Raw genomic sequence first — 62,618 nt, 5'->3', positions numbered from 1 at the left:
AGCCTTTGAAGGATATTTTCCCCTTTGTCCCTCATGTTTCAACATCTTATTTTGCAATCAGATTTAAGGCATTTTGCCAAGCTTGTCAAAAGCAATTTGAACTTTAGATTTAACAGCCAGAAGCAATTGTGACAAAGGCTCTTTAAAATCAGAGTCCACCTAGCTTGCACCTTTTACAGGCTGCTGCAGGTGTAACTTGGTTACTGTTCTCAGCCATGTTCCTCAGGCCAGCAAAACTCCAATGGGCTTCAGCATAAATGAGTATCTAAGAGGTTGTATCCTGGATGGAACTATTTCTTAAGACCTTTCAGCCACCACAGCACCTGTGCTGCAGTACTGGTTTTATTTGGGTTGAAAAGAACTGGGAGAGAAAGAGGAATGGAGGAAGAGCCTCATACAGAGAGGCATATTTCTTAGTATTTTTTCTCTGCTCCCTATTCAGAAACCAAAGCAAAAGAAAACTGAGAGGAAAACAAAAACCAAACCAACCAACCAACCCAAACCAAAACAGTAACTCCTGACAAAAAAAAAAAAAAAAGAGAACAAAACAAAACAACAGGCTCCTAATTTCTTGAAACAGAACAAACTACTGGAAACTGAGACAGAAGAAAATGCCCATTTTCAACGTAAAGCTTTGATTTCACATTCTCATCTCCCTGTTAGGTCAGAAAAAGTTTTTCTAAACAAAACCTCAAGAAAGAAAAAAAAAAATGGAGAGCAGAAGCACCCCTGGTCCCACTACACCAGCAGGAACACCCTGTCCGTGCTAGAGAGGCACACTTCTTGATGGCTTGAAAATGAACTCCCAGGAGCCAAGCTCCTCATGAGAGGCACTGAACTGCTCCTGGCATAACAAAGGTGATGACAAGCTAACAAACCTCCAGCTCTCAGTTTTGGTTTTGATGGCAGGATGAGGAGTCTAAAGTTGCTCCTCTCCTTACAGGTGAGCAGAGAAGAAAAAAAACCAGCAATTGTCAGCCACCTGCTGCCCTGCAGCTCGCAGACTTAGCTCTGGAAGAAGAGGTAAGAAAGGGAGGTTTCCAAGTGTGGGACCACACAGTGCACGATCTCTCCAGCAGCAGAACTGATGGAGGTTCAGGCTCTTGCCTACTGATAACACAGGCCTATGTTTATCTTCACTGCTAGAAAAGATGATGTGAAGTAATGTTCCCAGAGCAGATACAAACCCAAACTATGAAAATGAGCTGGCTCTCCACCAGCAATCCCAGCCAAGCAGCAACAACTCAAAAGAGGAATCAGTACAAGCACAAAGGCTCCCTGCCTCACACTGGCAGGAACAGGTAGGAGAGCAGGAAAGGCCAACGTGCCCCCATCCTAGTCTGCCTGAGGGACATGAAAAGACTATCTACACCTGGTGATAGGTACTGCATACCCTGCTGGCAGCCTGCCTTAATTTTCCTGTGGCTAACCACAGCAGAAGTAATGAGTTTCAAGGCAACAATTGCCACAGAGAGTTATTTCAACCAGACACTGAGGCTACTTGAAGGGTTTCCTTCTGCCCTGCTCTCTCATATATCCAAGTTATGAATTGGGATATCCTTGAAACACAAAGGATCCTTTACTCCAGATGTGCTACTGCTGCTTCACAAGCCAAACAACATCCTACTCTCCTTGCTGGCCTTGCAATTCACTTCCCAGTGCTGGGAAGCAGCCTCCATGGCAAGGTCTCTTTTCAAATAAAAAAATGATGTAGCATCAACCATTGATCAGGAAACTGCCATCAGGTTTTGCTTTCCTGATATTAGGTCCTGCTGTAGAACACAAAACAGTTTTTCTGTAGGAGGGAAATCAATTTATACAATTGTATGATTGCATGAAAAACTTCCATTATGAACAAAAGACAGTTATGAGCCAATATTCTCATGGGGAATGCAAGATACCTTCCATGAGGTCCTCCATTTAAAGGCTCAGAAGTATGCAGGCTAGTATGAAATTAAAGGCACAAAGTACCTTGAAAAGTTTTAGTCTTATCACTGAAGTCTTTCTGTTTTACAAGTATAATCATCTGACAATTGTAGAAAAGATTAGCAGTTCTGGTAGGTTTCACATGCCCTTCCCCTCACTGATGAAGAGCCTGCTAAACTGAATTCTTATCTGCAACTAAACAAATTTGACACCCACCTTCAGGATGGCTGTGCTAACAGTTATGACACTGTAAAACCTTCTGTACCACCAACTAACCAACAGCTCAATGTCTAGAGAAGACATTGAGAAAACAGGGCCTACTGCACAGCCCAGGATATGCACAAGTATATGTGGGACTTTAGGTGCCAGCTTCCAGAGCTGAAAAGAAAGCCTGTATCAAGGAGTAGCTTTCCATGCAGCCTTCTAGACTGAGAGCTAAGCAACAGTAGATGAACATGAAAATATGAGTTAAAAGCAGCCTAGAGTGTTCAAGCCACCAGGCTGTGAAGCCTTTTATTGTTCCACAGTTTGACAAGGCTGCCTGTGTTCTGAATTCATGAAAGAAAACCTGCTGAGACCTTGCTGTCCTGCTCGGCTGCTCTAAACTCCCTGCAAATCTACTCACTCCTGGGAAAAACAGAACCTAACACCATGCAAAGGAAAAAAGCCAACCAACTGTCAGGTTTTATGACAGAGAGTTTTCCAGAGAGTCCAAGATCCTTACAGTATCCTGTCACCTTCCATCATCATTTGCAAAATCCTGAGATCAGTTAAGAGGTGGACACTTGGGGGATGCTGGAAAGAGAGCAAATAGAAACTGCCATCTACTTCTACCAAGGAGTCAGTTCTGCCCCAACAGTGGACATGCAGCTTTCCCTCTGGGCCAAGCAGTCAATCTCAGAGAGAGTACAGTTGAGTTTTGGTAGTTTTCTTGGTTGGTTGGGTTTTTCACTAAACCCACTGGCAGCATTTAACCAGGACAAAAACACGCATGCAATCTAGAAGATTTTAAAGTAGAGGGAGGTTAAACACCTGATGGCAGCTCAAGCCAACTCCTTCCCAGTTTTTGCAGAGAACCCTTGAGAAGGCTGTTAAGGTTAATGGAGACCTTTCATGCAGACAATCAAAACACAGGAAAGACTTTACTGAAAATTCTGTTCTCCCTTTATAGAGAGATGACTCAGTGCCTCATCACACAGTATTTAAAAATAAATTAAAGAAACCAGATTTCAGAAGAGCAGTGAGAAGGGTATGTGTATTATGGCCACCCCAAGCCCCAGCATACTGGGTGCACAGATCATTGTGTGACTTTATGCCATGAAAACAAAGGAAAGATGTTCTTCCCAGTGCTCCAGGGAATTCCAGAGCTCAAGCTGAGGAAGAAAAATAAACCCCTGAACACTCTCATTTGGTCACTAGAGCAGAAGGGAAGAAGAGAGAGAAGGGCAAGCTGCCTGCCTGATTTCAGTACTGCAATCCTATGACCCTCAACTGCGTTTTTAATGAGTTGGTGTCCCAGGCAAAGAAGAAAGGGGAGGAAGGCTGGGAGAGCTCAGCCCACAGTGCTAATTCCTTTCCTGCACAAAGACAGTCTCTTGAGGACACAGGCCTGCTTCCTGTAATGTGATCTCATAGTCCAGGTGGGAGAGTTTCCTTCGAGGGAAGTTGGTGAGAAGTTCAAAGCGTTCATTGGGGTATCCTTTCGACTGGACATGTTTCACAAGAGCCTGGAGAGAAGGGAAGAAAATGGAGTGTCACAGAATTCAAAACAACACAAAAGAACGTAAAAAAAAAACCAATCCCAAATTCCTCTAATTTGGCCCAGACAAATAATCATAATAGTCACAGTTTATGAATAATCCTAAAGGCTAATTACCCTTGTCCTGTCACTACAAGCCCTTGTAAACCGTCCCTCTGCAGCTGTCCTCTAGTGCCCTTCAGGTACTGGAAGACTGCTGTAAAGTCTCCCTGGAGCCTTCTCCAGGCTGAATAGCCCCAACCCTCTCAGCCTGTCCCCATAAGGGAGGTGCTCCAGCCCTCTGATCATCTTCATTTTGAGTTATTTTAGAAAGGAAACTAGCAGTTTTGAAACTAAGGGAGAGACTGGAGTGCACGCACAACCTAAGCAGCAATAGAACACAGACAGCCAGTGGAGTCTGTTGATGGAAAAGAGGAATGACAAAGAAGAAACAGCAAAATGGCAGTGCAAGTACTCCCTAGAGTAGATCAAGCTCCAATAGTATTACCCCAGCAAAACAAATTTTCTAGCTTCAGCTCCCCTGTACTCAAACAAGGATTCCAGTTAACTCCACTCACCAGAAGTTTAGCTTGTTCAGGCAGTGAAATTTGTTCCCTCTTTCCATCCGGATACCTTAGCATCAGCTGTGCCTTTGGTCCTAGCATAAAGGAAGTTACTACAGGTTAACAACAAAAGCTATAGCTTTTAGGTGGCACAGCATAGCAGACAAAGTTCCAATCTATGAAGATATACTTCTACCACATGTTTAAAACACACATCAAATTCATGACTCTTTCAAGAGTTAACAGCAGTGACTGAAAGCAGTCAGCATTCTCAGAGAAAAGGACCTCTGCCTGGGACACTACTTCACTCTGCTGCATCCCAGTTCAGGCATCATGGAAGGAACAGAGGCTCCAAGATCTGTATGAGCCAAAGCTGTGCTGCTAGAGCTCAGCTAATCCACAGAGGGCAGCCAATTTAAATCAGTGCAAGGTGGGGCTGATGTTACTCCACTTCTCTCTACCATATCAGTAGAAGCCCTGTCATGACACCAACCTGTACTTTATTTGTGGACAAGGTCCCAAACTAAGAAACTTAAGCTCAGTGACTAAGAGTTTGTGACAATACTTCGCCAAAGCCATGCTGCTGGAAGGTGAACCACTCAAACTCTCGTGTCAAGGATGGAGTAAGACAGAAAAACAGATTTAGCTCTTCAAAACAAGGGACAAAACCATGTTTGTCATGATATAAAGATTTTAAACTAAACAAAACAAAGCACAGGTCAACTTACCATTCACATCCAGGCCCTGAAACATACTTTCAGGCTTCTCAGCTGACTCCTCCAGTGCCCCTGCATCAATGCAGGGCAGCACTCTGTGATTTGATGTTGTCCCAGGGTCAGTCCTTGCAGGGGGCTCAGGCTGAGGCCTCCGGCTCTCCTCTTTCTTATACCCTAAGTCTTTGTGTGGAGATTTCCTCAGCTTGGCAGGATTCTCTGATTCCTCCTCCTCCTCTGAGCCACAAACGGAGATGAACTCCTCGCTCCCAGAGAACAGCTCCGACTCCGACTCCTCGTCTGACCGGCTCTCCTGCTTGGCCTGCGAGGAATCAAAGTGCGTCTCCTGTAAGGAGGCTCTGATAGCAGCTTCCAGCTGGCTGTCCTCGCTGGCATCAATCAGGCTCTCCTGTGGAACACAGACGTAACACAAACAGGTAAGATCTGCTTTTGAGTATCTGTTGAACAGGAACAGGACATCAGTCTTCCAAACAAAAGCTACTGAAAACCGTCAAGACGAACAGCACAGAAAGCAAGTCACACTGGCTACTTGATGACTTCTCCTTTGAGTTTCATGTGGAGCAGTATCACAGAATGGTGGGGGGTAGAAAGGACCTCCAGACATCATCCAGTCTAACCCCCCTTGCTAAAGCAGGGTCACACAGAGCAGGTTGCCCAGGATGTTGTCCAGGAAAGTTTTGAAATCTCCAGAGAAAGAGACTCCGCAGCACCCTCACAGCAAAGAAGTTTTTCCTTACATTTAAGTGAAACTTCCTGGGTTCCAGTTTGTGCCTGATGCCCCTTGTCCCATCACTGGGCATCACTGAAAAGAGTCCAGCCCCATCCTCTTGCCCCTCACCCTTCAGCTATTTATCAGCATTGAGAAGATCCCTTCTCAGACTGCTCTTCTCCAAGCTAAAAAGTCTTGGCTCTCTCAGCCTTTCCTCCTCCCAGAGATGCTCCAGTCTGCTCAGCACCTTTGAGGCTCTCCACTGGACTCTGTCCACTAGTTCCCTGTGTTTCTTGAACTGGAGAGACCAGAATTTGACACAGTACTCTAGGTGTGGCCTCACCAAGACAGAGGAGAGGGAAAGGAGAACCTCCTTCAACCTGCTGGCCACACACTTCTTAATGCTCCCCAGGAGACCATTTGCCTTCTGGGCCACAAGGGCATATTGATGGCCAACATATTTTCCTTTCATGCAGAATTCTGAGACTGCTAAAACCAAAACAAGTGCTCGAAGCACAAGCTGCACAACAGAAACAGTTAGGGAGAAGGCACTCCTTGGCACACCACATTTTTGCATGCTCTTGCAGTACCTCATTAAGTCTGTTCCTACCACTGGATGGGAAATCAGTATCCATAAAGCCAAGCTAACATATTCTTGCAGGTTTCTCCAGTCCTGCTAGAGCACCTCATACTTACTGAACGAGAGCATTTCTGGGGAGGGCTGGTAGAATGGCCATCCAGCTGTCCATGCTCACTCAGGAACCCAGTCACTTGGTCTAGGAAGGAAGTCACGTCTAGCTGGTGCCACTCCACTAGTTTCTGGCCTAGGGAAGGAAACAGTGCCATGAAAAAATTTCAGCAAAAACATGCAGCTCAGCAGTCAGACACAGCAGCTCACTGAAGCTCTGCAAGAGCTTCCTACAGACTGCCACTTGGTCATGATAAAGCTTTATCCTTCCACTCCCTTGAAAAGGTTTTGATCATGGACAGACTACACAGACTATGCTTATTTCCCCCCTTCCTTTCTTTTCATCTTTGGCAATGTGTGTACAGAACACCAAGTAATTGTCAGAGTGAGCTGTTTCACCCAGACAGCTGAGGCTACTTATGGAAGCATTAAAGGGTTTCCTTCTGCCCTGCTCTCTCATATGTCCAAGCTATGAATTGGGATATCCTAGAAACACAAAGGATCCTTCACTCCAGAGGTGCTACTGCTGCTTCACAAGCCAAACAACAACATTCCACTCTCCTTGCTGGCCTTGCAACTCATTTTTCAGTGCTGGGAAGCAGCCTCCAAGGCAAGGTCTCTTTACAAATGGAAAATGACACCTGATGTACCAAAATGGTATTTAAAAGTCGAGATGAAATCGAATGTGCAAGGAGCAGGAATTAGACTTACGTAGTGCTTACAAATAATGCATTTTATTCATCAGATTTCAAGTAGCTTTTAAAAGGACACTTAAAAAAACCCAACACAGTTCAGAGTTTACCACCTGGTGGTACTATTTTAATTAACCAATGTACTTGATAACCTAGACCAAGCACAATAACCAAATACTCAACATTTCAGCAAAATTTGGGAGTTTTACTCCCTTAGCTCCTCTAAAACATCCTGCTTCACTTCTTCAGGAACAACACAACCTCTCAGAACACAAAACAATGTAACTGAGACTCTTCAGCTGAACGCAGACATACTGTGACAGATGGTACAACCTACCACTGGCCAGTCCTTCTCACAGGATATACAAACTACAGGTAACCGTCACTGAACTTACCTGTCCTGGGATCCAGGATGGAGACGTAAGGGAAGTCTGCTAATTTATAGAACTGTATATACCTCTGACCTTCCTCACTGTCATGGTATACCTGCAAAATACCACGTTGGAAGCCAGTTACTGGGTGGAAAGGGGACACAAAGTGTACTTTGAAAACGTACAAAGTGTTTCTCAGTTTTATGTTCTACACACCAACAGTAGGTAGAGTTCTCTGAAACTCTGACAAGCTGACAATATGCTAACTCTCCATATACCAGAAGCTCCATGGTCATCATAGGATCATAGAACAGCTTAGATTGGAAGGGACCTTAGAGATCATCAACTCCAGCCTCCATGGGCATGGGAAAGGATGCCTCTCAACTAGACTTGGCTGCTCAAGGCCTTATCCAACCTGGCCTTGAACGCTCCCAGGGAGGAGGCATATACAACCTCCTTGGGCAGCCTGTTCCAGAGTCTCATCACCCTTGTACTGAAGAGCTTCTTCCTAGGAGCCAGTCTAAACCTACACTCCCTCAGCTTAAAACCATTCCCCCTTGTCCTGTTGCTAGAAAGCCTTATGAAAAGTCCCTCTCCACCCTTCCTGTAGGCTTCCTTCCTGTAGGTACTGGAAGGCAGCTATAAAGTCTTCTCTCCAGGCTGAACAACCAACCCCAGCTCCCTCAGCCTATCCTCATAGCAGAGGTTTTCCAGTCTTTGAATTATCTTTGTGGCCCTCCTCTGGACTTGCTCCAAGAGCTCTGTGTCCTTCTTATGATGGAGACACCAGAACTGGATGCAGCATTTGAGGTGGTGTCTCACAAGGGCAGAGTAAAGGGGCAGAATCACCTCTCTTAACCTGCTGACCACACTCCTACTGATGCAGCCCAGGATACAATTTGCCTTCTTGTCTTAAATACAGAAGAGAAAGGCAGTCTATGTATTCAAATACATACCCATGAGCTACACCTACATCCATAAACTGTATCTACACCTCCGTAACTACTGCACCTTTTCTGCAGGTTCACCAGGAGAACTGCAACAGTGCCATATTATTCAAAGAAATCCATTTTTCTCACTGCCCCATCTACCAGGACACCAAGTAACCCACCCAGCTCCATTCAATTTCTCACCTGCCAGAAAATGAAATGTTCCCTTATTATGTTCTTCACAGCCTCATTGCTCCAGACATCACGGTTCAGACACTGACAGGCGAAATCTTGCACGTTCTGAATGTTTATCATGAGCCATTTGTTCTGCATCTGACCACACTCCTTGGCCTGCAAGCAGACAGAAAAGCTCCTTTAGATAAAACTGAAGAGCCAACCATAACCAATGCCAGCAATGATCAGTGATGGTTTCTAACACTGCCAGGTTTTTCACCAAAAACCCCTTCACAGTAAGAAAGATGAACAGTGCTAGTGAAAATGCATCCACAGAACAGAAGGCAGGGCTGAAAGACCTGCTTTACATGAGACTGGTTGAATTACAGAGTCACATCGATGAATAGAGCTGCTGGATTTCAACGAGCCAAGCACAGAGTGGGAAAAGCAACTTGGGAGGGGGACATGGGAATGTTGAATAAAGTTTTTGTTCAGACAAGAGTGTAGTCAATCACACTGATCTGACAACAGAGGAAAGATCTGCTCATTCTAAAGATAAACCTGTGGATCATCTTCTATTTAAGTAGGTTGCATAATTGACAGAGGACTTGCATCAACTCAACAGGACCCCCTCTCTGCATGTTTCCTTTTTTCTCTCCAGGCTTTGAGTTACTCTATTACTGTGCAACTGTTGCACTAGGCATCCTTTTTTTTTTTTTTTTGATGCTCCTTATCCAGACTGCAAGTGGGGAGGAAGACAAGAAGGCGCAGGAAGAAATCTTACTGGTTTGAGTCACAAAGCTGGCATTGTCTGATTGCTTGGTTGCAAGTTAATGGTAGGAGTTTGATCAAGAATGTAATTCTGATCGCTGAACTGTCATACCTGTTGAAAAAAAGAGGGCTATATCAACAGCAGGAATGCTCTTACCACCTGGAAAGACTGGAACTAGCATATGAACTCCCTTTCCTTTTAAAAAAGAAAGATTTATTTGTTTATAGTTGTGTTCACCATCCTGCTGGTAATGTACTCAACAGCAAATTCAAGGAATTAGGATGTTACGCAAGATTTTGCTGTTTTGGGCAGTATTTTGTTCCCCAAACCCAAGTTTTTAGTATTAAAACAAATTTTAGCCAGCACACTTTCGAACAGTCAGCCTATCCAATGTGATAGACACACGACCCCCACACACTTAGCAGAGAATCTCACTCTACAAAATTAATCTGCATGGCCAGGTGACCTGCAGAGCCAATTTTTATTTTACTCAAAGGAAAAAAAAAATATAGATGCATGGGGCAATCCTCCTGTTCTCACAAGAGACCTCACACTAACTACTTACCACTAATATTAGTGTCAGGATCCAGTATTTGGTCACCAAGAGAGAAAAGTGGGGCAGGTGACACTTCAGCAACTGATAATGGTCTTAAAGACAGTCATTATACTTTCACTTAAAAGACTTGTTTCAAGCTAACTGTGGATTTTGAGAACTAATTCCAGGAAATCAGCTTAAGGCAAGGTCTAGAGTTACTGCCCAAGTTTAAAGGGAACAAAAGTCTTGATGTTATTTGAGTCAATTCAACTGCCCTAGTCCTGTGTATTCTAATAGATTAAAAGAACGAACTCCAAAATATGTAATTAGAAAGCTGGAAAGTGCATCTGACTTACTCTGAGCATTTGTGTTTGTATTTTTCATTATTAGAGAAAGTCTAGCTCTCCCTCTCCTCCATCTAGCTAAGGTTCTCAAAAGGATGCAAGCAGGAAATTCTGCACAGAAACATTTGCAAAAAGGAGCCCGTAAAGCAGGTATGGCTTTTGAAACTACTTTACCATCCTTCACACAACAGGCTTCACATTTAATGTTCAAAAGGACACAGTTAAATTGCTACACACACACCTGTGCTCTTACACAGATACTGGGGCTTTTCTGAGGGGGTAGAGGTGAGTGAAAGGAGAAGAGTGTGGGTGGGAACAAACACTGTTATTTTGGAGATTATACTAGTGGGTCATTTTGGTGACAAAAGAACAAAGGAAGGCTCAAGTGCTGGCTTGCATATCCTGCAAGCTATGTCTGATGGCTTCAGATTGAATTTCCAGCAGTTTCCAACTGTACCCCATTTCTCCTCATCCTCAGAGGTGTAAAGGCCAGCACCATGCACTCAAACAGCACACATGGGAAGTAGGAGCAAAAACTTCCAAGCATCTTAATTCAAGCTTTTAGCAATCAGCAGAGTAGGAACTTTCAAAGACAGAGGATCTAAGATACAAAGGACTAGATGCAAAACCAAAACACCTTCAGTCTCTTCTAATCTTTACCTTTCCTATCCATTCCATTCCCATTTTTCATCACTACAACCCCTCAGTGCAACAAACAAGCTACCCGGTTAGACAACATGTGGAAGAATCACAGAATGCCAGGTTGGAAGGGACCCCAAGGATCATCTGGTCCAATCTTTCTAGGTGATGGTGTAGTTGAAATGAGATGGCCCAGCACTCTGCCAAGCCAAGTCTTAAAACGTGTTCTCCTCTCATTTGGCTTTCCTGATAATGTTGTGGTGGTTCCTCTTTCCTCAGCTTTATTCAAATGGACTACACCTTTATATCAGCAGGGAGAAGCAAGGAAGTGGAACCAGCATCTTGTGACCTTCTGGACATCTGCTCATCAAGCATGATCCGGTTTGGAAGATAACAGGAGACAAAATCAGAGCATGAAACTATCTAACAAGAAATGTCCTATCTATGCTACACTCAGCTTCTTGCCCAGGCCAGGGCAGACAACCTTTCATTAAGTACCCCTTCCTGTGCCAAAGGTGCATCCGCAGGCTAGGCTTCTGCAAATGGCCAGTCTAGAGGCAGCTTATGCAAAGATAGTTGCCCAGTTTGAGTACAATGACTAGGTTAGCTTCCAAACCATTTGTGCTTACCACCTACAGAGACAAGAATTCAGTATCAGCCCTAAAGCAGGGAGCAGCTAGAAAAGGTTTAACTTGCAACACGTGAAAACTTTCTTCATACAGACAGACTTGAAACTGCAACATTACTGGCAGTCACTTCACAGGAGTACTGAAATCCTAAGGAGTGTTAAGCACAGAGCTGCACACACCAGCACCATCTCCTCCCTAAACAAGAAATGAAAACTAAGTCAATTTGGTGTGCACCCCCCCCCGAATTAAATCATATCTCACATCATATGCATGATGAGTGGCTGCAGTTCTTGAGATTAGACAAAGCCAAGCTGTTCTTTACAAAGCATGCTTGATGTGCAATTTGTTCATTATACTCTGACTTATTCCTAGCAGATTCTGCACTAAGGGGATAACTCTGAAGCTTAATACACATTAAAACTCAATACTGCAGTCAGGATACAACAGCTACAAACCCCTTGTGTAACTTTAACTGGCAATAGCTTAGCTGTACGACTGCACAACACTACTCAGTCACAGACTATTTAGTGACATTTAGGCTCTGGAGGTTTTTCTAGTAGGAAAAATAAAATAAAGGAAAAAAAAAAGGTAGCTTAGCTCAACATCTTGCTGGCCCATCAGGTAAATATTTGCCTGTCACTAGGTAAACAACATCTGGTGATTCGTGATTAAAAAGCCTGCAGGATTAAAAGAAAGCCTTTGCAGATTTTCTGTAACACATCTTTTTCACCACATTTCTATGGTGTAATTTAGTTAATCACTTAACTTTAGAGCTACAGTGATCATAAACTGCTTCTTCACAGACAGCAAGTTAAAAGTAAAGATCAGTGGCATTCGACACTTGAAAATATAACTTCATTGAAAGTTAATTCTCACCTACTCTTAAAAGCTAGCATCAGAATCACAGAATGGTTTTGGTTAAAAAAGACCTTTAAGATCATCAAATCCAACTGTTCTCTAACTCTACCAAGCCTGATGTCAAACCATGTCCCTCAGTACCATATCTCTGCCTCTTTGAAACACCTTCAGGGATGTGGATTCAACTACCTCCCAGGGCAGCCTGTTTCAATGTTTGAGAAACCTTTCAGGGAAGAAATTTCTTCTAATGTCCAACCTAAACCTCACCTGATGCAATGTGATGCCATTTCCTCTTGTCCTATTACTTGTTACTAGGCAGAAGAGATCAACAGCCACCTCACTCCAACCTCCCTTCAGGGAGCTGTAGAGAGGCAGGTCTCCCCCCAGCCTCTTCTCCAAACTAAACAATTCATGTTCCCTCAGCTGGTCCTCACCAGACCTGTTCTCCAGACCCTTCACCAGCATTATTGCCCTTTTCTGGAGATGCTCCAGTACATCAATGTCCTTCTTAGAGTGAACTGAGCCCACTATTCAAGGTGTGCCCTCACCAATGCTGAGTAGAGGGGAACAATCCCTCCTCTCCTCCTGCTAGTCACCAGGCCAGGATGCTGGTGACCTTCTTACCGAGTTAAAATGAAATGGCAGCTTCTTGCACCTTACCATTAACAAAGTTTCTCTGTCACTGAAGAAAAATCAAGTTTCTTGGGGAAAATCCAAGAACACCTAATCTACTTGCTATCAAAATCAACCTTGGAGTACTCAAAGAGAAGCAACAAAAGACGAGCCACAAAGATACATGAAAATATTAGTAAGACCAGATGCCACCATTCTTGCTAAGTTTAAATAAAGTCATAAATCCTAAATGACTCTAAGATTAGTGATTCTGTGATAAATGTAGATGGCACACCAAGAGCAGCATGTCTTGCACACCCCAAAGATTAGAATACACCACGCACCCATAAGAAAACCCCACTGTGATGAACACTAAACTACAAAAGCATCAAAAAGACAGGATTCAGACTTTGGAATGTGAAAACCATCTCTGATTTATTATATAGTTTATACACACAGAGAAGAAAGAAAGTTAACAGCAGCTTGCTAGAGACAAATTTTGAAACTCTGGTCACTTGATTCACATGAAGCACAACACCGGCCCAGGCTAAAGCCATACAGGAGTCTGCAGTTACAAAAAGGTAAAACGGAAGGGGCAAAGGTCAACAAGTCGAGAAGCTGAAGACTTTTATTGCAATGAAGAAGTATCAGTTTGAAATGAAGGATATCCCATGGGACAAAGAACTGTACAAGAACACAAAAAAGTGAATACCAATACCAGAAAGTGCACGTCTTTAAACTCAAGTCACTGTAAAGAACAGGATGAACTGAGCATACAGAACCTCCCCACCATCACCCCTTTTTGCTGTTTCTTGGTGGGGTTTTTTAAATTGTTGTTGTTGTTATTGTTGTTATTATTAATATTATTATATAAGGCTGAATAAGAATGCAGAGACTTTAGGATGACCAAATCTATCAATCAGTTATTTAATATTCTGAAACTACTTCTGACTGTGGTAAATGCCACAATCAGCATTGCTTAAGCCTTGAGATATTTTCAGCAAGCCAGGAGGAAAGACTAGCACACATCTCAAATTCCATAGCAGAGGTCAGAAGGTGCTGGTTTCAATCTGGAAAAGCACTGGTTGTTTTCATGTGAATTCCCTTCACTGCTGCCTTTAACTATGCATTTGCTGGGATCACAAACAGCTCTGAACCATGTATGTCCAGCAGGTATCATCAGCTGGAGGACCTAGCACAACTCTGTTTGAAGTAAACCCTGAACTAGGCATTACAAGGCAAAGATGCTTCAGCACCGACTACTTTAGCCTGTTCCTCTGCTTCACTGCACCCAACCACTCAGGCAGACAGAGCTACTCTCTGTGAGCATCCTTTAAAAACTGGAATTCTGTTACAAGGTCAAACACATGGAGAGCACTGTCAGAATGCAGAAATTGGTGACAAGCCAACTGGTCCCAGGTGATTTGGGAAGTGTAGAAAGAGGGATGAGGCCAACAGGATGAGCGATAGAGACTCAATAAAGGCACACACCATTTCTCCAAAACTTCTCCAGCAGTGCTATGGTATTTGTGCATGGCAGTAGAGACAAACGGGAAAAGAGTGTAAACAATACTTTCGTTCATCTCATGCAGTTGGCTCTCCAGTACTGTTTGCAGCAGTACTGCACCATTTGATCAGTAGTTTGCATTCCCATTAAATCATTATATAATAATAATAACAATAATCAGTTCAGTAGTAACTGCAACTGCTAAAAAATATCTAGAACTAGACTGAAAAAATAATATTCTCTAATCATTAGTTAAGTCACTGATCCATACGATAACAACTTATGACTAAATCCACACACAGGCAGGAAAGATGACTCCTGCAGTTATTTAAAGCTAACAACAGTCCCCTTCTCAGGCAGGCAACCTCCTGGATAATACTTTCATGGCTATAAGAAGCAAAAGACAACCACTGTGACTTTATGCAAGAACAAGACCTCTGCTGAAGATAAAGATGTGCCTTCATGACATAGCCACACTTGGCTATTTTCACTAGCTCAGGGATCAGAAAGCGCTTGGCTGTGTTACGGTAATTCCACCTGAGCTTCCTAGAAGGGCTGTACTGCAAACTGCATTGCCCCTTGCAAAGTCCTTGCTCACCTACCATGGGCAATCCTGTGTCAGCTTTTTCTGTATTATGTTCTGCAAAAATACTGCCAGGGATGCAATTTCTGCCCTGTGACCAGCCACCCTTGAGTGCTAGTCTCTCACCAAGCTTGATATACCACACTGACATGTAAAGATAAACAATGTGGTCCACCATTGCTAGGTAAGCCCTTCAGTAAGTCATCAACGTTTCCCTGTGTGGTGCATCAAGTATTTACAGCTGTACAGTAGTTTGTAACTTTCTGATCATCTGACATGGGATCCATACATGCCAGCAGCCTAGTTATCACGTCAGGAACTGCACCAACATTTCCAAACTTACCGTTTCAAAGCTGCCTTTGTGCATCAGATCAATGGGAGGCCTGAAGAGGTCTGCTAGGGTAGTGAGTTTCTTATCTACTGCTCCTCCGTTTCGTAGCTCCTGTTCCTGTCGAACTGCGCAGCCCCAAGAGGAAAGGAAGCTGAATTAGACCAAATACTCAGAAGATGGATTTATTACTGGCTATAGGCTCATACATAAACTTTAGCACTAGAGTCACAAGGTTAGATCACACTGAACAGGATCAGCTGCTACGGAAGGTAAGAACCCTGCTTGTCCTCTCTTTCTCAAGCACTGGGCAGTTAGTTCACTTTTTGAAACAGCTTAACAAAGTATCAGCAGAGGGGGTCATATGCCAGTATTTGAAAACAAATGACCAAAAAAAAAAGCCATGACTTGTCCCTATGACTTTTTAAAAGGGGAAACTGAGCTAGATTGTGGTATCCTAACTTTTACTTGGAATATTTCTGTTCTGGAGTTTGTTTCTTGATTGTAAGGCGATCCCACAGAAAAGGGGAAAAAACAAACAAAAGCAGATTTGGTTTACATGGAGAAATAACTTTGGATGGTTATACTAAGTATCTACTCTTGCCACAATCAGCTCCAGATACTGCTGTGTCCTTCAGGTGTTCAGCCTTGTTTAGTCCCAAGTACCACACTTTCACAGAATCATAGAATGCATCAGATTGGAAGGGACCCTCTAAAGTCATCTTGTCCACTCCCCCTGCAGTCAACAGGGGCACCTGTAACTAGAGCAGGTTGCTCAGAGCCCCATGAAGTTTGACCTTGAACGTCTCCAGGGATGGAGCCTCCACCACATCTCTGGGCAACCTGTTCCAGTATTTCACCATCCCCACTGTAAAGAACTTCCTCCTAATGCCCCACTTAAACCTACCCTGCTCCAGTTTCAAATCACTGTCCCTCATCTTATGACTACAAGCCCTTGTAAAAAGTTCCTTCCCAGCCTTCCTGTGGCACCCTTCAGGTACTGAAAGATTGCTATAAAGCCTCCCTGGAGCCTTCTCCTCTCCAAGTTGAATAGCCCAAACTCTCCCAGCCTGTCCTGGTAGGAGAGGTTCTCCAAGCGTGTTTGAGCAGTGTCAAGTAACACACAATTCTTACACAGACATAACCCCATCAATAAAGGTAAACCACAGCAACTGCTTCTTTAAAAATGCAGTGACACAACATACCTAGTAGAACCAACTCAGCTGAAATGAGCCATAACTGTCTCAAGAACAAAAACTTTCCAATAGTGAGAAGAGCTGTCATGATGCTATAGCGTACAAACCATTTTTAAGCAGACACTGGATCCCACAGAGAAAAAGGCATCCTAGTGGAGTGGGCCTAGGAGCCAGGACATAACCTGGACTTTCACAGGCAGGGCCACATTTTTAGAGACAGCCAGACAGTGACATTGATCTATGAAGTTCTATGTGCCAAGGTTCATTGTGAGGCCTCACAATGATTTCACATATTGTGCATCTCTTACAAGCGGAGATAATGAGGAAAACAATGTAAGAGAGTGATGACTCTGTGCATGGTCTGGTTTTCACTTACACAGCTGCCAGGGACTTCAGTACTCAAGTTCATTATTACTGTAAAACCCTGACCAAAGCTGCCAGGGGAAGAAGTCACTTTCGAGCTTGGCATCCATCCAACTGCACCTATCTACATGGGAATGTGGTATATGATTAGATCTCTGGAACATCATCACAGAATGGGTTGGATTGGAAGGGACCTTAAAGATCACCTCGTTCCAACCCCCCCGCCATCTACAGAGACAGCTCTCATGAGAACAGCTTGCTCAAGGCCTCATCCAACCTGGCCCTGAACACCTCCAGGGAGGGGGCATCCAAGACTTCCCTGGGCAACCTGTTCCAGTGTCTCAGCACCTGTACTATAAACAATTTCTTCCTAATCTCCAGTCTAAATCTCCCCTCTTCCAGCTCTAAGCCATCGCTCCTTGTGCTGTCACTACAAGTCTTGTAAAAAGTCCCTCCCTAGCTCTCCCGTCATTCCCTTCAGGTACTAGAAGTTCCCCACTGAGCCTTCTCTTATCCATCCCCAAATCTTGCAGCCTGTCCCCACAGAAGACGTTCTGCAGCCCTCTGATCATCTTCATAGTCTCCTCTGGATCCACTCCAGCAGTTCCATATACTTCTGGTGGGGCACCAGAACTGGACACAGTACTCCAGGTAGAGCCTCACAGGTGTAGAGGGGCAGAATCACCTCACTCTTCTACAACAACTGCACAACAGCTCTTTCTCAGCTGTGAAACACCTGGTATTCATGAGAACCTTGTGTGAAGCCAAGGAAGAAGCCTTAGCGATACTCAAGTGCCAGAATGACCACTGGCTAGCCAAGAAAAATTCAGTGGATTAAGTTTATTTCTACATGTCTGTTAAATTCTTCTTACTTTCCAATTCCCTCTAGAGCAGAAAAGGTGGGGTTTTTTGAGAGTTATCAAGAAAACATCTGCCCTACCAAAGCAGAAAGACTACACTGTCTGCAGGTTTTACTTATGTAACACAGGCAAGAATGTTTGGACCAGCATCCTCACTACCTGTTCCAGATGTCCATTACTCATACTCTCCCTTCAGCCACCCCAGAACAGTGTGAACTAACAACCTTAACTGCAGCAGAGATGTGGAAGAAACACATCAGCAAAGGGTACTGACACTGGCAACAATGAACAGCCTACTAATGTTACTAGAAAAAAATATGCTATAGAGTAAGCTATTTGAAAACCAGCCAAAAAAATGAAAGCTGTCTTAGCCTACATCAGAAATTATTTTTCAATCTTACTTGCATTAAAGGAAATGAAAATAAGAATAAATAAAACTTCTAAGCTTACTGATCTGCAGACACTTACTGGTTTCTGTTTGAAAATCTCGAAAGCCATCAAATATTGAGCGCGCAGGTCTGCGTCTTTTAGGAGCTTAAAAAGAAAATTCAAAAATCAATGCAAGAATTATTTCTGAAGTATACTATCAAAATGATGTATTGGTACTTCTCATCACATGTGAGGAAACAAAATAGGAACCCAAAGCATGAATGATGTAGGAGTGAGGTCAATAGAAAGGGTTAAAGAAGGTGGAAGGATGGAAAAAGGTAGTGTGTTAAGACCCATTTTTTAACACATCCTTCATCCAGAAAAGCTTACCCCAGAAACAAAATATGTATCACATAATCACAGAATTGTTTGGATTGGAATACACCTCTAAGGTCATTGAATCCAACTATCAACCCAACATCACCATGGCCATTAAACCATGTCCTGAAGTGCCACGTCCTCATCTTTCTTGAGCATCTCCAGTGATGGTGACTCTACCATCTCCCTGGGCAGCCTGTTCCAATGCCTGAGTACTCTTGCAGGAAAGAAATTCTTCCACATATCCAACCTAAACGTCCCCTGGCACAATTTCAGGCCATTTCCTCTCATTCTATCACCTGATACTAGGCAGAAGAGACCAATCCCCCCTTACTCAGGGAGTTGTAGGGAGCTGCTCATCCTCCTCCAGACTAAACAACCTCTCAGTTGCTTCTCACAAGACCTGTTCTCCAGACCCTTCACCAGCATTGTTGCCCTTCTCTGGATTCACCTCTCTGGGCAACCTTTTGCAATATTTCACTACACTTGTTGTAAAGAACTTCCTCCTAACATCCAACCTAACTCTACTCTGCTGTAGTACATGCTCTAGGCATATACCCTACTTTGAGGTTAGAGCTGAAAAGACCAAGTGAAGCATCTCTTCAGTTTCAGCTAGCTTATCAGGCTGTTTCATATCACAAGCAGAAGTGCTATTAGTATGCATGTACTGGTGGACCTCCTGATGTCAGGGGGCACAGATTGAAAGATCACCTCAGTTGAGTGGTCAGTGACAGTGCACCTGAGATGAGTGTTTGAACAGGTGGGCTGAACAGGATTAGGGTTATCAGATCTTAATCCTGCAATTCTTAGATTCTTGAACCCATAGGAGTCTACAGATCTTTGTCAAAAGCTCTGCTGGGCTACAGGAACAAGTGCACTGTCTTCAGAGAGCCCTCAGCAGGGCACCTTCCTCTGGAACCACCTCTCAGCTTGTGCATCCTGGCTAAAGACTTCTCTAATGTTGGGGAGAAAAAAAAAATCAAAACAAAACCAGTTTCAGGGTAAACCTGAAGCTTGGCCTCCACCTCCTTTCTAGCACAGGAACCAAACAAAAGAAAACAGCATTTCCTATATGTATGAGACCACTTCAAAGATGAGCACTTGCATGTCCCTCCTTGAAAAAAAAGGGTAAGACTCTCAATCCACCAGATAGGGCAAAAGCCATACAGAGAGACAGAAATGGCTTAGTGAGCATGAAGAGGACAGTCTCACAAGGCTAGAGGAAGAACACATAAAAAGCAGGAGCATTTCCATCACCTATTTCCTTAGAGCAGAAAACAAACACTCCAAAAGCAAAGACCATGAAACAGCTTCAGAAAACAAACATGAAAACTAGCTGCATGGTGCAGATTGAAGAGTAAAGTAAATTCCTAAATGAGAAATGGAGAAAATGATAAGCATTCATGAAGTTCAGCCCTTCTTTCTGATTTATCATCTTCAGCTTCATTTTCACTCCTCAGACAAGGCTCAATCTTTAATTCCACCACCTTGAACACCCTCACAGCAGCACCTGGTTCTGAACACCTAGAACACAGATGTGTACTTAGAGCTAATTGGTTGTTGCCTCACAAAGTATCAAAAAACAGGAGGTAGCAAATTAGTACCACCGGGAGTGTAGCTTTTCTGATGTGTGAGGTTTTCAGCAACAAAGGTGTTTTTCCAAGTATGTAATCACGTCACATAGCTGCAGAGTTGCAGCAGAGAATAAAAACTTCAAGAATGAAAATACATACAATTTCTTTCTCATATTCAACAAGTTCTTTTCTTACTTAGTTCATCTCAAGGTAAAGAAAACAAAACAAATGAAAAACAAACAAACAAACAAACAAGGTAAGAATACAAGCCTACCTCCAAACAAGGGCTCAGGCTCTACTAAAATTTCCTGTTTTTGCGGAATTGGAGCTCGTACTTCATCTCTATCAAAGGGGAAGAAAAAAAAATTAAATCAGAGAGATGACAACATTCCAAGTACTACATAAACCAAACCCCACTGTGCTCCAAACGCTCCTGCGACTTGAACCAGCTAAGGACGCTGCTGTACCATCGCACAGAAATCAAGAGATTTGGGTCAAAAGGGACCTCAAGAGACCATCTGTTCCCTCTCATGGCACTGATGCAGCACTTGATACATTCCGCATTAAGATCTGGCATAGATCACCTTTTTAAGTCTTGAGGTAAGATGACACAAATCCCTGAGTGACTTGATCCCAAGCTTTGCCAGTCTACTATTTAAACAGTTTTTCTTCTCTAGTGACTTCCTTAGAACTTGGAAAAGTGTCTTAAAACATAGCAAAGGCTCCTAATTAATCTACTTGCCACCCTCCTCCCCTGATTACCTATATATAAAGAAAAAAAAATATCTTCCTTATTACTAGCTTTCATCTGTTGGAAGACTTTTTGCTTCCACTTTAAACTCATAGCCCTCTATTTTCTAGAGGAAGGTAAAGAAGATGGTCAAAAGGGCCATTTCCTCCCATTTGTGAGGCAACTCTTTGCTTACTCAGCTACATTACCTCACATATCAACTATTTAGTTAGGCTTGCAGAGACCACGAGATAATCGGAAATCATGACTAGGAGAGGAAAGGAAATCACAAGGGCTCTGAAACAGCATCACTTACTCAGTGTGGTCACCTGGCCCATGGATTTACAGGGAGGAGGGCATGGGCTCTCCTAAGGAAATCCATGGCTATATCCTGCTTGTGAACAACTGCTGAAGTGACCTCTTCCCTCAGACTCCTCAAAGTCGTAAACTGTGCAATTTATGGCTCTTGGCCATCCAGGGTTCAAAAAGTAACTCATAATGTCAGCAAGATGCACTAACCTTGCTATTAACCTCCACATCTTTGATTGCTGTTGTGAAGCTAGTTATTCTCCATTGTGCATTTGCATATTTATTGTTCTCTCTTCCTAGAAGTAACACTAAGCTGACCAGCACCTGGAGGGTGTCAAGTATAAAAAAGAAAGTATTCCAATAAAAACTTTAATCTTAAGTCACTGATGTGCCAGAAGTTGTCTAGAATTAAGAACTATAACACCTACAGATACAGAGTTTTATCTTCATTTACCTGTCAAAGGTTCAAGTAGGAAGGCACTCAACATCAATTATAAAGGTTAGTACTAAAAGCATTGTTTCAATTTATGCATGTGCTTCAGAAGTATGAGTGGCAAGAATTTTCCTTAAAAGATACTTGCTTTTTTTTCCTGAAGTGGAAGATTTTCATCAAGACAAAAGCAGAGCTCAGTTTAATTGAGCACATTTAATGAATGTGACTTATGCCAATTAGTTTCAACTCAAAACACTCCATTTATCCCAGGCAGGCACATTAACAGCAGTATAGGAACCTTCTGCCATGCTCAAGCGGAACAGCTCTTCTTTTCACTGGAATCTGATGCGTGAGACATTGATGCAGATCTTGTAGTTGCTTATTACTCTGCATACCAGCATACACCATCAGTGCCAAATTGGTCAAAATAACACAATAAAACCCTTATAAATAGGCCTAAGGTTATTTATTTGTTATTTTTAAGAACCAAAATAACAGAACTCTAACTATCAAACGAAAGTAAAGACTGATGGAGCAATTCAAAAGCAAGAATCTCTTACTGCCAGATCCCCACTTTAATGTCTTGAGCTGTGTGATGGTTTGAAACTGTCTTTTTAATTTTTTCCTTGCAAAGTTCAAAACAGAAAAGTGAAAGATTGTAAATAAGTCACTATTGAGTATAAGAAAGCAAAATAGTGATTGTTCTAAACACTTCCATTGGATAGATAGAAATGTTTAAGAACTATTACCCAAAACAAAGCAGGCACTCTGCACATTCTGCGTTCTGCAGTGGGGGCAGTTGCTGGGCTGTCTGGTTGTTTCTTCTTCTGGCTGAAGATAACACACACTGACCTTGGCAGCTAAGTTAACAACTTTCTGCTTAACTAACTCTGCTTTCTGTCCAAGGGGAGTCTGGGGGGAAGCTCCTGGGAGAGAGAGAGGCCCCTTTGGGAGGGTCCCCTTGGGGGGAAGCAAAGGGAGCTTGGTTGTGCTTTTCTGTTGATTGTATATATTTGTGAATGTTGTGAATTTTGTATATTTGTACATATTCATTGCATTTCATCGTAGATTTTAGACTCTGCTTGTAAATACAGCTTTTCATTTGCTTCCAGACTGAGCTAGCCTGGTTATTGTCGGTGGGGGGGGAATTTCAGCTCACACCGACACAAGCTGTTTGCAAAAAATTGTCTGTATAAGCTACAGAAAGCTTCTGAAGCACATGCAAGAGAGACTAACTTTGGATTGTCTACATACCAACTTACACAGCAAGAACTTATCTACCCAGAACAATACGATCGATTCAACGAGACCATTGAAGCAGCACGTATTACAGTGAGTTGATAGCAGAGTAGACGTAACAACTGCCTGATTTGTCCTGCCTTACACTACTCAGTTCTGAAGACAGACTATTCATTTACACAGACATGTTCACATGTACATACTCAGTGTGTGGTCGAACAGCAGACACTCCTGCAGAACTGGTGCTAGGCTCCTCTGCTATGCCTCCACCATCCAGAAACATGGTGACAGCCATCTCCAGATTATTGTTGCATGCTTCAAGCATATGCTTTCCCACGCTTTCACTGGCACCTGTAATGCCAAAGGAAAATTATTCTTTGGAAAGCATTTGATTGGAAATGCTAGGAACAGCTGACCAGCAAGTTTTCTCTCTCAAACAACTAATAATTAGAAATAACTGTTCATCAGTTGTCGTTTATTTCTGAAGCACAACTGTGAAATGAGACAAACATACAGGTATGTTTGGGGAGGAAACACCTGCATATAGAACAGTCTAACTTCTTCCTTCCATTAAGAGAAAATTCAGTGGAAGCCATCTGAGAAAGGTTAGCATATTATTTTTTTTAAGAGGTCACACCTTTTCCTGGTACAATGTCTAAACACTAGTAGGCATATATACAGGAATTGAAAACCTGACTACAGATCTTAACATAGAGAATGCTAAATCAGCTGCTAAAGCTTTTTACCCACTTAGATATTTAGAGATGGAAGAAAATATACCCTGTGCTACAAGACAAAAATAAACCAGCAGAAGCTGAGTTAACATATGAAGGGAGACAAAAATGGCAAGAGGGAGAAAGCAGTACTTGTCTACACAGTTATTTGTATGATGACTAATATTTAATAAAATATCTACAAAATACAACTAAATCCATTCTTATTCTTGCTACTCAGGATGAAACAGCTCTTAACCCAACAGATAGCTTCTCCCTCCCAACTTCTTTTCAAAAGCCATACCACCATCAGAAGCACCCCAATCAATGGAACACAACCTTTTTAATGTCTATGTTGTACAGCACCTCTCTATAAGGGGTAGGTTAGCAAAGAATTTATTTTCATATGGGAAGACTGGTAGAGAGGAAGAGTGGTAAAATGCAGCTGAACCAGTCTGAGAATAGCTTTTGGATGTATAATAATTCTTACCAGGTTCACTGCAAGTCACCAAAAGGATGAAAACATTTTCCCCAGCAACAGCATCACAGATAACATCAGTTTGGGCACAAGGCATTTGGAAGCTTCTCAGACTTTCCAGAAAAGACCCAAGAAGCTCTAGTTTGAACAGAGAATACACTTGGAAACTATTGAGGTGAATCAGTTTTAAACAACCTGCATCATTACATTAAATGACAGACAAACTAAACTGACTGAGGAAACTGGTTTTCCAAAGACCCCAGCCTGCCATCACAGATGGTAGTCAGCTGAATTTTAAGACTGTAATCGAGATGAAGAAAGTGCAAAATAGTAACTAGTGATGTCTCACAAAAACAATGTCAGAGCGTCAAGTTCATGTTCTTCAAATAACTGTTCTTTGACATTTTAGGCTCATTTCAATGTCAACTATAGCAACTAAACAACGCCTGTATAGTTTGGGACACACACACCACCCTACAGCCTCACCTGACAGTCATGCATTTAGAACAACTGAGACAAAAGTGATACTCAATCCTCCACTGTCTAAAGAGACACCATCACGAAAAGCTTGTGTACTGATTCATCACTCCTAAGGAAATTGACATCATATCAATGTTTTGAGTGCTTGCACTGGCAAACAGAAAATACCAAATACTTATTTAGTCTCAAATCAAGTTCCAAAGGGATTCTGTAGTTTAATTGGTACATACGCACAGGAGCTACATTCTCTTAACAATACTTTTCGGAATGAGAACACCAAAAACAATTCTGCTTATCTGGACAAAAGAAATACATCAAGGACTATTTCTCCTCGTTCTTCACTGTCAGCTCTGGCAGAATCAAACTGCTATACAGCATTTATCCAGTTTTTTCCTCACAGACAGGAGTGGTTTTATACGCTTATGAGCTGCTAACACTAACCACCGAGGGTGTGTGCTTCTGACCACCCGTCACGTCACGTCAGCATTGGCACGATAAGCTCTATCCCAACACACTTTTAGATACAACCTTAATTAAAACGGAACATAAAACTTCAAAACTCTTTCATCATCCATTAACAGTAGATGGACAAAGCCCAGCAGTTCATTTTTGCCTTTTTTTTTTTTTCTTTTTTGAGAGCATAAGAGAACTGCTGTTATGTTTAGCATAAACCTAAGCACAAGCACAAAAAGCTGTCAGGAAGAGCCTGTTCTGATTTATTTCTCAGGCACTACTGAAAACAGAAGACACACACATGGGCACACACTACAACGAAACTCTATTTGTTGTAGGGTCTTCTTATTTGCAAGGTTTATTCTAAAAGGCCTCTTTAAGGATAGCTGTGATCAGTCCTTTCCCTCTGTACCTGGGCATGTTCAGGGGTTACCCTCACAGTATCTGCTCAGGACTGAGTGCACCCGAGCTCGAGTGCTGGGACACTGGAACTGAGCTGCTTTGAGTAACTGATTTAAAAGCAATTTCACTTATACCAACTAAAAAAAGGCAAAGCTGCTTTATTAAACACTCCTTCGGCATTTACTATGTGATACCATAAACGAGGCGGAACCACAGCGGAGCAGATTAAACAGAAAGTGGGTCAAGTGCCCAAAGTACTGAAGCTAAACCTGCCCCAAACTTTCAGTTCAAATCGACTCGCTCTTTTTGTTAGCAACTGAACTCTCAGCAACTAGACCGGACTTTTAAGATTTTTTTTATTTATTGCTTTTCAACGCATACTGAAGGTTCGGCTCCGGTCTCCTCGCATGCCGTCAGCTTTATTTGCAGGTGCGGGACGTGGTTCCCCGAGCGGGCTACCGGGAGGGAGGACACAAACATCCGCACCACCGAGCACATCGGCTGACCGGGGCCAACCGAGAGGCGCCTCCAGGCCGCCGCTAAAAGCGGGGCAACCCCACGACCTACACGCAGAGGCATCGCGGGGGCCCGGCCCGGGCCTCCAGCACCATCCGCTGCAATGGGCTGGTCCCCGGAGCGCGCCCGCTGACAGGCCCGGGAGCAGCCAGCACCTCTCGCCTCAAAGGAGGCCGTGGATGCAGCTGAGGGGCCTCCCGGGGGCCGGGGACAGCGCGTCCTGGGCCGCCCGCCGGCGCCGCAGCGCCTCCGCCCGCGCAGAGCCTCCGCCCGCGCAGCGCCTCCCGCCTCAGCCCGCTCCTCCCGCCTCCGGCCGGCCGGGGTCGGCCGCCTCCTGAGGCGGCGGCGGCAAGGGCCGAGCGGCACCCGCCCGTTAAGCACGCAGCAGCGGCAGTCTCGGCGGAGCTCGGTGGGCTCCGGCTTCCGTGTGCCTCACCCGTGATGGCGGTGAACTGCTGGATTAACCCCTTCAGCGCCGCGGAGGCCGCAGAGCCCCCGTGCGCCGCCATCTTGCCGCCGCCGCACAGCACCACGCGCGCCGCCAGCCCGCCTGCTCCGCGCAGGCGCCGCGCCCGCCCGCGCCCTCCTCTGCCCGCCGCCAGCAGGCGCCGCCGCGCCGGGGCGGAGCGGAGCAGGGCAGGGCAGGGCCAGGCGGGACAGGATCTGCCTTGACGACGCTGCCTGGTTCGCTGCCTCCACCGCTTTAAATGCCAGCCGGCCGGCAAGCGATGTTGCGCTGACCAAGCCCCTTTCCACCGTTCTCTGCAGTCCTGGCTCACAGGGGAGGTCCCAGCTGGCTGGGGACTGGCAAACGTGACGCCCATCTACAAGAAGGGCCTGAAGGAGGATACTCGGAACTACAGACCTGTCAGTCTGGCCGCGGTGCCAGAGAAGGTCATGGAGCAGGTCATCTTGAGTGCCATTATGCAGCATCTGCAGGACACCCAGGGGATCTGGCCCAGTCAGCATGAGTTTCTGAAGGGCAGGTCCTGCATGGCAGACCTGATTTTCAAGGACCTGCTTGATGGATGAAGGAAAGGCTGTGGATGCTGTTTATCTGGAATTTAGTAAGGCTTCCGACACCATTTGCCATGGCATCCTCCTGGAGAAATTGGCTCCCTATGGCTTGGATGAGTGGGTGATTCACTGGGTTACGAACTGACTAATGGTTGAGCCTACAGAGTGGTGGTGAATGAAGTTAAATCCAGTTGGCAACCAGTCACAAGAGGTGCTCCCCAGGGCTCAGTGCTGGGGCCAGTTCTCTTTTAATGTTTCTATCAGTGTTCTGGATGAGAGGACTGAGGCACTGTCAGTAAATCTGCAGAGTACACTAACAGTGAGAGTGTCGATCTGCTGGAGGGTTCTATAAAGGCTCTGCTGAAGGACCTGGCCAGGCTGGATTGATGGGCCGAGGCCAAGAGGATGAGATTCAACAAGGCCAGTACTGGGTCCAGCACTTTGGTCCCAACACCCCCATTAAGGGTCCAGGCTTGGGGTGCAGTGGCTGGAAACTGCCTAGCAGAGAAAGACCTGAGGGTGTTGACTGACAGCCGGATGAACATGAGCCATTGTGTGCCCAGGTAGCCAAGAAGGCTGCCAGCATCCCAGCCTGGACCAGGGATGGTGTGGCCAGCAGGGAAGTGATTGTGTGCCTGTACTCACCATTGATGAAGTCACACCTTGAGAACTGCCTTCCATTTTGGGCCCCTTCAAGAAGGACAGAGAGGTGCTGGAGCATGTCCAGAGAAGGACAATGAAGCTGGTGATAGATTTGGAGAACAGGTCTGGCAAGGAGCAGCTGAGGGGAACTGAGGTTGTTCAGTCTGGAGAAGAAGAGGCACTCTACAACAGCCTGAAAAAAGTCTCTAGTGAGGTGGGTGTTTGTCTCTTCTCCCTAGTAACAAGTGACAGGACAAGAGGAAATGGCCTCAGGTTGCATCAGGGGAGGGTTAGGCTGGATATTAGAAGAAACCTCTTCCCTCAGCGGGTTCTCAACCACTGGAACAGGTTTCCCAGGAAGGTCATTGAATCCCCATCCCTGGAGGTGTTTCAAAGAGACAGAGATATGGTCCTGAGCAGCATGGTTTAACATCAGACGAGGTAGAGGTAGGAGGTGATTGCACTTGATGATCTTAAAGGTTCTTTCCTACCAAAAAAATTTATGATCCTTTGAGTAGAAGACCAGAGGCCTCAGTGGCAATACTGAAACCTTGGCAGCACAAGGCTAGAGCATCCATGCAGATTTCCTTGGTCGCAGATTTCCTTGATCACAGATTCCCTTGCCAAAAGGGGCCTGGTGGGCCTTTGCTCTCTCAGGGAAGCATGTCTAGGAGCTACTGGTGTGGCAAGGGAGGAGGTAGGACCTGATGTGGCCAATAAACAGTGTGGCTGCTCCTATTAAGGGAGCTCATTACTGGGTAGCTTTTGCTATCAGAATACTTCCACTGTCAGTCTTTCAAAGCCACCAGAAAAAAGGCCTCATCGAGCACACTGGGTGGTTTTGATCCCTGTGCTACCTGTAGAAATTTCATCCTTAGAGAAGCAGCTTTCCCTCACTTTCATTTTTTTCACAACATAGCAGGGCAAGCGGCTGGCTTGCTGCAAAGACTGTCAGCAGGCTGGAGGCTGTGGAGCACCTTGTCATTAACAAGTGTCAATCAAGTTGAGTACCACAGGAAGCAGAGATTTCCTCAGTTTAAGAATTTTAAAACTTTTGGCCATGAAAACAGATAGAGCTGTTCCCTCTCTTGCTTCTCTACCTCACATCCCCACACCAGCTCTGCATCTTAGGGAAGCAACCAAGTCTGTCAAAATATATTTGATTATTTTGGAACTTCCTCTTTTTTACCTGGCTGTTGGATGAGCTGAACTTGTTCCCGAAAGGGTAAGTAAACCACTGGACCTAGCTGAAGGCAGGTGAGCTCACCCTTTTGAGCAGCAGTGAACAGCTACACCAGTTCAGACAACCTAAGTATAGACTTGTTTCACAAACATCAATAAACCACTCAAAGCTGATTTTCATCTGCCTCACAATTTCTGGATGGTAGCAATGGAAACAGGGTGCTTCCATTTTCCAACCAAAATCCCCTCAGCAGTGACCACATTCCAGCCTCTAGTAAGAAAAAACTAAAAGGACAAGCCAAAGAGGCCATGCACACAGAGAGGAACTCGATCATCTCTGGGACATCCAGGCTTGCAGTACTCCATCTCAGAGGAGGCTACTGCTATAGGTTTGGCATATTTTTTTATACATCTATATTTTACATGGATCAAATTTTGTATATGTTGGAGTTTAGCTAATGATTGACTTTTTAGTCTTGCCTTTTTTCCAGTCTGCTTAATAAAATAATGATTCTTACACTGGGCTCATTCTTACATAGAGGACAGAATCCAGTAAGCTGGAAAAATAACAAATAACACCCAAATACATTAACACACCCTCCAATATATACACACCAAAAGACACTTCTGCACTATTTAGACCTTTGAAATGGCTGATTTCTGCAATTTTTTAACTTATTTTCAGTGAAATAACACCAGCAGGATTTGCTGTTGATGGCAAGGAATTAAGTCTGTGTGAGATGGAAAAGGGAGATGAAAAACTTCCCCTTTGCCTGTTACCAAACTTCTGACTGGGATGAGTTTAAAGCAAGTCATGAAGCTTATATGGAAGAGACACATGATGGACATATTAAAAAGGAAAAGAAAGAATCCCCAGAACAGCTGGTGGAGAAAGGTGGAATGAAACTGGTGTAAAATGCAGAATCCCATATACTGAGACACAGCTTCATGCACAGCTGAGCAACTTGCACAAGGCACATTGCTGCCAGAAAGGGACTTTATCCCTTCTTGCCATGGTGCTTCTACCCCGCTTAGCATCTGGAATTGGATCATGGGGAGTCCCCAGCTGACTAAGCTGGCAGAAGTGCAGGAGTCCTGTCCTTGGCAGGGAGCTGTTATGACTGCTCACTCCACAGCACTGAGGTGCACTCAGCTGAACTACATGATCCTGATGAATTAGTGAGGTCTGTGTGTTTTTAAACAAAATGCCTCCTATCTTATGACTAATGTTACTTGGTGTCAGGGACAGAGCTAGCCTGGAACCAATGAGAGTATTAGATTAAGTTTAATCCTAATGAAGCCAAAGCTGTTAGGGGATTTATGATTAATTTCTAGCTTTGTTCTGCTCAGCTCTTCAGAGCTGATCTGAGTATTTACTTATGACCATGCACATCTCCCTTTCTTCTTCACCAAGCAGCTCTCAAACATCAGGACCTGGCCCTGAAAGTACCTCTGAAGCCAGCACTCTTGTGCTAAAGTATAATGATGGTTGGTCTGAGAAACACACAGCAGCTAAGCAGGGTCAGAACTTATGCTACATCCAAGATAATTTCTTATATAGGAGTGGCCAGCAGTTCAAGATATTTGCAATTCAAATTCTCTCAGTGCTAAAGATTAAAGGCAGATTGAGCAGAACATGGCAGATTCAAACCCCTTAAAGGGGTAAAACAGGACTGTCAGGACCATAGAAACAAAAATGCAGAGCCAGCTGTATCAGGCACAAATGTTAGGGGTTACGCAGCAGGCGTGACCCATGTAGGAAGAGGCCAGGAACTACCCTTCACTACTCCAAACCATTTCCAACCTGCTCTGAAATCCCAAACAATCCATTACACCAAAAGGACAATAAATGAGGGGAGCACATGGTGCCTCTGCTCACACATACCAGAGAACAAGCAACAGTCATCAGGAGACATCATCTGTGAAGGATGAGCTTCATGCCAGGGCAGGGACCATCTTTTCAGCAAGTTAAAACCAGACATCAGACTTCAGAAATTGATTGTAAAATGAGGCTGAATAGACTTTAAAAAGAAACTCTTAATCTATTTTGAAAAGTGAGTTTACTTTTCTTACATGTTTATCTTGACTGGTAAGCCTGAATGGCCTTAAGCACACTTTAATGGTTATAATTGGACTGCATGGGTAAGACAGAAAACATCCAGAACAGAGGTAAGGATTGAACAAAAACAGATCTATATTGAACAAAAGCTTCCACCATGATGGCTGAGGCAAGCAAAAGGAAAAGCAAATTATTTGCAACTGGTCACGTCTTGTCATTTTCTCCAAAAGCCCCAATCTTAGGTAATTTCTTGATGAGAAACTCACCATTTCTAGAAACATGTAGGCCAAGTAACAAACCAAACACATTTCTGGCTTGGTGTACTTCCAATAAAATTCCAGGTTTTGTTTTGTAAAACTGAAAACATCAGAAGATACTGCCTTGAAGCATTTTCTTTCAAATTTGAAAGTCTGTAGACCACCAATGAGGTTCAGAAAAAGAACACAATTTAAAACATTTGCTACACACACTTCAGCAATGTAGATTGGTGCTTTGCTCTCTTTTGAACATGTCCAGTGGAAAAAAAAAAAATCTTACGACAAGCAAAGAAAGGCCAAAAGATGGCTTCATAATAGCAGTAACAACCAAGGAGGAATAATACCCCTGCCAGGTAGCAGCTAGTCAGCTCCTCAGCAGCCTCAGCTTCCTAGAGGCCTTAGTTTCCCCAGGTCTCAACTGAAGTTTGTTTGAATTATGTTCTTTTTAAACCCACCTGGAAGACAGTATTTGGCAGTCCCTCTGAAAATGAGGGTGGAAGTAATTCCCACCAGGCATGGCATTTAATTAGAATTACATCATTACTGACAACTCTGGGTTTCAGTTGTTTTTTCCCCCCTTTTGGTTTCACTTTCTTCATTTGAACTGTCTTCTGGACTAACTATTTTTTTTTAATATTATATGTTTTAAATAATTTTGGGTATTAAAAGTAAACAGCACTAAATAAATGTGACAGTACTGTACAAGAATCCAGCTGCAGAACAGCAGCAACAACAACCCAAAAGTACCTTTTTCCTAACAACAGCAAGAGCCAGATCTGCAGAACTGACCTATGCAGAGCAAAGACAAACCTGTGACCACTTAAACTACTGGCATCTATGAAAGATCCTTGGGTCTGGCGGTGGAGAACCACCTGGTTTTCCCCTCTTTGTCTAAGAAAGTAGCTTGTATACGAGAGGGAAAGAGTGTCTTCAAGACTGGCTGTCCACTTATACCCTTGCTGTCATGTGAACAATGCAACTCAACGAAGAGCCTGAATTCTAGTAACATGTTTCAGTTTAACAGAACAGTGGTTGTGCCAACTCAAGCTTCAACCTTGCAGCTGGCAGAAAACTGGAAATACAGACCATTTTTTCACTTGTCTTACATGCCTCTGAAAAATAGAAGGCACCACATTCTCATTTTAGGGTCAGTTATTTTCAGTTTAAACAGTAACAGTATCCACATCCAAAATTACAGAAATGCAACTGCTAGAAAACAAGCTGTAGTCAAGAAAAGACCGATTAAACTTTTTTTAGTCTGGGGGCATATGTTATTAAAGCTTCTCAAAACATACAACATTTTGCAGCCCAAAGTGATCCCCCTCAAAACCAACAACTTTTAAACTGTTTACTGAAAGATTTGCCTAACACCAGAGAAAGCATTGCCATGGCTTTAATTCTTGTTCCATTGCCTGTCTGTGGTTCTGCTGATCTATTCTGTGACAGAGCTTTTAAACATCTGAAGAATGGTCTTTTGCTTATTCTTAGGTAGTGAACAAAGATCATTTGTGTCACTGGTATTAACCACACAATTCAAAACCTTTCCTCCTTTGATGCTGGGCGGTTTCACTCGGGCTTTGGTGGGGGTCTGCCAGTTTTCATTGCAAGAACCTTTTCGAGTCTTGCGGTGACTTGTTTCGGCCTGGTTCTTTTGTACCTTTGAGTCTTTTGCCATTTTAGAACTTCCCTTTCTAGCAGAAGAGTCTTTCACAGACTGAGGTGGTTTGGTGCGAAGAAGGTACTCATCTGGAGAGCCCTTCTGTCGATTAAGTGTCCCTTCCTCCTTGTTGAGCTGTTTCTGTAGCTGCAGAGCCAGAAGCCTGTCCTGTTCTTCTTGCATACGCCTTTCTTGGAGCTCCTGCTCAAAGGCTTTCTGCATCTGCAAGTTAAAATAATTTATCTGCTCCCCTTGCTCTTCAAAACTTTCTGGAAAGGTTCTTCTCCTCTTATCAACCACACACAAGTCAAGCACTGCTTCAGCTGGTGGCTCCAGTGACTTTCTTTTTGGAGTCTCCTTAGTGTTCTGCAGTCCTTCTGGTTTCTCTTCATCTGAGCATCCAGCCACCTTCATGACATCACATGTAACACTTTTGCTGTCAGACATCACAGGATCTGTTGCTGACTGAATACAGGTAGAAGTTTCAGCAGGGTTTTCATGGTTTATGCTTTCTCCGTGTGTTAAATTGCCACTGTCTGACTCAATTCCATCATCTTCTGTGGATTTACAAAGAGCTGTTCTTGATCCTTCCCCTTCTGTGATTCCATGAAGTACTTCTGGAATGTTGTCTCCTGAACAATTTGATCTGACAGCAGTAGTTTCTCCTGAAGTACTGAAATAGTTCATGCATGATTCCAGAAACGAATCCTTAGTACTGGAATCTTTAATCTGTCTGGGCTGCTGTGGAGACAGTGTTGGCATTTCTTCTTCCTTGTCTTGCCATGCAGAACTGCTGCCTTCATTGCTACTGGTCTGCTCAAAAGGGAAGAGACCATTGATGAAGTTATTGAAAGCCAATGGGTATGAATAAAATGAAAATCTCACTGCTCATAAGTCTGGAATATTAACTGAAACCCTAAAATACTACTCTGGAATATTAACTTGGATTCTTGTCCTTTTAAAAAAATACATAGTTGTCTAATAATAATGACATAGAATGGTAGGGGTTGGAAGGGACCTCTCGAAAACATCTAGTTCAAATTCCCTAACCTAGGGCAGGTCATACAGGAATGCATCCAGACAGGTTTTGAAAGTCTCCAGAGAAGAGAACTCCACAATCTCTCTGTGCAGCCTGTTCCAGTGCTCCAGTACCCTCACAGTAAAGAAGTTTCTCCTCATGTTGAGGTGGAACTTCCTGTATTCCAGCTTATGCACATGAAAATATTTAAAACAATTTAGAGAAGCCTAGCTAATGGGCCAAAACCACAACTGCAGCATAATGACTCAACTCCTCAAGTCTACTTATCTTCATTTGAAGCTTAACAGGAAAGATAAACCAGAAAGACAGACAGATATCCAATGACAAAAATCAAGAGTGCAACCTCCTCCAGTGAGCTCCAGACCCATAATTTAAATTCTGTATGCTATCAGTTGCAACCCAGAGCTTGCTGAAGATATTCAGGTAAGGTAATTGTAAGGCTAAGCAAGACAACTATCAAAATAAGCCACAGGGGTGCATCTGTGGGCTGTCACACATGGTTTATTCCCTTTCTGCTTTGAGGTAGTTCAAAAAGAGCAAGATAAACTGTCCATTGCTGATTTGCAATCCTCTAGGCAAGGAGAAAATAACTCATCATTACTAACACTGAGATTTATAACATTATTCTAGTTACCAAAGAGCCACAGTCACTCCTGTCTCTTGCTGTTAAAGCAGAGGAGAATGATCCTGATCCCGGTGTAGGATGAAGCTTTGGAGACAGGTACCTTAAGAAGAAAAAAATAAAATAAAGTTTACCTATTTAAACTTTTTCTTCTTGCATTGTCAGTCCTTTGCATTAATCAAGATCTTAAACTTCATTTTGACAAATCAAAATCACAAATGAATCACAGAATGTTAGGGGTTGGAAAGGACTTCTAGAGATCATCAAATCCAACCCCACTGCCAGAGCAGGATCACCTAGGGCAGGTCACACAGGAATGCATCCAGGTGGGTTTTGAAAGTGTCCAGAGAAGGAGACTCCACAACCTCTCTGGGCAGCCTGTTCCAGGGCTCCAGCACCCTCACAGTAAAGAAGTTTCTCATGTTGAAGCAGAACCTCCTGTGTTCCAGCTTGTACCCATTGCTCCTTGTCCTATCACTGGGCAGCACTGAAAGGGACTGGCACCTTCATCTTGACACCCACCCCTCAGATATTTATCAACATTCATAAGATGCCCTCTCAGCCTTCTCTTCTCCAGATTAAACATCCCCAGGCCTCTCAGTCTTTCTTCACAGGAGAGATGTTCAAGTCACCCAGTAGCTCTCTTGTAGCTCTCTGTTGGACTCTCTCCAGCAGACTCCTGTCTGTCTTGAATTGGGGAGCCCTTAACCGGACACAGTATTCCAGGTGTAGTCTCACCAGGGCAGAGTAGAGGGAGAGGAGGATCTTCCTAAACCTGCTGGACATGCTTTTCTTAATGCATCCAAGGATGTTGTTGGCCCTCTTGGCCACAAGGGCACATTGCAAGTGTTTCCCTTCTCCATATTATCCTGAGGAGATGTTTTAACATTCAGCAGTTTACCTTTGCCCCATATTATTCAGGAAGGTTGGACTAGAGGTTTCCAAGGAAGCAAATAATGCAGACAGACATTGTACCAAGAAACAGACCAATAATTAAAGAGTAAAGAATTGAATTACTTACTTCTGAATGTCTTCAGAATTGCTTGATTTGTTCTTCATCTTGCACAAATTAGCTGGGGATGTTTCACAGGAGAGTCTGCCTGCTGGTGAAGGACTGCTGAGCACATGTCCACTAGAATCATCATTCTTCAATAACAAGTAAAAATAGCATTACATAAAACAAAAACACAGCAGAAGCTAGAAAAAAATCCCAGAGATCTATTTTATTTCTACTGCAGATTTAGTTACTTATGTCCAAAGAATTTTAGACCTGTAAATAATGGGTTGCTATGGAGTAAGAAATGCTACATGTTCTGTATCTGGCATTAAGAGACAAGAGATTTTACTCCAATAGGAGAGGTTGCATCTGTACTAGGACTAGTATTAGGTAGCAAAAACCAACCCACCAAAACAAATTAACAAAATAAACAACCTCCCCCAAAAAACATAAGGCAAACTTCTATCATACATTCCTTTTCAGTACAGGTTACAGACACCAATTTATTTCAAAGAAGTATTTTTTAAATCATGGGGAAAAAGAGGTATTAAGAAAAACCCCAATGTTTTAAAATGTTTCACAATTAAAGCATCCAGCAGATGTTTCAAACCCACGCAGGTGGAAATGTTTGGGATATTCCACTTTCCCACTGGTTCTTCAAAAAGTGATGGTATGTCAAAGATCCGAAGTACTGGGGGCTGACAACAGTTTCCAACTCCATTTCAAATAAATTTAGTTATTCAAAATGTTAACTTTTTTCTGGAAAGTCTAAGTTGCTTGTACTATATCAACATTTTCTACTGTTACCCTTGAACCTAACTCACCAGACTGTTACTCAGCTGCCAGGCCAACTCTTCATCTTGCTTCAGCTGTTTCTCCATCTCTCTCTGTCTCTCTTCTGCCAGTTTACGTTCTTCCTCCTCCTCTGCCAGAAGCCTCTGAATGTATTCCTCGCTTGCCTTGTTCTCTTCTTGCTCATGTGCTCGCCTTTCTGCCTCCACCTAAACAAGATTTGTTTGGTTACAACTGTAGGACCACACTTCATGCCAGAACCTCTCAGCTAATTCTCTATAAATGGGAATAATCCACTATGCACAAAGCCACTTTTCGCACTTCAAAGACAGTAATTACACAGAGATGTAATAATCTACTGTGTGTAGAGCCTTCAGTTTGGTAACAGTGAGGTCCTTTGTGGTTTCTGTAAAGCTATACCACTTACCCTTGCTCACCTGCAAGGTTAAATCCCATTACTCACCCTTTGCTACTAACAAAACATTGTATCTCCAAGCACAGAGATCCAGAGAAACTCTGATTAAGGTTCTCTGTAAGGCTGGATGCCAGCTAGACCACAGCATCTGCTCAACCTACTTCTAGCACTGCAATCCAACTTTGAACACAGGATGCCTCAAAGACAGCACATCCCTTCTACAGCAATCCTTCTGCTCTCTTGAAACACACAAACCCCAAAGGGGCAGGCCAAGACGTTATATTTGCTAGTCTGAAATACTTTATGTGCATCTGAGGACCTATAAAAGCCTCCTCAGTATGCGTGGGCAGGCATGCAGACAGTGCAAGGTGACTCTCTAACCCTGAAAGAGCTTTCTGCAGAAGAGTTTTGGGAAATACAAGGTATTCAGTAGCAGAGACCTGCCTGGGCATTCTGCTGTGACAGCACCGCTGTGCATTTCCTAGCCTGCAAAGCACGCCTGCTTCCACAGGCAAAAAGACAGCATGTGTTACTGGACCAGTTCAGAGGGTGAAGTAGCCAGTATGGATCACCTAGCACAAGAAAACTTGAGAAATGTCACCTCATGTCAAACAAAGAAGTCTCTCCTCTTCCATAATGGGTATGAATTTAATTTGTGCTGTGGGAACAACCAGTGTGTTCTTGCAGCAGCAACACCTTTTCAAGTATCTTTCTTTTTTCATGAAACAACATTACAACTGGTTTGGGGAACAATTAAAACAATAAGATACTAGTGAAAAGCATAAATGCTTTGTATTTTAGACTTACCTTACTAATCTCTGCTTCATATTCCTGCCTCAATTCCCCAGGCTTGCTCAGCTGGTGTTGTGGATGGGGGACACAGACTAATTGAGAGGAAGGAGAGGAAAAAAAAAAAAAAAGTGAGGAACAAAGCAAGACCACAATAGTCAAGACAAAAAGATTTTAACAAAAGATCACTTCCATGGCCAGTCACAGGAATGAACTGACTTAAACCAAATGCTGTGGGGGAAAAAAAGCACTTTTGTGTTACAAAGGAACAAAATTAAAAAGCATTGTGTTACAGCATGGGCAGAAGAGTCAAATGGTTTCCAAGCACTGTATATAGAGCAAATAAGTACAGCCATAACTTTCATCTTCTGCTTTGTGTCATTAGAAACACAGCAAGTGGAACAAAGTGTAACAGAGCCAAACTACCAATTCTACTCCCCCAAAGGAGCTTATAACAAAATAAACCTCAAAATCCTTCCTCAGAGAGTTAAACAGATTCCACTTCCTTTTTTCTGACACAATTTTAGGCTCACTTAGAAGCTCCAGCATACACTGAAGCCCTGGAATTTCTATCCAAGCTAATGAACAGCATCTAAGAGGTGAAAACAAAATGTAACCTCTTTACTGAATTGATAGTGATAAAGGAACACACACATAGACAAACACTCCACTTAACAGCTGTTACAGCTAAAGTGCTACCAGTAAGGAATTGCTGCCTTTGCAAGAACAGCCACACACTGTGCAAAACACACACAGCCACCGCATTGACTAGGCAATATAACTTACCCTCTCTGTTGGAAACTAAGAAATGCTTCACCTTAGGGGTAATAATGGGCCACGAAAGGAGGCAGAGCCTTCTGAAAGGAGCTAACTATGGATTGCTAAAATGGTGCCTTTTCCTTTGCTTATTGCCATGTGAACAGCCCACTCCTTGGACAGACCCAAGGTACTGTCAAAAGTAAAAAGGGTTAACAATGGTTCCAGATTTCACAACCAAGGGTGGGGAATAAGAGGTGGTATCACACTTCAGTAGGCACAGAATGGTCCCAAAAGATAGCAAGAGAATCAAGATAAGGAAATAGTAAATGTCTATCCTTGAGTGTAAATTTAGGAGTGAGGAAACCACTGCCTTACTTTGTAACTATTTTGTGCATAAGACCCAGCTTCTGTCTCAGAAAGGCTGTTAACTTCTTAACATCACCTGATCCTGCACAGGATTGTAACAAACTTTGTATCTTCTCACTGTGTGGATTGGACTTCACACACCAGATGGAGAATCCACTTTTGGGACAACATCTGGACTAACCAAAAAAGTCACAGGTGGCCATTTCTCTGCCTTGCCCACCCCTTCCACAGGAGAGCTCCAACACTGCATTTTCTAGCAGTAACACAGCCTGCCTACACAACAGTGTCTTATTTCACAACAACCAAAGTCCACCAACAGCAATTACTTCGGCAAAGCAAAGTCATCCCAGGACAAGTAACATTTTACTCACTTTCCTCTTCCAAATCCTGCCCATTAATCCTGCGCTCACACTCCTTTGGGTAATTCTTCTGAATCCTCTCCCAGAGTTCCCAGTTGACAAGAGTATTTCTGCGGGCATTGTACCGCGCCCAAGAAGAGACTCGACGTCGACAAAACGGGCAGCAGAGACTGGCCTTTTCAACTGTCAGCTGGAAACACGAATTACAGAGGGTATGGTTGCATGGCAGTGTCACAGGCTCCATAAAGATCTCCATGCAAATCTGGCAGAGGCAGTCAGACAAGGAAAGCGGAGCCTTGGATTTCTTCGACATACTGACTCATAGAGGAGCAAGACTACTACAACATCAGTACCTGAAAGCAAAAAGAAACATATTTTACTTCCTACCATGAATATAAATCACAAAATGCTGTTTTACAGTTACTTTATGAAAACATCAGTGGATTTAGTAAGTCTGCTTAAGTGGTTAGTTTTGCTCATGACCCAAGACATTCTTGTCCTTCAGAGGAAGGCGCAGTTCTTTCCAGGAGTCACAAAGAAACTGTCTCAGGTTTTCCTACTGCTATTTCCCTTTGAGCCATAACAGATGCTTTGGTGACAGCAAGGAGGTGGTAAGGAGAGGGGGGAAAAGACAGTGAGAGTTCTTCCAGAGTAAACCCTTCATTACTGCTAAGCTATCCTCATGCTTGGTGGACACATTATCAAAGTTACCTTAATTTTCCATTCAGTCAGTTTTTCAGTATATGCACATCCTTCAAAACCTGCTTCTGGCACAGACTGGATTCCAGCACATTCTGAAGACGAAATACAACATCCCTACACATCAGAGAAGAGGCTCTCCCTCGTTCATTCATTTATTCACTTAAGCTGGAACAAAAATTCAAAACACAGTTAATAAAGCAAAGACCTAACTAATGTTTTTAGCACTTCATCGTCCTCTCATGTGCCTTACAACGGTGAGGATCATTCAGCCTTTCCATCGCTAATGCTCCCTCCAATTTGTTTTCCACTTGGCCCAGAAATGCTGTGGAACAGAAAATAGACACATGCAGCAAAAAAAAGCTAAAATATACTGGGATTTATGTTTACAGGACCTTAGGAAAGTTCTCACAAGCTTTTTAAAAAACAGGTAGTTTCACAAAGACAGGAGGAGATCCTTCTGAGAGAAAGGCTGCAATTTCAGTGCCACAGGAACTGGACACAGAGCCAAATATACTTTCACTTGGGGGTTTCTGTTCTCCATTTGTTGAAAAAACAAATTCTTCACATTTTAATAAAAGGCTAACATGGAAACACAAGGTTTTACAGGTGGCTTATTAAAAAGACTTCAGCTCATATAGATCTGTCCTAGGATAACTTCCATTTGTACACAGAAAAAAAAAAATAGCGCTTAGCACGCCCCTGAGCTGGCTACACGCTGTTTTTTAATGTGTGAAATGATGCTGTGGGGAGGGCCAGGCGGCGGGGCTGCCCCACACCCCACCGCCTAGGCCCGGCACACACGGGAACGCCGCTCCCCGACCGCGCCGGCTGGGAAAGGCTGGGCCCGGCGGTGGCCACTGCCCCCCGGGCTCCCCTAGTTCCCCCACACCCTCAGTCCCCAAGAAATCAAAGCAAGGAAGGAGTCAGCACCCACCACCCTTCAGCTCCGCGGCCCTCAGGCCCAGCGGCCGGCAGGCAGGGCCTCCACCTCCTCCCGCAATGGCCACCGCCGCGCCGCGGCCCGCCTTCCGCTCGCCCCGCCCCTGCCCTCGCTGGCAGCTGTCCCCCGTAGCCAGGGCTCCCGCTCTCGCTCCCGGCCCTCACGGGTAAGGCTTCCCCGCGGCCAGGCTTCCTGCCCCAGTGCCTCGCTGGTCGGGGTCCCCCGCAGCCGGGCTTCCTGCCCCAGTCCCTCGCTGGTCGGGGTCCCCCGCAGCCGGGCTTCCTGCCCCAGTCCCTCGCTGGTCGGGGTCCCCCGCAGCCGGCCTTCCTGCCCCAGTCCCTCGCTGGTCGGGGTCCCCCGCAGCCGGGCTTCCTGCCTCAGTCCCTCGCTGGTCGGGGTCCCCCGCAGCCGTGCTTCCTGCCCCAGTGCGTCGCTGGTCGGGTTCCCCCGCAGCCGGGCTTCCTGCCTCAGTGCGTCGCTGGTCGGGTTCCCCCGCAGCCGGGCTTCCTGCCCCAGTGCGTCGCTGGTCGGGGTCCCCCGCAGCCGGGCTTCCTGCCCCAGTGCGTCGCTGGTCGGGGTCCCCCGCAGCCGGGCTTCCTGCCCCAGTGCGTCGCTGGTCGGGGTCCCCCGCAGCCGGGCTTCCTGCCCCAGTGCGTCGCTGGTCGGGTTCCCCCGCAGCCGGGCTTCCTGCCCCAGTGCCTCGCTGGTCGGGGTCCCCCGCAGCCGGGCTTCCTGCCCCAGTCCCTCGCTAGTCGGGTTCCCCCACAGCCCGGCCCTCTGACCCGCGCCCGCTGGCAGACACAAACCAATGCCCCTCAGCCCGCCTGGCGGCTGACGGTCGTGCTCTGCTTCACGGCGCCGCCGCAGGCCTGTCCCTCTGTCTGACCGAATTGCTGCACTTATATTGTCTGAAAGAGTATTTCAGCCATAAACAGTTACCAGTGGCTCCTGCTGAGGAGAGCCTGCTTCTGGCGGAAGGAAAGCGCTGCTCCAGAAACTCTTGGTGAGAGGATGGAAAGGCTAAACCTGCTGATGAAGCCTAATCTGGGTGCTAAAGATGTTCTGGCCTTAATTGGAGAATGTAATAGTGTGGAAGACTTGGGGTTTCTTTGCCTTTCACTTGCTGTGGGACAGTCACACAAGCAGGCTTGATGTCCCCTCTGTCCTGGAAGCAGCTGGTTTGGAACTATATAAATATTTCATAGACTCTCTGGTCGATTTTGATTTTTTAAAAGAAACAACTGTCAAAGGAACTTCACTTTTTCCTCATGTTGTCTATTTCTGCTGTAAGTAGCAATACTGATGAGGAAAGGTGATCTCCAGGTGACCTCCAGGTGACCCTGCTTTAGCAGGGGTGTTGGACTAGATCTCCAGAGGTTCCTTCCAAACCCCACGGTTGTGTGATTCTGTGAAAGGCAAACAAGTCAGTACAGGTGGTAGAGTGTGCTGGTTTTAATTCAATCAGCAGATGAGCTTGAATAGTCTGCTTACACTGGAGTGTACCTATGGTCACACCAGTATCACCTGAATGTGGAGGGCAAGGACTTCCCCATCTCTCCTTGTACTCACCTCTCCCCCGCCACCCACATCTGCAGCGGGTCCTGGCTCATCTTCTCAGCCTGCAGCTCAAACTTCTGTGCCAGTTTCTGCAGGCTTGAGTCCAGGTTTGAGAACTGAGCCTCCACACTCTGCAGCTTGGCTTCTACTCTGAAGGATGGAAAACAATGGCATTTCTTAAGGACTAAAGCATCAAACAGTGGTGCTTTCTGCCATGGTGGTTGGGCTGTGAGCAGCTCCAGACCCCATTTTGGGGCTCCTCCCAAGCTGTATGAACACATGTACTACTAGAAATTAAGGGGGGTTTGCCATGGTCCAGCTATTTTGGACCCCTCCTTGGTGCACACATCTTATAACTTGCAAATGCAGTTTGAAGGTCTGAATTGTTTCATTAACATCAGTGGCATAGTTTTTTTTCCTCATATATGTTGAGGTGCTTTATACTTTTGCTTTTGAACTCTTGTCATTTGACATGAAACAGAACTTCTCATTCCTCCCCAGATTAAAAATCATGCAAATACTAAACAAGCAATCAGCTCATCCTGCTCTGGTTTTCCCTTTTATAGGACTATGCTTCCACAGAACAGCTGTGTGATAAGAAAAGATACTGTCTGTGAATTGCTTCCTAAAGCTTTTTATCAAAGTAGGTAAGCTTCCTAATGGCCCTTTCTCTTCTACAAGTAACACTAAAGTTATCAAAGATCTCATTAACACCATTGATACTGCTGCAGTTTGTCTGCAGCCTTTAGTCCAATGCTTCAAGTATTTGCCCAGTTTTCTCTTACCAGTGCTTTTTTGCTATGGGGTATATCGCCTGTCTGTAAACTACTCTTAAGCTCATTTATAACAACCTGTAGCAAACATTTCAGCATTTGCTAATTTGGGGTGTAAACACGTCTGGTTACACCACGTACAGCCAATCTCCTGAACTAATCTTCTACAGCTTCTATTGTAAATTTTGTTTGAATTGGTGCTGCTGTCTTCTGAGCAAAATTCTGACTGAAAGGAGGAGGAATGGACCGCACCACCTGCTTTCAGTTCAATCACAACCTCTAAATACTTTCACCTTTAATGTAAGTGAAGTTTCCACCATTGAGTTGGTGACCTCTAATGCCTGTCTAGAGGATGCACAAACCACATCCCATTCTTTACCAGAAAGCTTCTACGTCTTTTCATGTTAGCATGCAGAAGGTACTTGGAAGTTTGGCAGTAAAAAACTCTGAAAGTCCCACTTATCTGTATGTGTTCTGCTGCTCAGGCATTTTTCATTGCTTTAGAACTCTCACATTTGGTTTATTTTCCAGCCCAATGCAGAGCTCCACACTTCTCCACAGCTCCTCTGTGCACTCACTTCATGGTACCAGCTAGACACACCCTTCTTCAATCAGTTGCCCACAGCCAATATTCACTTTTTAATTCAGCAGTGGTTCCCATGGTGCTCTTTCTCTCTCTGGTCAGATCTCTAGTATCACTTTGTTTGGTTACCATTGCAAGAACTGCAGTGAGCAGTGTTGGTGTCTTGACTGAGCCTGTCAGCTGGTGTCAGTCATCACTGATTTCAGGAACAGGAATACTGCATTTCATCAGCTTGTGATACTATCTCTAGGCTGTGATAGTTGTTCCTACAGGTAAACCAGAGTAGTATGTACGACACCTAAGCCGACTTAGAAAGTTCTTGTTAGATAACATTTGCGCAGTACCTTTAAAAGTAGTAAATGAAAATCCACATGTGAAATTCTACTGAGAGGGAACACTATCTCACCTGTCTCTAACTGTGGAGAACTTCAGACCCTTTTTTTCAACTCTTTTTCCTGGAGTTGTGCTCATGGCTTATATTCCGTCCTGTGATTGCCTGGCTGGTTAGCGACACCGTCCATCAGCAGCTATACTGACATGTTGCAGCTGAACACATGGCTGGTGCCAGCAGGGGCAGTTTAGGCTGGATTATTTTACATGAAGCCCGTGAACCTGTTGGTCGAGTGTTGCTCTTCTGCCTACAGGCTTTGAAAGCAGAGCATGGATCAGCCTCACCTATGTCCCAGTTCCTCTGCCACAGTGGTTTGCTTGCTTTAAACTTACAAGAAAGGTCTGTTCTTGGGGGGTTACTTCTTGTTAATGATAACCATTTCCTAGCTTTGAACCTTCTCAACTCTGAGGCATTTTCCCAAGTTCAGATGCTTATCCCAAATCTCTTATTTACAACAGCAGTGGAGTGCAAATCCCCGTTTCCCACTACTCAGAATCTCCCGGTGACACTCCAGCAGCTCCAGGGCTTCACTGCATGGCATTCATTAGAGGCTGCAGCCTCTATGCTCCTTTCCACCCCAAAGAGCAGGGAAATGGAAGCATGTATCCCTTTCCCAGATACACACAACGTATATTTATATGTTCCTCATGAGAAGCTCCCAGGAAGCTCAGGTTCCTTGTGCTAATGGGTCTCAGCTTCTCTCCCCTCCCCAGTCCTCTGCATCCCTCATCCTCCCATCCCTCAGCACAGTGCTAGCACAGCCCCCTTAGTGACCTGTTCAATGTCTCACTCAGGGAGCGCAGAGAGATGGTGGCCTTAGCCATCTTCCTGGAGAAGACAAGAAGAACTGAAAGCCAGAGTGGGCTTGATCCTCTCTCCTGAAGCAGGCAGGCAGCAGCAGGGGCAGAGAATCTGACTCTTGCTGGAAGCTGGGTTGTGCTGGGGCTTTTTATAGACTGTATATCCAAATATAGGTGCTGGGTGCACAGACACCTGCTCGTGGACATATCCCATACCAAACTATGTATCCGGACCACTTCTTCTGACCCATTGATCATGTCTGTCTTCATAAATTAACTGACAGACAAGGAGGTACCTACACGACACTGCTTTTTTGCTGTGTTTTGGCATAATTTTGCTTTAGCACCCACCCATTTGTGCCTTGAGACAAAGTCTCCTGCTTTTAAAGGCTGTATGAGCAGGGAGGATGGTAAATCAGATTTGTGTGAGTGAGTTGGGTGGGGTTATGGGGAGCTGCTCTGAGCAAAATCAAGGCTTTCTTCCATTCAAGAATGGCCAGCAAAAATGGCTAGTGATTTTCAGGAACCCAGTATGCAAAAAAAAAAAAAAAAAACAGTTGCTAATTTTTCCACATAAAAGTAAAAAAAAGAAGGCAGGTAAATAATATGTGGTAGCAGCACAGCTGGAGAAACAAGAGAGCCTAAACCCCACACCAGTAAAGCAGGTCTTCAACTAGTACCAGGCAGACAGTTTTGTGAAGGCTCAGGACAGCCTGAGAGGAAAAAAAAAAAAAATTAAAAAAAACATACCTACAGGTTTCCATGAGAAATTCAGCATGAATTGAACACATCCAAGAGCTGCAGCATTCCCACTTACATTCTCACCACCTACCTTCAGCTTGCAAATTAAGAGACGTTTCTAGCAAGTCACATCCTGCTTGTGTTTCTAAAGCTTTGAGGAAGATGATGGCAATGTATGGTAGGAGCTGTGTCTTTGGGCCTTGATATCCCCCATGACATGGCATACAACAGATTTCTTCACGCAGCTATAAGTCTGGCAATTTTAGAGCAAGTAGAAACACAAGGGAGCAGTGCGAGAGAAAATATTTATTAAGACAAGTGTAATAGTTATTTTTTCCTGGGATAAACAACTAAATGAAAAAAACAGCTGACCCATTAAACTGATGCTAACATTTTCTCCTGTTCCTTTGTTGACTGCAGTTTGAAAAAATCCAATCAGCAAGGAGAGCTAAAATAATTTGATTACTCATTAGCTGACACTGCTCTAGTCTTATATGCAGCTGCTGACAAACTAATGAAAAACATATTTCCTCTACAGCCAAATTAAGCTGCGAGGTAAAGCACTGTAGATCAAAACACTTCTCTGTTACTGCTCAGCACCCTCATTTAGCATTGTAGGTGTCCCCATTAGCCTGATTTTTTTCTTCCAGCCTTAATTATATCAGCTTAGTCATGAGCTAATATTACCCCTAACCATACAGGAACCTGCTTCACTTAAATTCCGAAAGCAAACTGCCAACCCTGCAAGAAACAGCTGCAATGAGTACCAACAGCCACTGAAAAACATAGGAGGCCAGTTACATCCCGAGTACTTGTGTGAGGAAAGAGCAAATCCCTTCTGCAAGATGCATCAGGTTTCACTGGTCAGTTCACTGGACTCATTTCAAACACTTGGAGGAGTGGTTTCCTCCCACAATTTTCTTTGAACATCTCAGTACCTAGGGTTCTGCCAACAGATACAGAGATACAGAACTACTCTGATCAGCAACTAATACTCTCTTGGAGCCTTTGATCTCTGTGCACAGGATCCAGTTCACCTTCTCTCCATGCTCAATGGTTAGCTTTGGTAAAATTCTAGCTTGTTCATCTGAAGCCACTTTGGTGAGCTTTCCATTTTTTCTGGTGGAAGCAGGTGCTTGGGCCTTCCTTCTCTGCAGAGATTTTGCTGGACTTTTCTGCTGCTTTCCAACATCATTGCTGACATCCCAGAGCAAGATTTTCCCATCATTTCCTCCAGTCAACAACCAGTAGGCTTCTGGTATAAAGAGGACCTGCGATACTCCCAGGCTGTGACCTTGAAACTCCAGCTCTTGTTCAAACTTGGAACCAGTGACTCTGAATATCCTGACTTTACCATCTTGAGCTCCGCAGCCAAAGATGTTGCCGCAGGTTGTAACAGACAGGGAATGTGCAAGGGGTGGGTTAAAGAACTGGCCAGCTGACTGGGGACCATCTGTTTCACACTCCTGCAGGTTTGTGGTCCACAAGGGGCGAGCTTTCTGCAGGTTCCACAGCATAACCTGGAAAAAAAGAATATGAACTGGTAATTTGTCCATTTTATGTCAAAATCACATCTTTCAGTAACAGTGAGAACACCTCAACAACCACACTTCTTGCTCTAGCAGAGCAAAGGCTATGCATGGGTGCACAAGATGCAAGATGTTTTGTGAGGAGTGGTTGAACTTCACCTGATAAATATGACAAACCCTTCCAGCGTGCTTTCCAAGCTGTCACACTGCCCTGCTTGGAGCCGGAGCCAGTGACTCAGACCTTTAGACCATAAAATGGTTGAAAAATCTGTTCTAAATGTTTTTGTATTGATCTCAGCAGTAGCAGTCATGATAGGCTGCACATCAACTCTTTAAAAGAAGGGTCATGGAAATACTAGCAGGGAAGAGAGATCATCACTCTGAATTTTAGTTCTGTCTCTGCTACCTGTTTGCCCTAAAATAATCACTTCCGTGAATGTGTTTGGAAAATGCAACAGCAAAAAGCCAGGAGTAGTTCAGGTTCACTTTTAGATTGTAAATATTAAGGAATATTGACAGGGAGGGGAACTGCTGAGCAAAAATGGCACAAGCAGATTTGACAGTTTCTCTGTCAAAAGTAGTTTACACGAGTTAAGGAGCTTTCTGATGACTGCACCTTGACTCTGGATGAAAGTCTGTTGATGCCCCACTACACTGGTAGGTAGTTACTGTTTAGCTTCTCTAACACCCAGCTACTTGTATGCAAATCACCTGCATGTCCAGTCCACAGGACACAAGGCTTTGAGGCCTCTGAGGTCGAAAGACAACAGAGGAGCAGATGTTTGAGTGTCTCAAGGACCGGCTAACTTTCTTCTTTTCCAAGTCCATAATCTTTATTGCCCCTGAGTCATCTGCTGCAGCCAAGAAACTGTCAGTCTCATTCACTGCGAGGCAGTTGATCTCCTCCTCGTTCATGTGGAAGTGTTCAAGGGGCTCCTTGAGGGATCGGACATCCAGCAAACTGATAGTTTCTCCATGGGAGGCATACAGCCTGGTGGGACATTGTGGAGAGAACACCACAGAGGTCACGTCATCTGCCTTCGGGAGTTGGAGCTGTCCTGCTGGAGTGCCTCCCCCATCCCAGAGCGTGAGCTCGCCTCTCTCTGCGCCTGAAGCCACCAGCCCTTCTGTGTTGACATTCAAGCACAATACAGAGGACGAATGTCCACCAGTCCATTTGACTGCCATGATTCAAGGACACCTCTAAAACAAACAAACGAAAGCCTGAATGAAGTTGGTGTTGGTCTCAGTAGAGCAGAAAGCTTACTGAAGCAACAAGATCATCCCACTGCCTGTACCACAAACCACTTGAAAGCCTAGCATGCAATTAAACCAGGTACCCCTGCAGATCAGTGCCACATGGAGTTTTGGCTCAAGCAGCACCACCATCAACCACAGCAGCACGGAATAGCTGTAGTGCTGGCACATGGACCTGGGTGTAACACGGAGCAAACTTGCTGTTCTAATGTGGCTGTCTAAGCGAGAGCTGCTTCCTCAGTGTGCAAGGACATAGCACACCTGACAAAGTAGGGACACAGTTCCTAATGGGGGGTACTGGAAAGCAGTAAGGGGAAGACGGCCAAAGTGGTGAAGTGTGCCTGCAGAGAAGTCACATGGCTCTGGTCTGGGTGAAAGCACATATGGTCTTTCATCCAGCTGCTGATGTGCTGGGTCGTCAGTACCTGACACCAATTTTTAAGCAGTCTCACTGTATCTGGAGCAAGAAATTTGTGCTGGTGAGAGAGGGATAAACTGGTTAATGCTGAAAGCAACTGATTTGATCAGAGCTTAAAAGCATGTTTGTATGAATAAATATGAAACTACTGTTTTCTTGAGACTGGTAAACACATAAAGCATAAATGGGTGAACAATGGCAACTTTTTAAAAGGAGCATTACCTGTTTGAGGCAGATAGTTGCTCGGCTTGCAACACATTTAACTGGGCCTCAAAGTGCACCCATAGTTTACCATACTCAGGGCTTTCCTTGGTGCCACTGCCCACAGCAGCCTGTGTGACAGGCCTGTTTAGGGGATCAAATCAGCAGAAAATGAATCATAAAATTGTTTTGGTTGAAAAAGACCTCCAAGATCATCACGTTTGGCTCCCAAACCAACACCATGATGCCCACTAATTCATGTCCCAAACTGCCCTGCCTACACATATTTTTAACATCTCCAATGATGGTGACTCCACCACCACCCTGGGCAGCCTGTTCGAATGCCTGACCACTCTTTCGTAAAGAAAATTTCCTAATATCCAACCTAAACCTCTCCTGGTGCAATATTTCCTCTCCTCCTATTGCTTGTTCCTTGGGAGAAGAGACCAACCCCCACCTCACTCCAACCTCCTTTCAGGGAGCCATGAGGTCTGTTCTCAGCCTCCTCCAGATTAAGCAACCCCAGTTCGCTCGCTGCTCCTCACCAGACCTGTTCTCCAGACCCTTCACCACCTTCGCTGCTGGATATGCTCCAGCACCTTCATGTCTTTCTTGTAGACTTTGTAGACAACTGGGAAAAAAAAAAACAAGCACCACAAAAGCACAAGTTTAGGAGGCAAACGACAGCTCACAGCAGAACAGGTGTGTGGACAGCAAGACTGTCCCAGCAGCAGCTTCAGCCACTACGGCCATAAGGCCGATACTTCTAGCGCCTTAACAGGTTTCTTTTACTTCTAGTGTTTTAGTTGTTTGTTTTTTTTTTCTTTTTTCACCATGTTATGCTTTGCATGGGATTTACATTGAGCGTAGCCTAGCCTAAAGAGCAGCAGAAGAGCATTCGTTCAGTCCACCAGGAAAACGTCAGTCTTGTCGATTGAATAAAACTAGAGAGCACCCAACACCTTACCCGCACCTCGGGCCGCCAATTCGCGGCCAGGCATTCGCTGGCCCCCGGACAGCTGAGGTAGCTTCCTCCCCTTCTGCCGCAGAGTGCTTCGCCCCAGCAGGCCCAACTCCCGGCATGAGGAAGGCAGCCACCCCCGCTCCTCACGGGGAGCTGTCGCAGCTTTGGCGGCTAGCCCAGGGCGAGATCTCCGCTGCCGTTCCCTGCGAACGCGCACAGACACCGGTGGCGGTGTACCGCCAAGCGCCGCGCCCCACCCGGCTGAGCACAGCGATACGCACCGACCCCCAGCGCCGCTCCCCGTCGGGCCCGGCCTGACTTGGCCCCGCCGGCGGCTCCCCGCCGCTCCCGGCGCATGCGCGGGGCGGGGCGGGCTGCGCGCGCGGTGATGGCGGCGCCGGGCGCCCCTTCGCCGTAAGGGGCCTTGGGGCGGGCGGGGAGCCCTCGGCCCCGGGCCCGCCGCCACCGCCCCTGTCACCATTGCCGGCTGTCACCACCGCCACCGCTGCTGTCACCGGCGAGGCGAGGGGGAGCGCGGCCCCCCGCGGCCCGGCCCGCCGCTCGGCGGGGCGCTCGGGGAGGGGGAGGGAGGCCATGGCGGCGGGCCCTGGCGGTGGCGGCAGCGGGGGGGCGGCGGCGGCGGCGGGAGGGCCGGGCTGGCGGTTGCCGGGGCGAGTTCTGGAGCTGGTGTTCTCCTACCTGGAGCTGCGGGAGTTGAGGAGCTGCGCGCTGGTCTGTAAGCTGTGGCACCGCGTCCTACACGGTGACGAGAACAGCGAGGTGTGGCGCAGCCTGGCCGCCCGCTGCCTGGCCGAGGAGGCCCTGCGCACCGACATCCTCTGCAACGTGCCCACCTACAAGGGCAAGGTGAGCCCGGGACACCCCCAGGCGCTTGGGGCCACCCACATAGCTGCTCGGCCCACCCGCCTTTGGAAACTGGGGAGGGGGCATGTGTGTGCGTGCTGGGAAACACGGCAGGGTTTATCTCGCCTCGCCCTCCTCCTTCTCCGCTAGGTCCGTGCCTTCCACCACGCCTTCAGCACCAACGACTGCTCGCGGAACGTCTACATCAAGAAGAACGGCTTCACGCTGCACCGCAATCCCATCGCCCAGAGCACGGACGGGGCCAGGACCAAGATCGGCTTCAGCGAGGGCCGCCACGCCTGGGAGGTGTGGTGGGAAGGCCCTCTGGGCACTGTGGCCGTCATCGGCATCGCCACCAAGAGGGCAGCGATGCAGTGCCAGGGTTACGTGGCCCTGCTGGGGAGTGACGACCAGAGCTGGGGCTGGAACCTGGTGGACAATAACTTGCTGCATAACGGAGAGGTGAACGGCAGTTTCCCCCAGTGCAATAATGCACCCAAATACCAGGTGAGCAGGGCTTGGCAGGAGCTGGAAGCTCCACCATGTCTTCAGTGTTTGACAGTGGCTGGCTGACAGCCTGCCTCCTGCTTCGAGTGCCCTGCCTGCCCCTGAACTGTGCCTAAATGCCCACTAAAGGGTCTCTTTGCCTTACTTGTAGAAGGCAACTGGAATCATATAATCGATTTGGTTAGAAAAGACCTCTTAAGATCATCAAGCCCAACTGTGATTCCACCTTGTTAAGTGTTTGCCCCTTCATTTACTGCATCCTCAGGCCAGTGCACCAATCCCTCACTCGTTGCCACACTTTTAACTCAAATGCTGAGTATCTGCATCTACCACGGGTGTCTGTTTAGACACCGTCTCACCTTTTGAAATAAAAGCTCTTGTGAAGAGCCTTCTGAAATAACAGCTTACCCCACAGTGAGGTGAATGTCTATGCAATGTTGTCCTTTTGTTGCATGGCAGGCTGAACTGAGGTTAATACTTAGGTAAGAGTCTTCCTGCAAAAATGTGCAGTGGTACAAAGTGCTGCTTGCTTACTGTCAGTGTTCCTGTAGGAGATACCCTCTGACTGGGCTGCTCTTGGATGATGATCAACTTTCAGGTTGTTAAAGAGCAAGTGCCATTCCAATTTTTTGCCTCTACAAAAGCGTTTATCTTTGTTCTTCTGGCTGCTCTTGCAACTAGGTTTTAACAGCTGGATTCCCTGGGGTTACAACTGGAGATGTGTGCATTAGGACTTCCATCTCTTAATGGTGTGGCTTTCTATGAGTATTGGCTTCTGTTCCAGTTGTGGGTGAAGACCTGTATGGTCACTGGTATTTGATGTTTCTGAATTTCATGTAAAAGTTCATCACCACTTAATTCTCTTTGAAGGTTCTACTAACTCTTTCTGGGGAATAATATGTAGAATTAGTGTAATTGAAGAGATTCATAGCTGTTTCCATTCGCATGTTCACTAACATACAGATTGGGTCACTGCTTTCCAGTCTCAACCCTCTTTTGGTCACTTTCTGCTGGCCTTGTCTAGGCCTTCTACATCAACAGAAGTGAGGAACTGGGTGAGGAAAAGTTTTGAAGATGAGACTCCCCAGCATCAACAGTGAACACAGTTCTCTGTAAAAACTGATGAGAGCTCAAATCAGTGACCCTTTGGAGTATATTTACAGTATCTGAAGGGGGCTACAAGAAAGCTGGGGAGGGACTTTTTACAAGGTCTTTTGATAAGATGAGGGGCAATAGCTTTGAGCTGGGAGAGGGGAGATTTAGACTGGAGGTTAGGAAGAAATTCTTTACAGTGAGGGTGGTGAGACACTGGAACAGGTTGTTGAGAGACACCTTCTTGGAGATGTTCAAGGCCAGGTTGGATGAGACCTTGAGCAACCTGGTCTAGTGGAAGGTATCCCTGCCCATGGCTTGGGGATTTGAACTAGATGATCTTTAAGGTCCTTTTCAACACAATCCTATGATTCTATGTTATGTTTATTAAGACATGTGCAGTGATCTGCTCTTAGAAAATATACTTAAAGGAAGGGCACATCTTGGTTAGAAGCAAAAATGTGTTGGCTGGAAGAAATCCCTTTATAGTAATGGGGCTCTTGGTGAAGAATCAGAAGCTTGTGCAGCATCCTGCTGTGCTTGCTGCTGGTGTCTGGGCCTTCTATTTATGTCTGAAAGAGACATAATAAATGCAGGGAGATTAGGCATGCCTAGATCCCAGTCTCTTGCTGTGTTTGCTGTTGATTTTGTGTGTGTATATATATAAGGTTTTTCAGGCTTAATTTGCCAAAGTTTTGCTCTGGAATTGCCTTTAGTGAGGCAATACCTCTGTCAGGAGCAGTACCCGCTGTTCTGGTACATCTTCTGTGTGGTGCTCATCTTTCTAAAACAATTCAGTGTCTTTAGAATTAATGCTCAGTGACAGCAACAGCTAGATCCAGAGTTCAAGTAAAAAAAGTTCCCAAAACTGCAGTGTTCTGGAACAGGTGGAATGCAGCATGCTTCAAGGTTTGTAAGAACAGGGCTGTGTTTATTCTCATAGAGGTGGTTAGATGCAGGCTGCCCACTGGGAGCAGGCAGGAGGTATTCAAGATCCTAGTGCCTGTGAGTGAAATGGGAAATTCCTGTCATTAAAGTAATGCAATCATGAGAAACAGGAAAGCCTTGCTTGAAAATTGTCTTCTGGGCTGTGCTTTAATTTTGTGCCTCCATTTGAAGATGCTGACTTTCTATGTTTTGGGGTTTTGTTTGTTTATTTGTTTTTTCTTTTATTCCCCTCCTCCTTATCTCTGTTTCCAGATAGGTGAAAGGATTCGAGTTATCCTGGACATGGAAGACAAAACATTAGCATTTGAGAGGGGATATGAATTCTTGGGAGTTGCCTTCAGAGGACTGCCAAAAGTTTGCCTGTATCCAGCAGTGTCTGCTGTCTACGGTAACACAGAAGTGACTTTGGTCTACCTGGGAAAACCTCTGGATGGGTGATGTGGATTGTTTCATTGGGACATCGAGATGCGGATGATTAGGAGGAGAAATCTGCATGTTGGTTAGAGGGAAACATGTATTAAAGGAAGAGACAAAAAGGTATGGGTGTGTGTCCAAGAACTATCAAGAGTCACATGGAGTTTCGAAACGGAGGACCAGCCATACTTCAGGAATTGTGTTACATTTCCTTTCTACCAGGCCAGAAAAATCCTCAGGGTTGCAGTTGGTTGAGTGGGAAGCTGACACGTGCATGTTGCAACAGATTTCATTGCTGAGATGGCAGTGTGTGACCTCAAATATTTAACAAAAGGATTTGATACAAAACTGCTTGAGGAAATTAACCTGAGATTTGTAAGTAGTGTGTTTTGTGAAAGACTCCCATTTTAAAACTGCTTGTTCCTTCCCTTCCCTCCTTTGGGCCAGTGTGTGTGCCAGAGGAGAACGGGTCTGTCTGGGTTTTAGTTACAGTTTTTAACCGGCTGAGAAGGGTGCTCTGTCTGGGCTGCTCTTCTCTATAATGATACAAAATGCGTGCAGCTACTTTTAAGTGTATTTTAAGAGTCTGATACATTGAACACGTTGAGAACCATTCAAAGAGAGGGTTTGCTTTATTCTAACTGGGACATCGTTTCTTAAAGGGAAAAAAAAAACAAACCACCTCCCACGACGAGGCATCAGAAAATACACCTCAGACAGGTATATAATATTCATGTAAGTGTACTTCTGTTGTATTGTAAAGCATTTTGGGATGCTCTTGTGGAGTATGGTGCTACATTGGGTCATTTCCTGTGAAAGTTTCCATAGCTTTAGCAAGTTTTGTTCTCTGTAGGAAGCGCAAAATGTTTTTCCTCACCGATTTCCTTTCATCAAATTTTGTGGTCCCTTTTAGGAAAGGAAGCCACAGCACAGTGGTAGGCTTGTCTGCCTTTTGACAGCTGAAATACTAACTTCTTAAAGCATTCTCACACTTTCTAATCACTACTGCAAAGTGTTTCAAAATAAGGAGGAAGGAGCATTCAGTTTGTGAATTCAGACCTTGTTTTCAGCTTAAATGGCTTTATAAGGCTTTAAGACTTGGCTGAACCTTTCTTTAATTAAATGCAAGACCTCAGTACCCAAGCATTCCCCTGCTCGTTTTCAGTCATGTCAGACAACTAAAACTCACCAGCCCTTCGATGGGGATTCTGGATCAGGTTCAGTTTTTGGGCTTTTCGTTTGAATCAGCTTTCTAAAAGCCATGTGCAAACCTCTCTGGGGTGTCAGTGAGCTGGCATGGACAGCTCTGGGCTGGCTCTGAAGCTGGGAGATTCGGCAAGGAGGGACTCGTCTGGTGAAACTGTGTTCCTCTGAGGTTGAAAGTTCTGTAGGGAGCCTCAGATCCTTTCAATAGGGCTGCTGTAAGCCCTGCTGCTAACTCTTGACTCTGGTTTCTGGCTCGTTGGTGTTTCCCAGAGCTTAACTATTTCAGAGGTGGGAGAAGGAGATGTTTGTTACAACCTCTCTTTGCTTCATGTGCTCTAGAGAATGTGAATTGCTTAATATTGGACACTGGCAGCATGGGAGAGAAAGGAATTCCTCTTAAGCTGCTGCTCAGTTCCCTCCCCAGTACTTGAGTCATGGGAGGAGAGCTGTGCAAGCAGGTGAGGGAGGCTCCTGGTCTGCTGCTGAGGAGCAATCCTTGGAGTGCTTTTAACCTGGTAGTTAACCAGGTTCTGCACTGGAACACAGAGTATGTACATCATTATCATTTAAAAGGATTTTAAAGTATTTATTTGTTTTGTGTGTTGTTTATTGCTTGAAGGCAATATTGAGGTCTGTTCCTCTTGGTTACAAAATACACAGTGAGAAATGGAGATGTTTTAAATGGTGCTGAGAACCACAACTGACATTGGGGGCTGAATACAAGTGTGCTTTGGAGAAATCTGTTACAAGCATTGATTGTACTGGACTGTAAAGTCTGTATCTGCACAGCAGAACTGAGGGGCATGAAGTAGAGGGAAAAAGGAACCAAAACCCTGTCCAATTGTCAGAAAATAAAGTTTTCCCCCAAATGAATGTATTCTCAGTGCAGTCCTGAAAGACATAACCTCTGTGCTTGTTCATGGATCCAATTAGATGCAAGTAAACCCTGAGAACGTCCGAAGAGTTTTATGCACAAATTATAAGATTGATTTCCATTCTTCAGACTGCATCTTACCCTATAAATAAATTCCCTCTAAATTAGAAGTGCTGAAAGTTGAACATTCCTTAAGGGTGGGTTTGGGGGGACTCACTTATGTAAGATTCTAACTTATTCCCGGAGACCAATGCTGGCTGTACAAAATATTAAAATAAACTCTGCTATAATTAAAAAAGGAATTTAGTGTGAATTGTTGTAATGACATCTGTGGTGTGGTGATAGAGGAGAAATGGAGCAGCAGTTGGGTGCACCAAGAAGATGGAGGTCTTCAGGCTGTATGATTTGCTAGTGTTGGTTGAAAAGAGAAAGATGGGTGGTTAAGGACTTGAAAACTCTGTGGTCTAGTAGCTGTGCTTGGGAAATTGCTTCCTTCAAGACAGGGATGCTCATGTGTGAATGTGTGGGAAAAGGCTTTCCTGATCACTGGAGATCTCTTGATTCAAACTGAGGTGTTGAGCTTGCTGCTGTGGTTGCCCTGCTACTGAACTGGGGTGCCTCCTTCCCAGCTCACCTTCTTGGCTTCTCTCTTGAGCTGTATTGAAGTTAATTATTTCACAGTGCTTTTAGGAAGAAGTAGAGGCCACGTTGTGCTTGTGAGCTCTGAGGCACTTTCTAAACGGTGTCAAGAATTTGCTTTTAAGTGATGGACTTCTGGCGAACATCTCTGTGAGGTTCATCAGGAGTGCAGAGGTTTGATGCTGGATCATCAAAAATGTAGAATCACTTTTCCAAGCCTAAGATACTCCAGAGTCAGCTAAGCAGCTATTTAAAGTCTTTTGCCTGCCCGGATTAGTGATTTAACTATTTTGGTCAGGAGGAACATCAACTCTTCATAGCTCCCCTAACAGCAAACAGTCAGATTCCCAGCTCTTGGCTTCATCCTATCCTGCAGGCTATCCAGATTTTTTTGATGAGTGAGCATTTTGTCTATCATTTGAGTAAAGCTCAGCATTTCTTGCAGTTTAAGTGAAATCTGTTGGGACCAACTGTTGTCAGTCATCTGATCTGGTCACATTTCTCTGTCTGAGGAAGCAAAGAGCTTGCTGTGGCCATTTGTTTCAAAGCAGGCTGTTTTTTGGCTTTACTGGTGGCTTGTCTTGGCCTGAAGTCAGTTGCATGATTTCTTCTGTAAGAGGACCAAGGTGTTGCTGGAACGTGAATTAAATCAAGGTGGCACAAGAAACACCCTGGCAGGGATATGTCCCTGGCAGGGAAAATATTTTTCCCACTTAAAAGGCAATGGTGAGGATGCATTTTTGAGAGTCTTGTGTCTGCCTTCTAATAGAAAATGCCATTTGCTTTTGTTACTTTTGGCCATGTTTCAGGTAACAAAACTAGCCAGGAGCAGATGCCCTCCTGCTTTGGGTGTGACTGGATTCTTCTTGGCCTGCCTCTGAACCCAGTAGCAAGCTAGAACATACTAAGTGGTTTTCTCTTCCCTTCCCAACGATCTAGATTTTAAAATTTCCTGAACACACTGGTGTGTTTTCCAGATGGCTGCCCTTTTCCTCCTCTATTTTCACTGGGATGATGACAGCAATTAAAATTGGCCTGATAATAGCAGAATCATACAAAACTTACTTTCTCTAAGTATTTGAGCCCTCAGTGATTCCTAAATGTGTGCATTTCAACACTGAAATGTATAGAAGTGTAGAATCATAGCATTGTTTCAGCTGGAAAAGACCTTTAAGATAATCAAGTCCAACCATTATCTAGCTGTACCAAGCCTGGTACCAAACCATGTCCCTCAGCACCACATCTCTGCCTCTTTGAAACACCTCCAGGGATGGGGGTTCAACCACCTCCCTGGGCAGCCTGTTCAGGGTTTGAGGACCCTTTCAGTGAAGAAGTTTCTTCTAAGTTTCTTTCAGTTCTAGCTAAATCTTTACAGGTTATAAATAGCTTTAGCTGCTGGCAGGAATGCAGCTCTAAGTGCTGTCTGTGCTGCCATTCTCCAGAGCAGTGCTGGTTCTTGCAGAATGCAGATAATTCCCTGAAATCTGTAGCCAGAAAATGGCATTACTGAAATCTACTCTTGGATCCTTTCTGCATTTTTCTAAGGGGTTTTAATTGGTAATGAGCATGACCTGTTTGATTAAGTGCTAGCTGTCCACCTCACGGTAAGCAAGAATTCAGTTAAAGGAAAATGAACTAAATGGTAAATTAATACATAAAGCTTTCCCTGCAGTGATCCTGAACCTGCTAATTTGTACTGTAAGCAGGTTTTTCATGCTGCGATGAGATGCTGTTCATCAGCCTGTGGATTGGCCCTGGCCAGGCTGGATCGATGCGCCGAGGCCAGGGGGCTGAGATCCAACAACAGCAAGTGCTGGGTCACAACAACCCCATGAAGGCTCCAGGCTTGGGGCAGAGTGCCTGGAAACTGCCCAGCAGAGAAAGACCTGGGGGTGCTGATCAACAGCTGGCTGAACATGGGCCAGTGTGTGCCCAGGTAGCCAAGAAGGCCACCAGCATCCTGGCCTGGATCAGTCAGTGTGGCCAGCAGGACCAGGGCAGTGCTGAGTGCAGGGTGGCAATCACTGCTGAGGCCACACCTTGGGTACTGTTCAGTTTTGGGCCACTCACTTGAACGTTGGGGTGCTGGAGCAGGTTCAAGGAAGGGCAACAGAGCTGGTGAAGGGTCTGGAGAACAGGTCTGGTGAGAGGCAGCTGAGGAAACTGGGGTTTAGTCTGGAGAAGAGGAGGCTGAGGGAAGATGTGGCTCTGTAAGTCCCTTTAAAGGAGGCTGTAGTGAGGTGGGTGTTGGTCTCTCCTCTCTAATAACAAGTGATAGGATGAGAGGAAAGAGCCTCAGGTTGTCCCAGTGGGCGTTTAGGTTGGACATTAGAGCTAGATGATCCTTGAGGTCCCTTCCAACCCTAACAATTCTATGATTCTATGAAACTTATTCCCTGAAGGGGTTCTAGAGTCCTGGAACAGGCTGCCCAGGGAGGTGGTTGAATCCCCATTCCTGGAGGTGTTTCAAAGAAGCAGATATGGTGCTGAGCACCAGCCTTGGTAGAGTTAGGTAGCAACTGGATTTGATGATCTTTAAGATCTTTTCCAATCAAAATGATCTTATGATTCTATGTTGTGTGACCTCTGAATGAATTTCACACCTCCCCACAAGAGGGCAAAGTTAACAGTGCTGTAGTAGCCTAGACTTTGAATTTCTCCTGGTGTGCAAGATCAGTGTTTATTGTGGGACCTTCTCTGTTAGCATTTGCTTCCTGTCCTCTTAAAAAAAAAAACAAAACAGATGGAAAAACCTCAGCAAAACAGATGATTGTTGAGCAGTGGATAATGGAACAATGGGTTTAAGCTGGAACACAGAAGGTTCCACTTCAGTATGAGGATGAACTTCCTATGCTGAGAGTGACAGAGCCCTGGACCAGGCTGCCCGGTGCGGACGTGGAGTGTCCTTCTCTGGAGACTTTCAAAACCCACTTGGATGTGTTCCTGTGTGACTTCCCTTGGGGATCCTGCTTTGGCAGGGGGTGTGGACTGGATGTTTTCTGGCGGTCCTTTCCAACCCCTAATTTTCTGTGATTCTGTGACATAGAGTTTTGAAAATATACTTCTTAATTTGAACCCTGAAATTGGACTGAGCAAATCTTTACATCTGGCCATGCCAGATGCAGCCCAGGATGCCTTTGGCCTTCTGGGCTGCAAGTGCTCATTGCTGGCTCATGTTCAGCTACTCATCCACCAGCACCCCCAAGTCCTTTCCTGCAGGGCTGCTATCAATCTCATTATCCCCTGGCCTGGATTGATAATGAAGATCATTCTGACCTAGGTGCAGGACTTTGCACTTGTTCATGTTGAACCTCATGAGGCTCACCTGGGCCCACCCCTCCAGCCTGTCCAGGTTTTTCTGGGTGACATCCTGTTCCTCTGGCATATTGATAGCACTGCTCAGCTTGGTGTCATCTGCAAACTTGCTGATGGTGCACTCGATCCCACTGTCTATAGCACTGATAAAAATATTAAATAGTGCAGGTCCCAGTACAGACTGCTGAGGGACACCAATAATAATTCCATTGCAGCTGAAAAAACAAACAAACAACAAAAAACCCCAAACCAGCAAACAACAAAATCATTGAAAAGGGACTTGAACATAAAACTTGTTGGATATTCCAAGTGCTGATTGTTCTGCAGCTCTCCCTGCTCAGGAACCAAAGGTGCCTTTTTCCTTTCATGTCTGCACTTGCAGATTGGTTGTGAGCTAGCTGGAGTTGTTTCATGTTTGCTCTCTTTATTTTGTCTTTTTAATCCATAGAGTTCTACCTGTGTTAAAAGCTGAATATTTACCTGCAGGCAGGGTTTGAATGAGGAGAAGGATGAAAGTATAACCTTGCCTCTTCCTGTCTTTCGTGTGGTGTCTGATCTTAAGAGCTCCCAGTTTTCTGCAGCTGACACCTTCTGTGTTTTATCCCGACAGCTCAGGAGTGTGGCCCTGCATGCCCATTGTGTCGGTGTGAGCTGAAATTCCCCCCCCACCGACAATAACCAGGCTAGCTCAGTCTGGAAGCAAATGAAAAGCTGTATTTACAAGCAGAGTCTAAAATCTACAGTGAAATGCAATGAATATGTACAAATATACAAAATTCACAACATTCACAAATATATACAATCAACAGAAAAGCACAACCGATCTCCCTTTGCTTCCCCCCAAGGGCACCCTCCCAAAGGGGCCTCCCTCCCCCAGGAGTTTCCCCCCCAGACCCCCCTGGACAGAGAAGCAGAGTTAGTTAAGCAGAAAGTTGTTAACTTAGCTGCCAAGGTCAGTGTGTTATCTTCAGCCAGAAGAGAAGAAGAAACAGCAGCCAGACAGCCCAGCAACTGCCCCCACTGCAGAACGCAGAATGTGCAGAGTGCCTACTTTGTTTTGGGTAATAGTTCTTAAACATTTCTATCTATCCAATGGAAGTGTTTAGAACAATTGTTATTTTGCTTTCTTACACCCAATAGTGACTTATTTACATTCTTTCACTTTCTCTGTTCTGAACTTTGCAAGGAAAAATTAAAAAGACAGTTTCAAACCATCACACCCATGTCCCAGAGCACCCCAATGTGCACACAGCAGGGTTTGCTGCTTAGGGTGGGTACTGTAGCCCCAAATGTTTTACTGCATGTTTTGCAAAGGGAATTTAAAGGTTTTATTTATTTTTTTTGTGTCTTTCCTTGAACTTCAGGTTTCAGGCTGTGAGTGTGCTCCTGTTTACACAGTCTAGTCTGTGCATCTCCAGAGGTATTAGTCCAAAGCCAGGGACAGATGTGGAAACAGCTGTTTTACCAGAGTGTGTAAGCTACAGCCACAAAAGCCATCCTCTAGCAAACATTCAAGCTCGATGACATACCTGCAGTGAGGTACCCTGGCACCCTTGGGTCCTGATGCCTCTGTTTAAAGCAATCCAGCAGCTTTGGTTTGCAACAGGTCAGTTGAAAATCAAGACAAGACAAGACAAAACCTGGTCAGAATAGGAAGCACAGACTTATTTTCAATCCAAGCAGGTGAGCATGTACTGTGTGCATGACCTTCCCTGAACTCTCCATACCTCAATAATGTGTTAAATCTGGGAGCAAGTGCACCCTCACTCCAAGAAGGACACTGAGGTGCTGGAGTGTGTCCAGAGGAGGGCAGTGAAGCTGATGAAAGGGCTTGGAGAACAGGTCTGGTGAGCAGCAGCTGAGGGAACTGGGGTGGTTCAATCTGGAGAAGAGGAGGCTGAGGGGAGACCTCATTGCTCTCTGCAACTCCCTGAAAGGAGGTTGGAGTGAGGTGGGGGTTGTTACCAGGGGGAAGATACCAAGTGACAGAACAAGAGGAAATGGCCTCAAATTGCCCTAGGGAGGTTTAGATTAGATATTAGAAGAAACTTCTTCCCTGAAAGGGTTGTGCAAGAGCAGAACTCAGTGGTAGCACATCCTGTTTGGGGAATGGCAAAGAGGTTTTTCCTCAGCATTGGTGTTTTATCTTACTTCTGGAAAAATAGTTGACACTTGCAGAACTGGAGCAGAGATGGAACAAACATTAGTGGGGCTCAGGAGACTGTTCAATATGGAAATCAATCTGGTTTACTGTCAACCTGTGGCCTGGTGATCTCACACCACCATGCTGTGCACCTCTGGGGTGTGCCTTGTCTGTGCTGGTAGACCATTAGCTGCTCTTCTCAGAAGAGGAATGGAGTAGAGGAAGAGAAGAGCTACTTTATTGATTGGTGCATGTTTGTGTGCGTCCCCACTCTCTGCATTCTGCTGTTAGTTTGTGTCTGAAATGGAAAGGTGAGAGCCTGCTTTGAGTCTGTCCCAGTTTCAGCTGTGGAGGATGAGGTTTCAGGTACAACCTCTGTCTGACAGTTTGGTTAAAACAAATGCAAAAACTTATATCCTGGCAGGGTCTTTTTTTCCCTGTTTCCTTAAGTGAGAGCAAGGAATATGCCTTATGTGCAAGTGGGTGCTCCAGTGCTGAAACCCTACAGACTGTTTTTCCTCTGTCACTTATCTCAAAAGCAGTGTGTCCAGCAGGACAAAGGAGGGCATTCTGTCCCTCTGCTCTGCTCTGCTCTGCTCTGAGACCCCACCTGGAGCACTGTGTCCGGTTCTGGCACCCCCAGCATGGAAGGACATGAAACTGTTGGAGAAGGTCTACAGGAGGCCCCAAAGATGATCAGAAGGCTGCAAAACCTCCCATATGAGGACAGACTGAGGGGGAGTTGGGGCTGTTCAGCCTGGAGAAGAGAAGGCTCCAGGGAGACCTTATAGCAGCCTTCCAATACTTGAAGGGGGCTACAGGAGAGCTGGGGAGGGACTTTGTACAAGGGCTTGCAGTGACAGGACATGGGGTAATGGCTTTGGGCTGGAAGAGGGGAGATTTAGACTGGAGATTAGGAAGAAATTCTTTCTAGGGAAGGTGGTGAGACACTGGAACAGGTTGCCTGGGGGGGGTTCTGGATGT

The 62,618-nt window shown here is 45.1% G+C and overlaps 4 protein-coding genes across 5 annotated transcripts; 1 reads left to right on the top strand and 3 right to left on the bottom strand.

Moving 5' to 3' along the window:
• Positions 1-3,491: 3,491 nt before the first annotated feature.
• Positions 3,492-26,333, bottom strand: UBXN7 (UBX domain protein 7). Its single transcript, XM_054386095.1, has 11 exons — positions 26,261-26,333; positions 22,986-23,133; positions 20,346-20,413; positions 18,219-18,284; positions 15,347-15,459; positions 8,555-8,701; positions 7,446-7,536; positions 6,367-6,494; positions 4,956-5,349; positions 4,243-4,322; positions 3,492-3,653 (listed from the first exon to the last, which is right to left on the bottom strand). The coding sequence occupies exons 1-11, from the start codon at positions 26,331-26,333 to the stop codon at positions 3,492-3,494; spliced, it is 1,470 nt and encodes a 489-aa protein (XP_054242070.1).
• A 5,331-nt stretch (positions 26,334-31,664) lies between these two features.
• RNF168 (ring finger protein 168) lies at positions 31,665-39,089 on the bottom strand. The gene is made up of 6 exons (XM_054385989.1): positions 38,789-39,089; positions 37,311-37,387; positions 36,121-36,297; positions 35,321-35,445; positions 34,312-34,402; positions 31,665-33,454 (listed from the first exon to the last, which is right to left on the bottom strand). Exons 1-6 carry the CDS (start codon positions 39,087-39,089, stop codon positions 32,414-32,416), a joined length of 1,812 nt encoding a protein of 603 aa, XP_054241964.1. The 3' UTR covers positions 31,665-32,413.
• Positions 39,090-45,566: 6,477 nt separating this feature from the next.
• On the bottom strand, positions 45,567-48,119 carry WDR53 (WD repeat domain 53). The gene is made up of 2 exons (XM_054385986.1): positions 47,504-48,119; positions 45,567-46,783 (listed from the first exon to the last, which is right to left on the bottom strand). The coding sequence occupies exons 1-2, from the start codon at positions 47,978-47,980 to the stop codon at positions 46,202-46,204; spliced, it is 1,059 nt and encodes a 352-aa protein (XP_054241961.1). The 5' UTR covers positions 47,981-48,119; the 3' UTR covers positions 45,567-46,201.
• Positions 48,120-50,226: 2,107 nt separating this feature from the next.
• FBXO45 (F-box protein 45) lies at positions 50,227-54,129 on the top strand. Of its 2 annotated transcripts, XR_008489192.1 has the most exons (4): positions 50,227-50,499; positions 50,647-51,003; positions 53,296-53,580; positions 53,680-54,129. XR_008489192.1 is itself a non-coding variant. In XM_054385905.1 (3 exons), exons 1-3 carry the CDS (start codon positions 50,227-50,229, stop codon positions 53,479-53,481), a joined length of 816 nt encoding a protein of 271 aa, XP_054241880.1. In that variant the 3' UTR covers positions 53,482-54,129. The 2 variants fall into 2 exon arrangements, 1 of the variants encoding a protein (XP_054241880.1); XM_054385905.1 differs by having other exon boundaries at positions 53,296-54,129.
• The last annotated feature ends 8,489 nt before the right edge of the window (positions 54,130-62,618 follow it).

The sequence above is a fragment of the Indicator indicator genome, chromosome 13 (assembly GCF_027791375.1).
Source record: "Indicator indicator isolate 239-I01 chromosome 13, UM_Iind_1.1, whole genome shotgun sequence".
Taxonomy (NCBI): Eukaryota; Metazoa; Chordata; class Aves; order Piciformes; family Indicatoridae; genus Indicator; species Indicator indicator.
This window is presented reverse-complemented; position numbering and strand designations above follow the sequence as displayed.

What these genes read in the sequence shown, in the direction of transcription:
- RNF168 (XM_054385989.1), bottom strand. Translation starts at nt 39,089, where the DNA reads ATGTCGAAGAAATCCAAGGCTCCGCTTTCCTTGTCTGACTGCCTCTGC. An exon ending in ATGAAGCAGAGATTAGTAAG is followed by an intron (nt 36,298 to 37,310) that starts GTAAGTCTAAAA and finishes AATCTTGTTTAG; the next exon opens with GTGGAGGCAGAAAGGCGAGC. An exon ending in GGCAGCTGAGTAACAGTCTG is followed by an intron (nt 35,446 to 36,120) that starts GTGAGTTAGGTT and finishes TTGTTATTGAAG; the next exon opens with AATGATGATTCTAGTGGACA.
- UBXN7 (XM_054386095.1), bottom strand. Translation starts at nt 26,333, where the DNA reads ATGGCGGCGCACGGGGGCTCTGCGGCCTCCGCGGCGCTGAAGGGGTTA. An exon ending in GCCTGAGCCCTTGTTTGGAG is followed by an intron (nt 18,285 to 20,345) that starts GTAGGCTTGTAT and finishes TTTCTTTTTAAG; the next exon opens with CTCCTAAAAGACGCAGACCT. An exon ending in CTGAACAAGCTAAACTTCTG is followed by an intron (nt 3,654 to 4,242) that starts GTGAGTGGAGTT and finishes CCTTCTCTCCAG; the next exon opens with GCTCTTGTGAAACATGTCCA.
- WDR53 (XM_054385986.1), bottom strand. Translation starts at nt 47,980, where the DNA reads ATGGCAGTCAAATGGACTGGTGGACATTCGTCCTCTGTATTGTGCTTG. An exon ending in CCTGTGGACTGGACATGCAG is followed by an intron (nt 46,784 to 47,503) that starts GTGATTTGCATA and finishes CTTTTTTTCCAG; the next exon opens with GTTATGCTGTGGAACCTGCA.
- FBXO45 (XM_054385905.1), top strand. Translation starts at nt 50,227, where the DNA reads ATGGCGGCGGGCCCTGGCGGTGGCGGCAGCGGGGGGGCGGCGGCGGCG. An exon ending in TGCCCACCTACAAGGGCAAG is followed by an intron (nt 50,500 to 50,646) that starts GTGAGCCCGGGA and finishes CTTCTCCGCTAG; the next exon opens with GTCCGTGCCTTCCACCACGC. An exon ending in ATAATGCACCCAAATACCAG is followed by an intron (nt 51,004 to 53,295) that starts GTGAGCAGGGCT and finishes CTCTGTTTCCAG; the next exon opens with ATAGGTGAAAGGATTCGAGT.